Genomic DNA, 72,089 nt, shown 5'->3' on the forward strand with positions numbered 1-72,089 from the left:
CATTTGACAAAGCCAACAGAAGTGGTTTGCCTGTTATACCTAAGGTAACAATACCATTATTTCATGCATTGCAAGTTATGAAGTAGAAGATGGCAGTCACTTCACATTTGATATAATTGTTTTCAACAGCAAAATGTAAAAAAATGAATATGCAGTGACCCTGATAGTGTGGAGCTCTTTTGTAGGCCTGAGCATGAAATTCCACTTCGCTCATTGATTTTGCTGAGTTTTTTCCACTCCACGCTCCGCGTAGCACGCGGATTTCTGAAAAACTCCGCAGAGCAGAGTTTTTACTTACTTGCGCTCACCAACATTAAGTTTGCAAGCGGGGAGAATTTTACCCCAGACCACCTCCCGGTGATATCTTTCAATGCTGGCAGTGTGGATGGTCGCTACTGCTTGCGTTGAGAAACCTTCCATTCACGCTGAGGAAGCTGCTGCTCTAGTAGAACATCAACTCGAGCAGCAGAAAGAAGCTGCACCCTCTTGCGCTGTGCGTGCACCTTTTGCACTGATTTTATAGCACGGGTCAAACTCCAAGTTCTAAAAATCAGTGCGAATGGTGCAACGTAACGCACTCTGCTGCTTGCCAAAGTCCGCGCAGCACAGCAGAGTTTTTCAGTCATGCGGAACTCCACGAACTCCGCCAAGGCCTACTCATTAGCAGTTGCTAACAGACAGCTGCAGCTGTCTGTAGCCAAACACTATCAATAGTGCACTGCTTGACCTGCTGCTTTTGCTCAGTTGGTGGCTCTGGGGACTCACACATTTAACTGCAGAGATCTGTGTTTGACTTCAGGGTCACGGGTTCAAAGGCTGGTAAGTTGACTCAGCCTTTCATCTTTCTGTGGTTAATAAAAGGAGCACTATTGAGTTAGAGAACAATGAACATCTGTTTTTCAGTACCAATGTACTTTTCAGGGTGAAAATGTGCTTTACAATTCCTACTGCTACAACTGGGGAAAGTAGGGAATGTGACCTGAGCTCACCATGTAAATCACCAGTCCCCCCAGCAATACTGTAATAAGAGAGGAGTATTTTGAAAGATACATGGTTATTATGAAAGATGTGCTGGAGACTCACCCACAGTAACCTGAGTCCTACTTCATGTTAGGATTATATTTAAATGTACAGATTGTGTCCACCTTAGAAGAGTGAGAGGCTGGGTAGCTCCTATGTGAATTCAAAAGTGCAATCTGCAGTTTATTTACATTATTCTGCAGTAAACTGAGCCTTTGAGTAACCGTAACTGGACTGGGATGTGTAACCTGGAGATCACAAGCAGACCTGTGCAGCTGGCTCAGTCACCTTTAACTATACTTTAGGGATTAGAGCCTGCAGCTTGTAGGTTGCAGTGTATTATGTAGTAGGCACAGTAACAAGTTCAACAACCTTAATGTAACGAGGACATGAACTCACAGGAAGAGTAAACTTGACTCTGTGCATCAAGCAAATCAAGCCCTTATGTGTCTGATTACGTGCCAGGCATGAATGTGGCATCCCCAGCAGGGGGACTGGCCTAGTTAGCGAGATTCAGGGGGGGCTCAAATTTCCCAATTAAAAAAGCAGTCAGCTGCAGGGTGGACAGGTAAGATGATCAAGGCCCAGATCAGTTGACTGGGGGTGAGTGCTTGCAATGTTCAACACTCGGTCCATCATCCCCTTTGGTTTTGCTTTGTTCACCCTAAGTTGGCAGGGTGTGCCCAGACTTGGGTCCCTTGCTCACTTTGCCACTGGATTCAAGCTAGCCTGGCTGATGATGGCTGATTATCCAGAAACCAGTTCCAGGATGTTTTTTTCCGGTACAGGGAAGACATGGCTTGGCAGTTTGGGCTGGACTGTTCCCATGAGGCACAGGGCCAGACTGATTTGCATATGGCCATGTCTGAACTGGGGTGGGAGAGTGGGCTAAAGAATGGTGATGGATTAAACCCAGATCAGCTGACTGGGGGTGAGTGTTTGATTCGCTCAAACGCTCCGTCCATCATCCCCTTTTGTATCGCAATTGTTAAAGTAGTCATTTAAATGCTAAACGTGTCCTAGATTCTTATTATAGAAGGCACAACATTATAGATTATTAAATCAAGCATAAGAGGTGGTTTTACAGCGCACAACTTGAAGTAGTTAGAATTGTGCCTATGTAGGATAATAAAGAAAAAGGAGGCTCCAAAATAAAAGATTTGTTTAGGATCACACAATTTGAAGAAGCAGGGAAGCAGGTATTGATTTAAGTTTATCTGGTTTCACATTTTGAAATTCAGTCTCCAGTTGCATATCTCTGGCACTAATTCACATAAAAGGTTAATCTTTTGTCTTTTATTCTCGGGTCAAAACCAGAAAAACACATCCATAGCAGACCCGACACAGGGCCCTGAGCCCAAATGCCAAGTAATGAATGCAATATTTTGGGATGGTGTCACACCCCCAAACAACCCCCTTGAAGCTATGCCCTGATCTCCAGGCAGCAACTTCAGAACACTTTCTGGACCTGAGGACGAACTGAAGAGGACTGGACCTACTGTCTTTGACCTGAGAGGAGCCATGAAGGACTGGACTGCTCTTCTTGTACTCAGGAGAAAGAAGTAGTGGGTGCATAATCCCACTCTATGTTCATGGGATGGGGGAGTGCAACCTAGAATACACCCTCACACACTTTTAATCACTCATTCTTTTACGTCTAGTTACTGGTGAACGTGGGAGTGATGAGTAGGGGTGTGGAGTAAATCTGATGACGGAGCTTGTACGTGTGTCCACTAATTTTATCATATATATGGTTTTATTTGCTATTTATGGCATTGGGCATTGCTTTAAATGGGCAAGTACTCTGTCCGGTACTGAGTACCTGCACTTCTTCCATTTGAAAGGGTGAGTAAGTGCACTTCTCCACAGTGCTGCCAGTGCACTTCTCAGGAGCAAGCAGAATACCAGATACTGTAAATAGCGAGCACCTTCACTTCTATAGTGCCATTTAATGCACTGGCGTAGAAGCATATTCGAGTATATTGGTCAGAATTACTGAGAGATGAAAATGGCCCTTAAAATGACTGCACAAAATAGGTTTATCAAAGTATAAATAACACACGTCCTGATACAGAGCTCTCTGTGCATGTGGGGCCCCTGCTCTATTGCCGGTGAGTCTCACAGACGTGGGAGGTAAGAAGTGTTCTTATGGGTCCTTCTGGTTCTGCTGTTAATTCCTTCTCTGCTGTTCAGTGAGTGGGTTTTAATAGAGCGGTCCCTTTAAAAGTCTACTTGAAAGCCCTATGCTGCTCTGGTGGCAGCTCTGAGCACTAAGAATTGGAATATAAGAAAGATGCAATAACATACAAAGTGGCTTGTTGGTCTAGGGGAATGATTCTTGCTTAGGGTGCGAGAGGTCCCGGGTTCAAAGCCTGGATGAGCCCATTTTACTTCTTATTTATCTCATATTCAAATTTTTTAATTTTTATTTAATGCGTTTTAAATAAGTAAAAAGGTTTTTTTTTCATCTTTCTGAAGTGTTTTTCAGTGCCCCTATTTTAAACAAAAAAATATTAAAATCAAAAGATAGCTCGTCTGGGATTTGACCCAGGACCTCTCACACCCAAAGCAAGAATCATACCCCTAGACCAACATGCCACTGGGAAGGTCATTTACCAATAGGGTTTAGATGCCAGTACACGTAGAGCTCGTGCTCTATATTTTCGTACCAGTTATGCACATTGCACTGGAAGTGGCAAAAATTAGATCTTGTTGAGGGAAGATGGTTTAAGGCACACACAGTGACTTCTTTTAGAAAATGTTCACGTCCTTTTATTTCAAACGATTTACAACAAGAAGACATTAATTAAAAAAAAAAATGGATTACACTCATTTCCCTTGCACGAGGTTGTTTCAAATTTGTGAATAGAATATAGTAAGTTTGTTACATTTATAAGATGCAAAACAGAAGTATCTGATAATGAGCAGAGATGTCAACGAGCGGAAGCCCGAGTGGGATCCGGCTGCACACCGACTGCACTTCCGATTATCACTCGTTGAAACCGGTGCACAGTGACAGACAGACAGGAGGTGGCGCTATGGAGACAACATTGAATATCGAAAAGGAGAGCAATTAGCGAATTCCAACCTTAAAGAGCTTGCAAAGATTATTTCTACTAGGAGCGTTGGCCTTTAAGGACAAAAATAGAAATCATAGATGTAAAAAAAAGTAAAATAAACAAACCGCCTGAACAGGGACTTGAACCCTGGTCCCTCAGATTAAAAGCCTGATGCTCTAACGACTGAGCTATCCATGCTCATGTGAAAATTGGCAGGCTTGTGTTTATATATGGAAAAAAAATGGCGTCCCCACACTGCTGTTTTCTTTGTTTCATAGTTTTCCTCTGTTTCCTGAGCCCTTCAGATCAATCCAGACAGGATCCATCAGAGAGTTTCACACTCTGAGTGTCTCCCCCGCACTGTGCTCACCACGCATTCTGCCTGCAGAATGAAGGAGCTGTTTGCATGCCATCACATTCACATAACAATAGTGGAAGAGCTCGAGTGCTCCTATGTGCGACTGCTTGTGAGTAGAGTGTGCACATGCATAAGTGTGACTGCTCGTGAGTGGAGTGTGCGACTGCTCGTGAGTGGAGTTTGCGCTTGAATTTGTGTAACTGCTTGTGAGTGGAGTGTGTGCGACTGCTCGTGAGTCGAGTGTGCATGTGTGTGACTGCTATTGAGTGGAGTTTGTGCTTGCATGTGTGTGACTGCTTGTTGGAAATGGCCCTGTTTGCAGGGTTATCCCCAAATATTTAGATTTTTCCTCCTATTATTTCCTGACCTGTGTGCATTGGTTTTAGGACTATGGGCACTTAACCACTCCAAATCAGTGATAAAGTATGCTCTCTGTGTAAACTGTGTTATGGATTGGTTTTTTCATGATTGGCTATTTGATTCATGTGTCAGTCCCTAGTAAAGTGCACTGCGAGTGCCAGGGCATATAAATCAAATGCTGTTGGTGGGCTGCAGCACTGGATTGTGCCACCCACACAAACAGCCTGTAAAGTGTAACTCTGGCCTGCCATTGCGTAGCCTGTCCACAGCCTAGGGCTGCCATGTCGAATTGGCAAGTGCACACACTTGCAAGTCCCTAAACCTTCCCTTTTCTACATGTAAGTCGCCTCGAGGTAGGTCCAATGTACCCCCATGGGCAGGGTGCACTGTATGTGAAAGGTAGGACATGCGCTGGTGTGTGTGGCATGTCCTGATAGTGAATTTAATTTATTTTTATTTATTTTAAAAGTTTTATAGAGCGCGAACAAGATCCTTACGGATATCAGAGCTCTTTACATACAGAATGGGATAAAAAGGCAAGGAGTAATAATTAAACAAAACATTTTGTGCAAAGATGAGCAAATTGTTACAAAAAAAGAAACAAGGTAAGGTAGCAACGGTGCATAGGTGGTCAATATACATAGTCATAGGAGGAAGAGTACTGAGTTACGAGATTACATTAGTCAAAGTTCAGGTAACTTTAGCTAATAGGAGAGATTTTACTTCTTTTTTGAAGGATGCCAAGGATGAGATAAGTCTGATTTCTGGAGGGAGGGCATTCCAGATCGTGGGCGCCATCCCTGAGAAGGAGCATTTATAGGTTTTTTCTTGTGAAATCTCTGAGGTTTCAAAAGAAGATTGTCTGCACTTCTTGTCACTCTTGAGCCACCAGAGATTGTCAGTTTCTGAGCGAGGTAGCTGGGGGAGTTGTGGTGTATAACCTTGTGGGTCATGCAGGCGATTTTCAGATGTATTCTAGCTTCGTAAGGCAGCCAGTTCAAAGATTTTAGATCAGGAGAAATGTGTGAAAGTTTTCTGGAGCCCGTGATAAGTCTGTCTGCAGCATTAATAGAGGCTTTTATTGGTGCGGTTGTCGATATGGGGAGATCACAGAGGGCAACACTTCCATAATCCACTCGAGGGATGACTAGGGCTTGGACTGCAGTTCTGAAGTCATTGAGAGGAAGGAAAGTTTTCAAATTGTTGATTTGGAAATTAGCTCCCTTCGTTGCATTGCTGATGTGATGATGCATATTGAGATTGCAGTCAAGGGTTATGCCTAAAGATTTCGCTGAGTCCACAATAGTAGGTTGAACGTTGAGTGCAATGAGATGGTTAAGCCAGGACTGAGTGAGGGGGCCTTTGGTGGGAGGCGCTATTAGGAGGAATTCCGTTTTTTGAAGGTTAAGTTTGAGGTGACTCTCTGCCAGCCAAGTCTGTATGTTCCTAAGCGTTGTGTTGAGTATTTTGATGTCATCAAGGGTGTGTATTTTAAGGTAGAGCTGGGTATTGTCTGCGTACATGTGAAATTGAACATTAGATGCTTGAAGTAGTGCGGTAAGTGGTTTGATGAGTATATTGAACAGAGTAGGGGAGAGGGAGGATCCTTGAGGGACACCCAGTGTTACAGGAACTGGTGTGGACATAGTATTGTTAATCTTGAATTTCGCTGGGGACGCACGGAGGTAGTGCTTGATCCTTGTGTGCGCCACCCCATTGCTACAGCCTGGTCCTGCTGGATGGGAGATCGGGAGCGGAATGGCAGTGACCTGAAGAGCGACCAGAAGGCGCGCTACTGAGCGGAGGTACCCGTATACGATCCTTGGTGCTCCCCTGCGGTGGTCGCTGAGTGCCTGGTCTGCTGGCTCTGCGTAAGGACAGGATGTCGAAATCCACTCAGCCTAATAGTATCACACAGTATACAACCCAGCGTCTGCCGTCGCAACGGATTACGGGGCAGAGAGGTCAAGAGGAGTGCGCGGATGTGCCGGCAGAGCCTTCCCGGGCGGAGTTGCTGAAGGCCATACAGGGCTCCCATTCTGCGCTGGAGCGGCAGATAGAGACTGTATCGCTTGATGTCAACCTCCTGCGAACGGATCTTCGCAAAGTGGCGGATAAGGTATCGGTGGCTTCCCTCCAGAAGACAGTCATGCAACTCACCTCTATGAAGCACGCATTGGAACGAAGAGCTGAGGACGCGGAGGGTAGGGCGCGCCGCAGCAACATTAGAGTCCTGGGTGTGCCGGAGCGATTGGAGGCGGGGAATGCCGAGCGCTTCCTGGAGGACTGGATTCAGACTCAACTGTGCCCGCATGGGCCATCAAATGTATTTGTCATCGAACGGGCGCATAGGGCCATGGTACCCCCCGCACCCGGGGGAGCCTCCGAGGGCATTGATTGCGAAGATCCTGAACTATATAGTCCGGGATTGCATTCTGAAGGCGGCGAGGTAGACGGAGTCTCTCACCATTGAGAACAGCCGCATATGCATCTATCCTGATTACACCCAACAGGTGCAAGAGCAGCGGAAGTCCTACCTGGGAGTCAAGCAGAAGCTCCAGGAGTTGAAGCTACAATATATGCTGGTATATCCGGCCAAGGTCAAGGTGATATCTCAGGGCCGGGCGCATTTCTTCGAATAGCCCGCTGAGGTGTGGGAGTGGCAGGAGATACAGGGGTGACGACATGCCCTCGGGAGAGTGAGGGGGGCCCCGTGAGACCTGGGGGGAACCATCCCCAGAGACGACGATGCGGAAGGCGGAGACGTTGGGACCTTCCAGAGTCCTCGGGCGCATCCGTCCCTGGGGACGTGTTGGTTCCAGATACCCTGCAGGACATTGTGCCAGAAACAGACTCTACGGCTCCGGTGATCCCAGAGACTGGAATGTCTGAACTGCTGCAGGGGACGGCTCTGTCGTAAGGTACTGTTGGAGTGAAGAGTCTTGTGCTCTGCTTTGGGGGCTTTAGTGCTGGGCCTTGAGTTTGTATGAGGTACCTGGGAGCCGTGCTGTTCGAGCTTGAATGACAGAGAGGAGCGTAGGACCTGTATCCCGTTGGAACGACCTTATGTGGTGGTGTCTGTCTTTATTTTGGCTGGGGAGGGCCCAGCTTTGGGACTGATGCCGGCGGCCAAGCCCAGGTTCATTCCTGTACGTCTGGGTCCCATGGGGAGCTAGAAGGGAGGTGGGTGGTGTTTGGTTGGGTGTATGTGTGTATTGGATGGGACGAATAGGGTGGCTGTGTACATCCTGGCACCAGCAGGGGGAGGGCAGGATAGCGTGTTTTGTTGTTGCTGTCGTCATCTTGCTCGTGGGTGGGGGTGGGGGTAGATGTTATGGGGGGGTTGTGGGGTTGGGGGGGGTTGGGGGGTTGGTGGGGTTGGGAGGGGAAATTGTTGCTGGCATCGAGAGTACTGTGTTTCTGTTTTTTGAATAGCTGATCAGATGGGCTAGGTCCCCCGGCCTGGATGCTGGTTGGGCCCGTGGGTGGCGGAACACGCTGTTTGTAATATATGGCCAGGTTGGGCGTGATCTCCTGTCATGGGGTTTAAATTCTTAACTTGGAACGTGCGTGGATTGGGCACTTGCACTAAAAGATACAGAGTCCTTTCATTCCTCCGACGCCATGGCGTCTCCATTGCGTGCCTCCAGGAGACCCACTTGAACGAAGAGGGTGCCCAGAAGCTGTCCTAAAAATGGCGGGCCAGATGTTTCATTCATCCTATTCTACCTATGCCAGGGGGGTCCTAATCTGGGTGGCACCTGGGGTTCCCTGTGCCGTGATTGTGTAACAATAATAAATGCATGGGGCTAGTGGCAGACTGTATGAAAGGAAGGGCTATTTGTATTTAAAGAATGTAAATCGAGAGAAGATTTCTGGTATCTACAGTCCAAAGACAATAGAAATAGAGGAAGGACCGACATCATTATTTTATGACATATACGCCTTTGGCTGGGGAACTTTCAGCAGAGTAGGTGGCTCACTGTGAATGTGCAGGGGCTTTGAGTGAGTTTTGACCAGGGTTCAAACCCCAGCTGGGGAAAATCGTTTTTTTTTTTTTTTAATTTTATTTCTAAATTCCACAAATGAAAGCTGTGCCTTTGTAAATCACCCCCTAGCAGTATCTGGGAGAACTATGGCCTCCTTAGGCATAGTGCATGTCAGGCATTGATAATGGCATCCTGTGTGGCACGTGGATAGGGGGGACAGGTTTGCTATGAAAGAAATCACTTATTTAGTGGAATGAGAATTTGGGGATGATTGTGTAAGAATTGGAAATGCATGGGGCTAGTGGCAGACTGTATGAAAGGAAGGGCTATTTGTATTTAAAGAATGTAAACCGAGAGAAGATTTCTGGTATCTACAGTCCAAAGACAATAGAAATAGAGGAAGGACTGACAACCTTATTCTATGACATAGATACCTTTGGCTGGGGAACTTTTAGCAGAGTAGGTGGCTCACTGTTAATGTACAGGGGCTTTGAGTGAGTTTTGACCAGGGTTCAAACCCCACCTCGGGAAATTATTTTTTAATATTATTTTTATTTTTTTAAACAATTTATTTATTTTAGCAGAGTGCAACATAGTCCTTTGGAAATGCACAACTGATAATAATGAAAGACCAAATAGAAAATCTATGGCATATGTTACATCAGATGTGGCATATGCCACATGACAGAGTGACACGTGTCACATGCCAGACTTGGGCTCCAACCCTTACTGAGGAAGTGTGCCAAAAAATTCCACTTACATTTGCATTAGCGAAAAATAAATATCGAATGTAGAAAAGAAAATCGAGAAATATGAAATGAGTTGCACTATATGTTAGCTTCAAATACAATGAAAGGTTAGTTTCAAATTAATCTGCTTATTTTCAGATTGTGATTTTAAAAAGTGTTCTAATTGAATTGATAGAAAGGTCCAGATTTCCAAGCAGCTCTTCTCCTGTGAACCGAGGGCCTCGCATTGAAAGATGGCGCTCACATTCACAGTCATCGAATGACCCACACTACCTTGTTAGTGTATTTTGAAGGAGAGAGGGACCTTTTTCTAATGAACGTGCTGGTTCTGGAACAGCCTCACTCACTTGGTGTGAGCCCATAGCTTAGGCCACAATCTGTCTCACTCTGTGCAAGCCACACCTTGCTGCACCACCTCCCAAACTGGGAGCCAGTCTCACAAAATGCCTTGGAGGACTGACTGACACAATCATTCGGTTACAGTTTCACCTCTTGGAGCTCAGTTATTGCACCTCTCACTTCCTGGAGAACAGCCTCAACCATCTGAAGCACTTCCCATGGCAAAGTGAATAGTTTCACTTATCTGCTGTGCGTCCTGTACTCAGACGCCTAAACTCCCTCCTGGTGCGTGAGTCTCACTTCCTTGAGGACAGTCTCACTCACTGGATTTCAGTTTCACTTCACAGAGCACAATGTCACTCACTGAATGTGTTTTTTACATTCTAAAATACTGTTTTGATCACTGGGTGCGAGTTTCATGTCTTGGTCTCACTCATTGAGTCATTCAACACAGGTAAGGGGAGAGGGTCAACCGTATCCAGAACTCTCACACCCCGAACCCCCCAAGTTATAATTGTACACACATAGAGGGGTGGAGAGACAAACACAATGAACAAAGAAAACCCCTACAGATCCCACAAAACTTAAAATCTTTTGTTTTGGAAATACTGCCCTCCCTCACACACCGAACTGTGTGACATGCTTCATCATCGGGTCTGCTTACAATACGCCCAGGTGTAGCCACACTCTGGACGGAGCATAGGGGGGGGGGGGTTAACATAAAACTCATTGAGTGCCACACCATTTTGCACAGTCTGAGTCCTCTTGTCCTGATCTACAGCCAGATAAGGCGATTTTGCCAAAGTAGTGATAGCACCAAGTTCAAAGCTCTACATCACGGAGCGTGGCATGGTAGCTTAACAAGGCGGACGTGCCCTAGAGAAGCTCTGGCCGCCCAAGCCAATATCCGCAATGTATCCTGACCCCAGAGCTAAATCATTTTATATGAGGAGACAGTGGTTCTAGTAGACACAATAAATGATAATATAATGAAAGACTGCACAATGGCAATACATTTGTAAGGGAAAGGGATAATGCAAGAGGAAAACAAGGAGACCTCTACACAGGGAAGAGTCTGATCCGGCACCACACCAATACCTCATAGAAGAAGACTTGATATCCGCCAGTCTGACAGACTGCCCTTAAGTAAGTGCTCACAACGCCTCGGCCTGAATTAAGCGCCAACTCTTAATGCAGCTTCCCCGCAATCCTCTCCTAACCCACACTCACCACTCATGTAATTTTAGATCACAAGACACCATTGCGTGTCTCCTACAGACTAGCCTTAAAGGCAGAATTTACTACCCGCCATCCACAGGGGGCAGCCCACACCTCATCATTGTGAGGTAAGAGGTTTTTAAGAAATTATTTTTGATCCCAAACATGCAATGAGCAAGGTTTTAATTTAAATACATGTAATTTACCACTAATCTATTTCTTTCCTTACACATGCCGCACAGCACCTGGTCGGGTACTCACGTGAGTGCTTTTCTAATTGTTTCACTATCACGGGACACCACACCTTCACTAAGGCTGCTCCCTCATAATTCAGGTACCTCCTTGGACCTAGTCCACAATATAATTACCTTCTTGTTCCTCCAATACTGGCCTGCAACCTAACGCTCATGCGTTCCTGTGCAGATATCCCCAATACCGATCGTCCTGAAGAAACCCCACAGCCAACAGAGGGGTTGAAACGCCGTCAACACGAGTACAGATAAGACCGAATATAGCTGATGTTATCAGACATTCTTGCTGCTATTGTATTCTACCAATTGGTCTCTTCCTGTACATATGGAAACCTTTTTTCACAAATTCACTGTATATATTTAATCACTGGTTCCATGATTCACTTGGGGATGCACTGCACAAAGTATACAGTCGTTTGAATTTAAAAATGATATATACTTACATACCAATGTCCTTTGTTGCGAATACAAACATTTACCAAGTTTCTACTGTGTAGAGGTCTCCTTGTTTTCCTCTTGCATTATCCCTTTCCCTTACAAATGTATTGCCATTGTGCAGTCTTTCATTATATTATCATTTATTGTGTCTACTAGAACCACTGTCTCCTCATATAATATAATTACCCTGCTTCTTTGTAAGTAAGGTTCTCCTGTATTTAAAGTGGCCCAGAGCTAAATCTGGCATCACCACCATAGAAGAAGGTACCAAGCGTTGCTGAGGCACAATATCACTGCACAATCTCTCCACGGAGCAGACATATGATGGCTGGAGCAAGGCCTTCGACTGGCAAACGCAGTGCAATACTGTGCAGGGCCGAGAGGCTACACACTATAAAGAAAAACCAAAGGTGGTAATGGACGGAGCGTTGACAAGACAAACACTCACCCCCAGTCAACTGATCAGGGTTTAATCCATCACCGTTCTTTAGCTCACTCCGCCACCCCAGTTCAGACAAGGCCATATGCAAATCAGTCTGACCCTGTGCCTCATGGGAACAGTCCAGCCCAAACTGCCAAGCCATGTCTTCCCTGGACCGGAATCAAGCTTCCCAGGACCAGTTTCTGGCATGAGGCACAGGGTCAAGGCTGATTTGCATATGGCCATGTCTGACCTGGGGTGGTGTGGAGTGCAAAAAAACGATGGATTTAGGCCCAGATCTCTGTACTGGGGTGAATGTATGACAATGTTCTGCATTCTGTCCATAACCCGTTGTTTGTGCCTTTGTCATCCCGAGTGGGAAGGGTATGCTCAGACGTGAGTCCCAGGCTCTCCACACCACTGGAGTCAAGCTATCCAGGTGGAGGAAGGCTGATAGCCAGAAACCGGTCCTTGGATGCTTGATTCCGGTCCAGGAAAGACATGGCTTGGCAGTTCGGGCTGGACTGTTCCCATGAGGCAAAGGGTCAAGGCTGATTTGCATATGTACATGTCTGACCTGGGGTGGTGTGGAGTGCACAAAACGATGGATTTAGACCACATCTCAAGCAGCACTCCCCACCGCCATTGGACTCGAACTTCTCCCAGGGATCGCACGGAGGTGGGCAGAACAGAGGTAATTCAAAGAGACGGCACAGATCCCGCTCTAATTGGCAAGTCCAGGACCAGGAGGAAGTGGCAGAATGATCACAAATTGAAATGGACACAGGGTCTGGTGGGTCGGCCAGATGCCAATACTCTTGCTCTTAAGTTAATAACTATGGGGTCCACTACACTGGCTTAAGGCCACCTACAGAACGACCACGTCCCTAGACAGTTGTAAAGCATGGGGGATTGTTTTATCTCGGAAATCATTTGTCAAGTGGCAGAGTAGCAGTGGAGAGTGATAGCTATTTCTGTTGATAACTTTTCCAACAGAATAACTTACATTGACTCTAGAAACATTCCACTGTTCAAAGACACCTTTCTGTCCATGTGTGAATAGTTTCATGAGAAGGCCTACTAAGACATTTCAGGCCTAACTTTTCCGATACTGGTTTTATATAACTTGGACAAAGATCCCAGGTCTCCTCCACTCTAGCTCAACTGAGTGACCAGCAGTGCTTTCTCCGGCACTGAGTGACCAGCAGTGCTTTCTTCCAGCACTGAGTAACCAGCAATGCTTTCTCCAGCACTGAGTGACCAACAGTGCTTTCTTCAGCACTGAGTGACCAGCAGTGCTTTCTTCAGCACTGAGTGACCAGCACTGCTTTATTCAGCACTAAGTGACCAGCAGTGTTTTCTCCAGCACTGAGTGACCAGCAGTGCTTTCTTCCAGCACTGAGTGACCAACAGTGCTTTCTTCAGCACTGAGTGACCAGCAGTGCTTTCTTCAGCACAGAGTGACCGGCAGTGCTTTCTCCAGCACTGAGTGACCAGCACTGCTTTCTCCAGCACTGAGTGACCAGCACTGCTTTATTCAGCACTGAGTGACCAGCACTGCTTTATTCAGCACTAAGTGACCAGCAGTGTTTTCTCCAGCACTGAGTGACCAACAGTGCTTTCTCCAGCACTGAGTGACCAACAGTGCTTTCTTCCAGCACTGAGTGACCAGCAATGCTTTCTCCAGCACTGAGTCACCAACAGTGCTTTCTTCCAGAACGGAGTGACCAGCAATGCTTTCTCCAGCACTGAGTGACCAGCAGTGCTTTTTTCAGCACTGAGTGACCAACAGTGCTTTCTTCCAGCACTGAGTGACCAGCAATGCTTTATCCAGCACTGAGTCACCAACAGTGCTTTCTTCCAGAACGGAGTGACCAGCAATGCTTTCTCCAGCACTGAGTGACCAGCAGTGCTTTTTTCAGCACTGAGTGACCAACAGTGCTTTCTTCCAGCACTGAGTGACCAGTAATGCTTTCACCAGCACTGAGTGACCAGCAGTGCTTTCTTCAGCACTGAGCGACCAGCAGTGCTTTCTTCTAGCACTGAGTGACCAGCAGCGCTTTCTTCTAGCACTGAGTGAGCAGTAATGCTTTCTCCAGCACTGGGTGACCAGCAGTGGGCCCGGATGATTACACTTTGTTGTTGTCTTGGAAGAGTCTTTGTTTGGTAGATGACTCCTCCCGTGGAGCATAGTGCGCATGGGCATCGACTCCATCTTCAGATTGTTTTTCGCCATTGGGAAAATTATGAAGTTGTATGGGAATAGAAAAAGATGTCCATGAATAGTGTATCTAATTAAGATATTACTGGAAAAGATATAGGTAGCCGGGGAGGCGGGTGGGCGTGTGTGACTTTGCAGCCCTACATGCCGAGAACAGATGCATACTGGTAAGTAGCATTTTCCGTTCCAGGCATATGGGCTGCAGATCACACACTAGTGCATTGATTGCATAGCAGTGGTCTCCCTTAGCAGCGACCACCAGTATCTGTTGCAGTAGTTTGAAATAGTGTTTTGAGTACAGCCTGGCCCACAGTAGCTTGTTGTTTTGCTTGCATATCTACGCTAGTGCTTTGTGAATGTGTGCGGTATAGACCATGTAGCTGATTTGCATATATCATCTACGGGAATATTTCCTAAAAATGCCATAGATGCCCCTAGTTTACGGGTGGAATGAGCCCTAGGGGGAATGGATAGAGTGTGTTTTGCTTTTTGGTAACAAATTTTAATGTACTTTATGATCCACCTTGCAATCCCAGTTTTTAAAATGGGATTACCTTTATGTGGAGGAGAAAAGGACACAAAAAATTGTTTTGTCTTACGAAATGGCTTTGTCCTATCAATATAGTAGAGAAGAGCTCTTTTCACATCCAACGTATGGAGAGCTCTTTCAGCAACTGTCTGGGGTTGAGGAAAGAATACTGGCAACTCAATAGACTGATTGAGATGGAACGGTGAAATTACTTTTGAAAGGAATTTGGGGGTTGTCTTTAGAACCACTTTGTTATGATAGAGTTGTAAGAATGGCACTGAGTGACCAGCAATGTTTTCTCTAGCACTGAGTGACCAGCACTGCTTTATTCAGCACTGATTGACCAGCAGTGCTTTCTCCAGCATTGAGTGACCAGCAGTACTTTCTCCAGCACTGAGTGACCAACCGTGCTTTCTCCAGCACTGAGTGACCGACAGTGCTTTCTTCCAGCACTGAGTGACCAGTAATGCTTTCTACAGCACCGAGTCACCAACAGTGCTTTCTTCCAGAACGGAGTAATCAGCAATGCTTTCTCCAGCACTGAGTGACCAGCAGTGCTTTCTTCAGCACTGAATGACCAACAGTGATTTCTTCCAGCACTGAGTGACCAGCAGTGCTTTCTCCAGCACTGAGTGACCAGCAGTGCTTCCTCCAGCACAGAGTGACCAGCAGTGCTTTCTCCAGCACTGATTGACCAGCAGTGCTTTCTCCAGCATTGAGTGACCAGCAGTGCTTTCTTCTTGCACTGAGTGACTAGCAATGCTTTCACCAGCACTGAGTGACCAGCAATGCTTTCACCAGCACTGAGTGACCAGCAATGCTTTCACCAGCACTGAGTGACCAGCAGTGCTTTCTTCAGCAATAAGCGACCAGCAGTGCTTTCTTCTAGCACTGAGTGACCAGCAATGCTTTCTTCTAGCACTGAGTGACCAGCAATGCTTTTTCCAGCACTGGGTGACCAGCAGTGCTTTCTTCTAGCACTGAGTGACCAGCAGTGCTTTCTCCAGCACTGAGTGACCAGCAGTGCTTCCTCCAGCACAGAGTGACCAGCAGTGCTTTCTCCAGCACTGATTGACCAGCAGTGCTTTCTCCAGCATTGAGTGACCAGCAGTGCTTTCTTCTTGCACTGAGTGACCAGCAATGTTTTCTCTTGCACTGAGTGACCAGCAGTGCTTTCTTCTTGCACTGAGTGACCAGCAATGTTTTCTCTAGCACTCAGTGACCAGCAGTGCTTTCTCCTGCACTGAGTGACCAGCAGTGCTTTCTCCAACACTGAGTGACCAGCAGTGCTTTCTTCTACCACTGAGTGACCAGCAACGCTTTCTCCAGCACTGAGTGACCAGCAGCGCTTTCTTCCAGCACCGAGTGACCAGCAATGCTTTCTTCCAGCACTGAATGACCAACTGAACGACCAACAGCTCAGACCAAAACAGCCTATAGACTAGCCATCCAAACAAAAAAAACGTATCCTGAAGGCAATGTAAGCTTACTACAAGGAAAAAAAAAGAAGCAGCTAATGGCTGTTCTAAAATACTATTTTCTACTATTAAAAAACAGAATACCAAGATCATAAAAGAAGCCAACAATTTTGCAATAAGCCAGCAGACTCTTTCCAACAAAAGGTAAAACAGGTCTTCGATGCATTTTTGCCCCAATCAAACCAATCCTCGTTTCCCCACAAGAAGTCAGGTGACAGTTTTGGATCCCACTCAAACCGATTTAGCTCCTCCATACCTACTTTCTCATCCTTTCTGCCGATCACTCACTCTTGACCAGATTACCAAACTAATTCTCTTAGTATAATCCGGATCGCCCCTCGACCCCTGCCATTCCGCAAATTCTTCATTCAGCCCCTGAGTTCGTAGCCTCTTCACTCTGGCCTATCTTTAAACTTATGATCTCTTCAGGGAACTTCCTCACTGAATGGAAGAAAGCTCTGATTCTGACACTTTTGAAGAAATCCAATCTGGATCCTAAGGACCCCTCTAATTATAGACCCATCTCTAGGTTGCCTTTCTCAGCAAAGATAATAGAAAGGCTTCTAAATGAAGAATTATCCACTTTTCTTTTGAATGGTGACATCTTGGACCCTTCACAATATGGATTCCGAGCCCATCACAGCCCGAACTAGCACTAATAACTGCCACGGAAGAGCTTAGGCAAACTCTTGATAAGGGGGGCGGGGAGAGCGCAGCACTTATCCTGTTAGATCTCTCAGCGTCTTTTGACACAGTCAACCACGATGTGTTGGTTGACCGCCTCGCTACGCTGGGAATCAGGGATAAAGTGCTCCTCCTGCTCAGTTCCTTCCTGTCTAATAGATTTCGAATGGTGGATCACAATGCATTTGTTTCCCCCGCTTTTTCACTCCCATGTGGAGTCCCGCAGGGTACATTATTAAGCCCGACGCTTTTTAACCTGTAGGTCACTCCCCCGGCTAAGCTAATATGAAACTACGGTTTCACCCTGGTGTCCTATGCAGATGACACGCAGATCATTGTATAAATCAACTACTTGTCCACTGATACTGCGGCCAGCTTCAAAGACTAAATGGGCCACATAGGAAAATGGATGCAGGATAACTGTTTAAAACGTAATTCATCCAAAACGGAAGTTATGCTCTTTGGCAACCCGTCCCTGATTTGGTCAAACAGTTGGTGGCCCAATCACATGGGCCCCTTCAGACATCGGCTAACAAAGTAAAAAAATCTCTGGGTTTTCTTCGACACTAAGTTGTCCTTCGAAACTCAGATCAATCATACTACAGCGGCATGATTTTTTATTCTCAAAATATTGAAAAGGAAAATGCTACATACCAGTATGCATCTGTTCTTGGCATGTAGGGCTGCAGAGTCACACACTGGTGCATAGATCGCCATCTGGTGGTGGGTCGGGATGATTACACTTTGTTGTTGTCTTGGAAGAGTCTTTGTTTGGTAGATGACTCCTCCCGTGGAGCATAGTGCGCATGGGCATCGACTCCATCTTCAGATTGTTTTTCGACATTGGGAAAATTATGAAGTTATATGAGAACAGAAAAAGATGTCCATGAATAGCGTATCTAATTAGGATATTACTGGAACAGATATAGGTAGCCGGGGAGGCGGGTGGGCGTGTGTGACTTCGCAGCCCTACATGCCAAGAACAGATGCATACTGGTAAGTAGCATTTTCCGTTCCAAGCATATGGGCTGCAGATCACACACTAGTGCATTGATTGCATAGCAGTTCTCTCCCTTAGCGGCGACCACCAGTATCTGTTGCAGTAGTTTGAAATAGTGTTTTGAGTACAGCCTGGCCCACACTAGCTTGTTGTTTTGTTTGCACATCTACGCAGTAGTGCTTAGTAAATGTGCGCGGTGTAGACCATGTCACTGATTTGCATATATCATCTACGGGAATATTTCCTAAAAATGCCATAGATGCCCCTAGTTTACGGGTGGAATGAGCCCTAGGGGAATGGATAGAGTGCGTTTTGCTTTTTGGTAACAAATTTGAATGCACTTTACGATCCACCTTGCAATCCCAGTTTTTAAAATGGGATTACCTTTATGTGGAGGAGAAAAGGACACAAACAATTGTTTTGTCTTACGAAATGGCTTTGTCCTATCAATATAGTAGAGAAGAGCTCTTTTCACATCCAACACATGGATGGAGAGCTCTTTCAGCAACTGTCTGGGGTTGAGAAAAGAATACTAGCAACTCAATAGACTGATTGAGATGGAACGGTGAAATTACTTTTGGTAGGAATTTTGGGGTTGTCTTTAGAACCACTTTGTTATGATAGAGTTGTAAGAATGGTTCTTGAATTGTTAATGCCTGGATATCACTAAACTTCTGGGTGAGGTAACAGCAATTAAAAAGGCAACTTTCCATGAAAGGAACTGTAAATCACACTTATGCAAGGGTTCAAATGGAGGACCCACAAGTCTAGTGAGAACAATGTTTAGATTCCATACAGGGGAGAGTGGTACCCTGGGATGAATTATTCTTTTGAGTCCATCCATGAAGGCTTTAATGGCAGGTACTCTGAATTATGACAGATGTCTGTTTTGAAGGTAAGCTGCTATAACAGAAAGATGTAACCTGATTGAGGAGCATGCCATACTATATCTTTGTAGATGGAGCAGGTAACATATGATGTTTTGGATGGAAACGTGTAGTGGGTTAATGTTATTTGTGCATTACACAACAAACCTTTTCCACTTGACCGCATAACATGCCCTAGTGGTGTGACGCCTAGCCTCTTTTATGACATTCATGCAATCGTGCGGAAGATTGAGATATCCAAATTCTCAGACATCAGGAGCCAAATCGCTAGGTTGAGCTGCATGGGGTCGGGATGCATGATGTCTCCATGGTTCTGTGTTAGTAGGTGTGGAGAGAGTTAACTTTTGATGTGGTACTACTGAGAGCTCCAGTAGCGTGGGGTACCACGGTTGTCTTGCCCACGTTGGTGCAAAGAGAATTAATGTGAGGGAGTGTTGTTGTAGCTTGCGCACCACTAACGGAAGGAGTGGGAGAGGTGGAAAAGGGTACGCAAATCTGTTTGACCAACTCATCCATATCGCATTGCCTTTGGATAGTGGGTGTGGATACCTGGCGGCGAAGCTTGAACATTTGGAGTTGAGGTGTGTGGCGAACAGATCTATCAGTGGTTGGCCCCATTTGTGAAAGAAAGGTTGAAGAACTGGAGGATGAAGTTCCCACTCGTGTATCTGTTGTCTTTGATGACTTGACAGATCCGCAACTTGATTGTCAATTCCTGGTAAATGTTCTGCTAAGAGAAAGATTTTTTGAGGAATGGCCCACCTCCATATGCTCCGCGCCAGCCGGGAGAGCTGTAAGAAGTGTGTTCCTCCCTGTTTTTGGGTCTAGTACAAGGCTGTTTAGTTGTCGGTGCAGACTAATACAGTCTTGCCTGATAGGTAATATCGAAATTACTTTAGAGCTAGAAAAATGGCTAGCAACTCCAGATGGTTTATGTGGAGTATCTTTTGTTTTGGTGTCCATGTGCCGTGTACTGTGTGCTCTGCTAAATGAGCTCCCCATCCTGTAAGGGATGCGTCTGTGTTTAGCACTACCTGTGGAACTGGCTCTATGAACGGCCGGCCTTTGGAAAGTTTTTGGTGTTCCACCACTGCAGAGAGTGATGTGTCCGGTTGTCCACCACCACCAGATCTGTTAATTGTTGTTGAGCCTGGTTCCACTGATTTGCGAAGCACTCTTGCAGGGGGCGCATTTGGAGTCTTGCCTGTAGCACTATGAAGATGTAAGATGCCATCATTCCAATTAATTACATGAACACTCGAGCTGGTAGTGAGTGTTGCGGTTGGAAATTTTGCATAAGAGCTTCCATACTTTGTATCCTTGCTGGATTGGGGGATGCAAGTGCTTTGGAGGTATCTATTGTGGCACCCAGATACTATTGAGACAGGGAAAAAGATGTGACTTTGTTTGATTTATTGTGAATCAGAGCTTGTGTAGCAGGTGGATGGCTTGATGCATGTGCTGCACGCACTGATGGTATGACTTATTATCCAGTCGTCGAGGTATGGGAAGACATGGATGTTGTCCCTTCGCAAGTGTGCTGATACTACGGCAAGACATTTTGTGAAAATTCGAGGTGCTGTAGTCCCACCGAAAGGGAGTACTTTGAACTGGTAATGTTGACCGTCCAGTACAATCCGAAGGTACTTTCTGTGAGCTTGGTGGATGGGAATGTGGAAGTAGGCATCCTTGAGATCTAGGGTGGCAAGGAAGTCGCCATGTTTTAACAGAGGAAGGACCTGCTGTAAAGTGACCATGTGGAACTGGTCGGATTGTATGTAAAGATTTAGGGGTCTCAGGTCTAGTATAGGTCTGAGGGAACCGTCCTTTTTGGGGTTAAAAAAATATAGGGAGTAAACTCCTGTGTTTTGATGGTGTACTGGAACTGGTTCTATTGCATTTCTTTTCAGTAGAAAGGCAACTTCTTGTTTTAGGAGTGTGAAATGCTCCTGTGACATGGGACGCTGTCTGGGTGGTATTGTTGGATGAGTAGAAGTGAGCTTCAGGCAATAACCTGACTGAACTATTTGTCTCACCCACCTGTCTGTGGTGATGGAGTTCCAGACAGGTAGGAACTGTTGTAATCTCCCCCTTACAGGAGTGGAATGGTCTGGGGGGAGGGTAGGGAAGTCAAAGTTTGGAAGTGGCAGCATTGCAGTTGTTGTTACCTCTGCCTCTACCTTTAGAGTGGTTTCCTCTATATCCTCCTCTGTAATAACCTCTATTGGGCGAGGATTGGGTGGGTGCCTTGTAAGGTGTGGTCTTTTTGAACATTTTTGGAGGCGCCCCTAAAAGAGGAGCAACGAAAGGACGCTCTGGGAGCTTGAGTTTGTAAAACTCCCATGGATTTTGCTGTGTCTGTGTCCTTTTTCATGTTCTCCAGTGCATTATCAACTGTAGGACCAAAAAGATATTGCTGGTCAAAAGGTTGATTAAGGTTGCTGGTCTGTACTTCTGGTTTGAAACCAGAGATTCACAACCAGGCATGTCTACGTAACAGTACGCCTGTATTTACTGCTCATGAGTCTGTGTCAGCAGTATCTAAGGCACAATGTATTGAGGTATTAGTGATGACCTTACCCTCTTGTATTAAATAAGAAGCCCTGGTCTTATATTTGTCTGGCAAATGTTGCATAAGGGTTTCAAGCTCATCGTAGTGAGCTCGATCGTACATTGCTAATAGGGCTTGAATTTGAGTAATTCTCCAAACATTGGCTGCTTGCGAGATGGTGCATTTTGCCTGAAGCATCTAAAAGTTTGGATTCCTTATCAGGGGGTGGAGCATCTCCTGTTGTCTGTGAATTAGCTCTTTTCCTGGCATTTGAGACTACTAATGAGTCTAATGGCAACTGGCCTTTGATGTATGCTGGGTCAGTTGGAGCTGCTTTATACTTTTTCTCCGGTCTGGGATTAATTACCCTGGCTCTAACGGGGTCTTTGAATACCTCTGGTGCGTGTTTTACCACTCATTTAAACACTGGTAATATGGGTGGGGTTTTATGTGATGGCAATAGTGTGCCCATAAGGAAGTCTTCTTCTACTCGATCTTTGTGCAGATCTACCCCATGAAAGGTTGCCGCCCTATGAAGGAGTGTGTAAACCCTATAGTGTCATCTGGAGGAGATGGCCTGGAAGGGTATGCGTCATGTGGCTGATCTGGGGCATCTGGAGCTTTATACTCTTCCCAGGGATCATTTGATGAACCAGGAATATCATATGGGTCATATATATATGTTGCTCATCCTCTATCCTCCTTGAATAATCATCCTCATTCCCATCATCATCTGCTGGTGCAGGGCTGTGTGTGGTGGATGGTGAGTGTGGAGGGGAAATATCTAAATCTGGGAGTTCTAGCAATGGTGAAGGTATTCTTATAGGAGAAGCTTGAGCATGTTTTTTAGGAGGAACTGGAGGTGTATTGGGAGAATCCAGCTTCCTTTTTTCAGGCACTGCAATGACATGTCCTGTTTTTGGATTGATAAGAAGGGTCTTTTGTTTCGGATCTGGCCTGAAAAGCTCTTCTGTGGAAGCATCTGTCCTTGGTCTTGTGGTTTAGAAGGTTTAGCAGTGTCTATTACAGTCTTTGGATTGGATTTTGGTTTCGGTTCCGAAGACTTGCGGTCAGAATATTTCTTGGTGTTGTGTCTTTTGTTCGGATCGGATGTTTTCGGATCCAGAATTTTTGGTTCCGAAGCACTTTTGGGGTGGACAACTTTAGGTGCCGAAGTGTGTTTCGGTGTCGAAGTGGACTTTAGGTCGACCTTTTCCAGTACCGGATTTGGCTTTGGTTCGATATTTCTCGGTACTGAGCTGGTTTTTGGCTCGACTGGATTCAGTACCAAGGGTTGCTTCTCTGCCGGAGTTAGTTTTGGTTTAAGCACCTTGTTTGTCGGGACCGAGAGGCAGACTCGAGCTGGAGCCGCCTAGATGCTTTTTGGTATTCTTCGTTGCCAAGCCTGAAGGCGGGCGTCAGAAGTTTTTGGTCGGTATGCACCCAGACCCGGAGGTAGGGGTGGAACTGAAGCCTGTCCCGGTATGGGGGTGTGAACAGGGTCGACGCTTGTGCTCATGACCTGTTGACCAGCTGGTAGAAGATAGTCGTTGTCTGATTGTCCTTCGTCTCCGGAAGCGGAATCCTCTGCTTTGGAGACGACGCGTCCTTCTGTTCTTCGGACTCTAGATTGATTGGAGCTTCATCTATGATGAGATCTGGTGTCGATGATGAGGACTACGCCATGACTCTTCGAGCTCGACGGTCTCCGATAGTCTTCTTGGACCGGAACGAAGCACAGGCCTAGCAATCTCTGCTCTCGTGCTTTGGGGACAAGCACAGATTGTACACCTCATGTAGAGCAGTGTGGGGAAATTTGTGTCCACACTGAGGGCACTTCTTGAAGGGTGTTCTTTCCACGAGCCAAAGGCCCAGTGGCGCAGTTGGGCCCAACGTCCCAGACGAGCGCCGGACTCGAGAAGCGCAAAGTTCTCGACGCGAGTTACAGGGAAATCGCGATCTAAGACGATACCGACGGTATGATGAAGGACTGGAAGTCGAAAGGAAATCGGTAACGGGACCGTAAAATAAGCACATCTGAGCCCAATGGTGGAAAAACCAATCCGAAGATGGAGTCAATGCCAATGCGCACTATGCTCCACGGGAGGAGTCATCTTCCAAACAAAGACTCTTCCAAGACAACAACAAAGTGTAATCATCCGGGCCCACCACCAGATGGCGATCTATGCACTAGTGTGTGATCTGCAGCCCATATGCCTCAAACAAGTACTTCCGTTTATTCCATTTGAGGTAAGGAAAACATTGGTCATAACGTTAATTGCATTTAGGCTGGACTACTGTAATGCCCTATTTACCAGTGCGAGCAAGCGCAAAATGCACAAACTTCAGATGACTCAAAATGCTGGAGCAAGAGTCCTGTTTGGGCTCTCTCGCTATGATTCGGTCTCCAGGGCTCTCACCGAGCTACACTAGTTGCCCATCAACAAACGCATTCAATTCAAAGCGTTATGCATAGCGTTTACAGCTAGACATGACCTTGGTCCGTGGTAACTGTCGCACTTTTTCAAAATCATAAACTCCAGCCAGACCGCTCAGATAGTGGTAATTTGATTATCCCTAAGGCACACAAAGTAAAATAGGGAGGAAAAAGCTTTGCCTACATCACCACCAAACTCTGGAATTCCCTTCCTGTATCCCTAAAAAAATGTATCCAATTTGCTTAAATTCAATAAGGGTTTAAAAACCTGGCTATACTAGGGCACCTCTAATGTAATAGCTCAGCCTCATTAAGGTCCTAGACACCTCTGGGCATATGCAGCGCTATACAAATACTTAATTTAATTTCATTCTAGCAGTGAAGGACCAACAGTGCTTTCTTCTAGCACTAAGTGAACAGTAGTACATTCTTCAGCACATAGTGACCAGCAGTGCTTGTTTCTAGCCCTGGGTGACCAGCAGTACATTCTTCAGCACTGAGTGACCAGAAGTGCTTTCTTAATCACCGGGTGACCAGCAGTGCTTTCTTCCAGCACTGAGTGACCAGCAGTGCTTGTTTCTAGCCCTGGGTGACCAGCAGTACTCTCTTCAGCACTGAGTGACCAGAAGTGCTTTCTTAATCACTGGGTGACCAGCAGTGCTTTCTTCCAGCACCGAGTGACCAGCAGTGCTTGTTTCTAGCCCTGGGTGACCAGCAGTACTCTCTTCAGCACTGAGTGACCAGAAGTGCTTTCTTAATCACTGGGTGACCAGCAGTGCTTTCTCCCAGCACTGAGTGATCAGCAGTGCTTTCTTCAGTACCGACTGACCACTCCTCCTTTTCTTTTAGCACTGAGTGACCAACAGTGATTTCTTCAAGCACTAGTGACCAGCTGTACTCTCTACAGCACTGAGTGACCAGCAGTGCTTCCTTACAGCACAGAGTGACCAGCAGTGCTTCCTTACAGCACTGAGTGACCAGCAGTGCTCTTTTCAGCACTGAGTGGCCAGAAGTTTCTTCTAGTAGAGTGACCAGCAGCGCTGCTTTCAGCACTGACTGACCAGAAGTTCTTTCTTCCAGCAATGAGTGACCAGTTATAAACAACAGTTTAGTATGTGAGTAAGTGAGAGGCTGGCTGCTAAGAGCACTTGTATGTATGTATGTATGCAGAATTTATATAGCGCAACTGTTACCCCAAGGGTATCCTGGAGCTGCAACTTAGCCTATAGTGACAGCAGGCAATGAGCCAGATTATCAGTGAGGGCACTGTTCTCAATCCTTGGGGAAAAGCCAGGTTTTTAGGCTCTTTCTGAAACTTAACAGGGAAGTCGCCTGTCTAATGCTCACAGGATGGTCGTTCCAAAGGCGCACAGCTGCTACGCCGAAGACCTTACATCCTGTCCTGGATTTCTTAAATTTGGCCGTAGTTACCAAAAAGGCACTAGACGAACGGAGATTCTTGCTGGCTTATACCATGTAAATCTCTCATGCATAGGGATCCGGCCCGTTCCGTGTACTGCTCTAAACACCATACACAGTGATTTAAAACAGATCCTCTCCCTAATGGGGAGCCAATGGAGATCTCCCAAAGCCCGGTTGGTGGAAGATCTACGGTGCCTGTTTAGTGGCAACTTTGCCGCTATGTACTGGACCCTCTACAATCCCTGCAAAATATATTGGGGAGCTCCCAGATACAGAGAATTGCAGCTGTCCAGTCTACATAGGATTATACTCCTGACTACCAGGGGTCTAGTCTCCTCAGGCATCAATGGAAGTATCTGTTGCAGTGCCTTCAGCAAGGCAAAGCAGACACTGACCGTTTTATTGGCCTGTGATGCCATTTGAAGGTCATTGACCAGAATGCTCAAATTGCGAACGGTCTTAACTGGAACTAGGGGGTCTTCACTTGGAGTAAGTTTAAACTCTAGCGGCAGATGCTGTAGCCTTTTGCCACTGAAGCAGTACACCACCTCTGTCTTCCCTCTATTAAACTGTAAAGAGTTTTCTTTAAGCCAGCTGGCAGTTTGACACATGCATTCCTGAAAGATCTCCATAGTCACTGCCTACTTTCCCTCCAAAGAAAACACCAGTTGAGTGTCGTCAACATAGTTTACCAGGTCAACCCCAAATGAATTTATGATGGGGATCAGCGGGCGTAGATATATATTGAAGAGAATGGAGCTTATTGCAGAGCCCTGTGGTACCCCATGTCATACCGAGGACTTGGTGGAGGTAAACGGGGTCATAGTTACCACCTGCTGTCTCTCCGACAAGTATGATTGCAGCCACTTCAGGGCTCGGCCTTTCGCCCCCATTCTCTCCAACCTGCCCAGCAGCACCTCATGGCTCACAGTGTCGAATGGGGCCGACATGTCTGGTAGCACTAGAACCAATGAGTTGCCATTATCGGCACGCATTCGCAGATTGTCCAATATGGTGCCTGGGGCTTTTTCCGTCCCATGACCTGGGCGGAAGCCAAACTGGTCCCTGTCCAATAGATCATTCTCTTCATTGAAACCTGATAGTGACTTGCTGACCACTTTTTCCAGTATTTTTACAGGGCATGTCAGAAGGGATTTAGGCCTTAAGTTTGCTGGGTTAGTAGAGTCTAAAGAGGGTTTCTTGAGTAGGGGGAGGGGGGCGGGGGGGGGGGGGGGTTACCACTGCCTGCTTCCAGGCCTCTGGTACCACCCCATCATCTAGTGTTTGACAGCAGATTTGGTGCATCCAAGGAAGTAGTCCTTGCCCAGATTCCTTCCAGATCTTATGAGGAATGGGATCTAAAGGAGATCCAAATGAATCACTTTGAGCACAACTGTAAAACAGCTCCTTAGTGAGAGGTGGAAAGTGCTCCAGAGTTGCTTCTGTATGGGGTTCCTCAGTCATTATCTGGGGTAGTTCCTCCCGACCATTGACCGTGCTCGGATCAAAACCTTTAACAATTTTAGCTCTCTTTTCTTCAAAGTGGGCAGCGATCTCATCGCATAGTTGCTGTGAGGCGACTACTTTCTTACCCATGCAGGCAGGGCCAGAGAGATCCCTTATGATGTTAAAAATAGCTTTTGTGCGGTTAGGTGCATGAAGAATGGTTTTAGCAAAGAAAAGTGCTTTGGTCTTGGCGATGGCCTCTTTATATCGAGTCTGTGCTACTTTTAGCACTTTCTTGTCTCCTATGTAGCACCTTCGCCACCTCCTCTCAACCTGTCTACATGCAATGCGCAAAAGTTTCAACTCCTCATTGTACCATGGGGCAGATAGCTTCCTTTTATTCTCCATCTGTTTAATGGGGGCACATATATTCAACATATTAATGAAATGTTTACAATAAGATTGATGATTCTTATCCACCGAGTCGTCGAGAGTAAAGAAATGTTCATTCAAGAATATGGGGCCTTGCGTATTTTTTTTTAACTAATCTCGTCCAAGCTCTACCCCTACGATAAATCACTGGGCAGCTATTGTCGTATGCTGCTTCAGGCAGAGCCATTCTTAACTGAATGAGTGAATGATCAGTTCAGCTTTCAGGCAGTACACTGATCACCTCCGTGTCCACCTGATTTGCGAATATTAAATCTAGCACATGCCCTCCTAGGTTAGTGGGATGGCGTACTAACTGACTTAAGCCGAGATTTTCACAGGTTTGCCTTAGAACTCTCAAATGATTTTCTAGGGTCCTGTTATCCCACAGGTTAAAACCTCCTAGGAGCAGCATTCTGAAATGTGTTAGAGTCAGGGTAGTAATGGTATCGGCCAGTTCTAGATACTGTGTATCTTGGCCCGGCGGTCTATAACAGACCATTCCCTTTAGAAGCCTTCCCCTTCTTGTAATGAGAAGCCTAGTAGCTCGATCCCTGCAACCTCTTTGACCTGAAATGGAGCAACATTCAATCTTTCTTTAAACAGGACCCCAACGCCCCCTCCTCTTCCAGAGGACCTAGGCTTATTAAACAGCTTGTAACCAACTGGACAGGCAAGGCCTAACTCTACCAGGGAGTCATTGTTAGACCACGTCTCCGTAAGAAACAATACATCCAGATCCAAGTCTAACATATTGGACACCTCCTCGAATTGTTTAATCAGGGACCAGTAGTTTAACAACCCACACTGTAGTGCATCACATCCCCGTGACTGAACTACTTGAATTCCCCCCTCCACTGTCCTCTCACCAATACTAACCAGTTCATCCTTGGAGTAGGTAAGCCGGCCGACACGAACAGCATGGCTGGCGCTAGGTGCGGACGGGGTGCGGATGGGGCGCGGACGAGGAGCGGACAGGCGCAGACGGGGTTGCCTCTGGCACGCCATCGGCACGCCCATTGCGCACGCTTGCATTGCCCCTCCTGAAATAGGCCGGCAGATGCAGTCGTCCGAGCACTAGAGCGCTAACCAAAATGGCGCTTCCTACAATGGCACTAGGAGAAAAACAGTTCCCTACCTCCCGCAAAACAGCGGGATGAAGTGCCGATTTTTAAAATGCGGGTATGCTTCTGCTAACAGGTATTATATTTTTATTTCCAACAATTAAAAAGTATTTCCAAATTTAAAATGCGGCGAGCCCCCCCCGGTCCCTGACCCTGCAGCCAGTGGTAGTACAGGCGTCCCACAAGGCTTGCTTTTAAAAAGAAAGGCCAGCAAAAACAATAAGTGCAAGGCAAGCACTGTCACCTCTAAGTAGTTTTAGTTCTAGTCGCACACGCTTGCATTGCCCCTCCTGAAATAGGCCAGGAGATGCAGTCGTCCGAGCACTAGAGCGCTAACTAACATGGCGCTTCCTACAATGGCACTAGGAGAAAAACAGTTCCCTACCTACTGCAAAACAGCGGGAGGAAGTGGCGATTTTTAAAATGCGGGTATGCATCTGCTAACATGTATTATATTTTTATTTCTAACAATTAAAAAGTATTTCCAAATTTAAAATGCGGTGAGCCCACCCTGTCCATGACCCTGCAGCCAGCGGCAGTACAGGCGTCCCACAGGCTTGCTTTTAAAAAGAAAGGCCAATTGGAGAGAAGGAACACGTGTATACACTAGAGTGCCACAGGAGTAAAAGAGGAACAACAGATGCTGCCTTGCGTCCCCACCTGACCACCTAGGGCTTTGAGAAAACATAGCGTTAATGTCAAATTAAACTTTGTTGTTTACCATGAAATTACAATATGTGCCTGAAGACTGTGCGTCTTGTTTGCTGCTCTCTGGCACGAGGGCATGAGACCCCCACAGAAGAATGCAGAGCAATGAGACCCCCACACATGAGTGCAGACAGCCAAGGGACCCCCCCCCCACACAGATGAGTGAATGCAGACAGCTGTGGCAGCCTCACAAATGAGTGCAGACATCCATGAGACCCCCACAGATTAGTACAGACAACCATGAGACTCCCAAAGATGAGAGCAAACAACCATGAGACCTCCACATATGAGTGCAGACAGCCATGACACCCCCAAGATGAGTGAATGCAGATAGCCATGAGACCCCCACAGATGAGTGAATGCAGATAGCCCTGGCAGCCCCACAGATGAGTGCAGCAGCTACGGGACGCCTACAGAGAAGTGTAGACAACCATGAGACCCCCCCTAGATGAGTGCAGGCAACCATGAGACCCCCACAGATGAGTGCAGACAACCATGAGACCCCCCCTAGATGAGTGCAGACAACCATGAGACCCCCACAGATGAGTGCAGACAACCATCAAACCCCCAAAGATGACTGTAGACAGCAATGAGAACCCCACTGATAAATGTAGACAGCAGTGAGACCCCCACAGAAGAGTGAAGACAGCAATGACAATGAGACCCCCACAGATCAGTGCAGACAGCCATGAGACGCCCACAGATGAGTGCCAACAGCTATGAGACCCCCACAGATGACTGCAGACACCACTGAGACCCCCACAGATGACTGCAGACAGCCATGAGACCCCCACAGACGAGTGCAGCCATGAGACCCACACAGATGAGTGCAGACAGGCAGCCATGAGACCCCCCACAGATGAGTGCAGACAGGCAGCCATGAGAACCCCACAGATGAGTGCAGACAGCCAGCCATGAGAACCCCACAGATGAGTGCAGACAGCCATGAGACCCCCATAGATGAGTGCAGACAACCATGAGACCCCACACTGAGGAGTGCAGACAGCTATGAGACCACAACAGATGAGTGCAGACAGCCATGAGACCAGGGCCGGACTGGCCATAGCGGGCACCGGGCAATCACCCGGTGCGCCGCACGGGTGGGGGCTGGTTTTGGGCACCTGGGGGCCGTTTTTGTTACAGGGCCGTTTTGGCAAAATCGTCCCTGAACCAAATGCGGCCGAAAACTGGCCCCGGCCAAGAGCTCGACGGCGCCCCCAGGGCGGCCAGCTGTGGTTCCCAGTCCGGCCCTGCATGAGACCTCTGCAGATGAGTGCAGACAGCTATGAGACCTCAACAGAAGAGTAGAGACAGCCATGTGACCCCAACAGACGACTGCAGACAACCATTCTTTGGAAGCATGATATTGTGATGGATCAAGGCCCCCACGGGTGAAATTGACTCCGTTCATTCCATAATCAGGACATGGAGGCTCGTGTAAACAAGGGTGCCAGACCTGCCCAACCACCTACCGTAACAAACATCTCTCCTGCCGAATGGGAGGCCCACATTGTAGCACTCTACGTAGAGCCCAATAGAACAACTAACCTAGCCATCACAGCTCTAGCCATATTAACTCTTACATCGGACCAGAGCTCACCATCAAGGTCACACCAACACAAGTCGCACTCATTATACGAAAAAAATGCACCCCAGAGGGACGCCGGGCCCAAATGGCATACCAACCAAGGTGTACAAGGAATCTACTCACAAGTGGGCCACACTCTTGGCCACCCTATTTGAGGCAAGCAGCATGGGTGGGCCTAATCCTGACTCCTGGCGAGGCTCTCTCCTCGTACCATCCATATAAAAGGACCAGGGCCAGTCCTGATAACTACCGGATGATTGCCCTCCTCGATGTTGAAGGGCAGGCCTATGCAAGTGCTCTACTTCAAGAACTGACTACCTGGGTGGAAGACCGTAAATGAATACCCTTTACTCAAACTGGCTTCCAAAAGGGATGCACACTGAAGACAATTTGATCTGTCTAGCCCTCAATGGGAGTCTGGATAGATCACAGAGGAAGACCGGCACCCCACATTGCTGTAATGCAAGGAGTGGCTCGCTGCCTGGAGGGGGCCTTCTTAAGAACCACAAAAGCCCTCCATTCCCCAGATTTCTAGCTGTTAATCAGAGTTATAAGTGCCAAACTTTTACAGACCTTAGCCTTTGGCGCCATAACCTTCAAAGATAAAATGTTCACCTGGATAGACAGAGCACAATCAGCCTGTTTTCCCAGTGTTCCATCTACCCAACTCGACCTCTCAAGCCCAAATCCGTATGTTGTTTAGCTTGTCATCCCAACACTGGATTATGAAAGCAAGATGTATTGCCTACTGCTCAAAAACTAAAAAGGTCTGTGATCTTACTCTAAAGAGTTGTATCTGGTCCCTGCTAAACAACCCAAGACCTCCTGGGGTCCACTTTTAACATACTGCTTGGACGCACTAGAAGCTCATGATATATGGGCTAGTTCGCTGTCCACAGGGGTGATCGGCAAAGTACTGACCAAGCAAGCTAAGATCTTGTCAGCGGAACATGATGCACATGCCGTGAAAAATCTCTCTAATGGTAGCTGGGCGTAAAAACTCCATGATCATGAAACTCTACCACACGGTTAACCCCTATGAAACCATCAGTGAAACATCACCTAATGAGATTACGTTTTGGCCTAATCCCCCTGATGGCGTACAAGTATGGCCAGAGGTATAAGGTAGATATGCCCTCTCAATGCTGTTTTTGCGACAAGGGGCAAGAAATTGTATTCACGTCTTGTGCATTTGCAAGATCTTACTCCCCTTGCGAACCTTTTGGTTGCGTCCTATTTGGAGGATCCTCAATGTGGAGACATGTCAAGAGGCCCAAGAGGAGTGTATGAAGGGTGACTCAGCTCAGAAGGCCTCTCGTTTTGTAAAATACAAATCTGAGATTAAATCTATTTTATCAGTAGACGACCGCCATGAATTCAGCCATGCCAGTCATGAACTCTTTTAATATGAACTCCTTTTTTAATGTAGAATGGAAATTGCTTTTAAGCTTTTTTTGTATGAATTGCAATGATTTTAATTAATTGTGCAATAAAAAATGTATCGATCACCTAGATGCGTATTTCTGTCCAGAGGTAAAAGTGCAGCTTCTCTTACAACAAATCAATAAAAACAGATACTATTAACATTGAAAATTCCATTAAAATAATTAAAGATAATTAAAAAATTTAGTTGGGGACAGGGTCCAGACACCTGCAAAGTAGAACGCTCATCAACGCTCCTCTGCATGGGCCTGTAATGCATTGGCATATGTCTCCCCATGCAGAGTTGGATTTCCCGGCAATTCGCAGCCACTCAGTCATAGCGCAATTCGAGGCACATGAAGGGAGTAAAGAAACGCTACTGAAATCACAGATGAGTCTGGGGAAGATTCCAGTGGCGGTAACAGATTGTGGTACTGGATGGCATGAAGAGCAAGGTGTAACTCGTGAGGTGCAGGTAAATTACAATCACAATTGCCCAACATGAAGAAGTCACATTTGAGGGGCACCTACAAGCGCCCTTGGCATCAAAGCAGAGGGGTGTAGAAGGAATGAATCCAAGACAAACATCAGGAAAAGTGCAGGGTTGTGAGATCTGCTCTTGGAATGTCAACAGGCTAAGCTCAAAGCCAGAAGAAGATGAATTCATAGAGTTCATTACACAACACAACATACTTCTTTTTCAGGAAACCTGGCAGACAAAAAACTCAACACTCGTGGGTTCTGAAGAACATTTTATTCCAGCTCAAAAGGAGGCACAGCATGGTAGGGCAAAAGGAGGGCTATCGACCTTTATATCCACTGACTTCCTTTAGAGAGATATTGATATAGACTTAGACTCCACATGGATGCGGATGCAATGCATTGAAGTCGATAGTTCACTTTCCATGGGCCTATTAATTCTGAATCTATATATGCATCCAGCTGGAAAACTTAAGGGGCAAAGAATTAAGCAACCAATATCAGCAATTACAATGCTGAAAAGCACCTACCCAACATGATAATAACAGGTGACTTCAGTATGAACCTAATCCAAGGACAGGAGGGAAACTTAGGAAGCTTTATACAGCCAATCAAAGCAGACAAGATACCACGGGGAAGAAATGCACAGCAACATTGGAAGACCTCTTTCTGCACACGTTACGCGGCAGGAGCCCCTTGGACATTATCTATCACCCGAAAAGAGTCGGAGCAGGCGAAATCTCTAACATTGAACACGCAACTCTTCAACTTACAATGATTAAACTGGAACGAAAAACACATCACCAATTTAATGGAGACATGCCGCTCATTGCTATCACCGCCAGTAGAAGTTCAAGACACAGAAAAGGCTAGGGAGTCCTTCATAGACAACATCAACAAAAGATACCAAATCAAGTACAGAGGTCACAAAACAACAAGAAAGGGAGGAGGGATGTGGTATATGCCAAAAATATGGGCAATAAAAACGTGGCTTAACACTCACCTAAGGTCAGTTTAGAACAAAGGACCACCAACAACAGAAAGTCATAACAAAAGAAAATTTTAAAAAGGAGCTAAAACGTGAAATCATGGTGGTCAAGCAAATATATAAGGAAAACCTTTAGACCATCATACTCCATGCTAGTAAGCTGAGAAATTCTAAACAGTTTTGGGCAAAAATAAATCTAAAAGGCAAACATCGGCAGTTTAACTCAGATATGACAGATAAAACCTGGAGTGGCCACATACAACACCACACTGGACCAGCGCACAGATAGTATAACTGACATCTCAACAGAGCTTAAACCGAGTTTCAGTTGGAGAACAATACCAGAAGCCGGGAGTCCTAGCAAGCAAAACGGATCACCTCCCACCCTCAGTCTGCCTCAGTGGAAGCCTCAGCCGTGGATCCAAAAAAGCCATCCCAAATTAAACCACAACTTACAAACAGAGAAACCTATAAAGAAAGAAGCGAGCTAGCTATTCTGGAGCAAATAGATGAAAGACTAGATAACTCCAAAGCAGGTTTTGACCATAATAAACCACTTGAGATCAGACGGGGCTCCCGGACCAAACAGCCTACAGAACGCTTTGTTCAGGCAAATCCCACGTTTTGGTCCAGCTTCTTATCTCCCTTGTTTTGCAACAGCTTAAGGACCGGGAATATCCCCGATTCCTGGAGGGGTAGCATCCTTTAACCAATTCACAAATCAGGGACAAGCTCGGACCCAAACAATTATAGGTTAATAGCCCTAATAGACATTGAGGCCAAGATCTATGCATTCAAACTACTGGTAGACCTGGAGACCTGGGTCAAGAGCAAAAACCTGATTCCAAAGACACAAACAGGATTCTGGGCTCACATGGGCACCCTAACAAATTCATCAGCACTAACTCTTCTGGCTTTTGACAACTCTAACATCCTCTATACATGCTTTCTAGATCTTAAAGCAGATTTTGATAAGGTTCCAAAAGCCGAACTATGTGCCAAAATGAAAGCTTGGGGTGCCCCCCCTAACCTATTGGGAGCAATCATTAACTTTTATTCGCAAACCTGGGTTCAAATTAAAAAAAGGGACGGTCAGCGCCTAACAAAGAAATTTCCAACAATAAATGGGTACAGCAAGGATGTGTGTTGGCTCCAAGCCTATTCAAATCTATACTGACGACCTAGAGAGCAACCTACGTATAATCCACGGTGACCCACTGACATTGGGATAAACATCTATAGCGAGCGCAATATGCGGACCATATCGTGCTTCTTTCTCAAACTCCACTTGGCTTACAACGGCTGATTTCACAACTCGCGCTGTATATCTCAAATGCTTATTTAACAATAAACTTCAAAAAATCCAATGTCCTATGCTTCTCCAGCACTCGTAAAAAACAATCAAAATTTGTTTGGAGGATAAATTCCTGTACTCTAAAACAGGTGGATGAATATAAATACTTGGGTGTTCTACTAGATCGGCATTAAACTACAAACATCATTTAGACCTCGGTAAAGCTAAATCAAAATAACTACAATCGCCTTCAAAACCATACAGAAAAAAAATGAAGTGGAAGCTCAACCAGTCACCTACTAAAGGTGGTAGCAGCAAAATGTCTGCCCTCTATTACATATGGCTCGGAAACGAACACCAAGGATTCTAAAATGCTAAATCTCGACCAATCAAGATAGTTAAAAAACTGTTCTTAATTCCGCGTCATATTTCCCAAGCACAAATACACCAGGAATACGGATTAACAAAACAGATACAGGCCAGACAAGGTGTCTTGGCCAAATATTACTGGCGAATGAGGGCAGCAGAAGACAACACGCTAGCCCATCACTGTTTGGAGGAGGTCGAAAAACAGGTTAGGCAGACCAATTCCATATGTAAGACTCTTAGGCAAGCGCTTCTATCGCTAGATCTGGAGGAAACTTGGCCTTCACCAATGTCATACCTCGCTTTTAAACAAATTACTAACAAAGCCATTAAACAAACATTTTTGCAGGGGGGCGCTAGAGGGCGCACTGCAGCATGGCCGCACTGCCGTGAGGCTCCTGCAGCCCGGAGCTTTCATCCGGCCACTTATCCTACTGATCATCACTGTCCCCTAATCTGATCCTAGATTCTTCCTTGGTGGGCTGCGGACTCCACTCGGTCCAATTCCCGCACCGATTGGAGGTTCCTGGCCGGAGTTAGAGGGGCCCGAAGATTTACCGCCGGGCGCTCTGGAAGTCAGACGCTCCGCGGCCCGGCGTCCCAGCCCACTCCAGTCCGCTGCTTGACACGTGGGGTGGAGGCCTGGTCCCCTCCCCCTCTGGGACTCTCCTTGGCTGCCTGCCTGGACGCGACCGGCGGCGGCACATGAGGCTGGTGCCCGGTGGCACAGGGTGTGCAGCGGTGTTACAGGGGTCACCCTGGACTGCGACTGAGGAGCTGTGGCAGGGGCGCCGATCTCACCCCTGATTTGAAGACGGGCCATTACACGGAGGGGAGTGGCGGGGCGTGCATGCCTGCTCGTGCCCCCGTCTGTGGTTTTTTCCTGGACGCCCGCGTTCTGCGAGATACGAGCGGAGGTGGTCTGTAGCTGGTGAGACGACATATTGAAGACTTTGCTGCTCGCGCTTCTGGGGGGCCACCTTTTCGTTCGTTTGGCGCCATTATCGTTGCAGCAGTTGCTGTATGGCGGAGCCTGCCATACTAGATATTTCGGCGGTGTGCTCCCTTGACTATACTGGCGCCGGGCACTTCTGACGGCGCTATCCACTGTCACCCCCTGCTGTGCATCATATGTCTTGGATTGTACTGCTCTGCCTATTGAGGGACAACGTGAGTACTGCTGCCTGCGCACTATCCCTGTCACGATTTGTACGTGGCGCTGCTCTTACTGCGCTGTGCTATGCTATGGTGAGCCACTGGTGTGTCCGCTCAGCCCCCCTTCTTATACTATCATAGTGGCTGCCCCCTGCCACCCCGGAGGCTGCAGCGAGCTGTGACTGTTGAGGGGTGCTGGTGCCATTGCGTGGCTGTGGGAATAGTACGCCCCACTCTTGGACTTTGCTGAGCTGCGTGGTCTGCTGAGTGCATAACGTTGGTCGTTGGCTGTGGACTTGTGCCCGTGGGACCCCTCGCTTCTACTTCCACGTTACTGTGTGATCTGCTACGCGCTGTGAGTGTATGATCATGGGGAAGCCGGACAATAGGCAGCCTAAGCTTTCATTTGATTCTACGGCGTCTAGGAGGGGCGCTCGCCTGGTACAGGAAGCAGGGAGCTCACGATCCCCCCCCCCCGCCTACAGCTGATGCTAGTCCGCAGCCCACTGCCCCGGATTTCCAGCAGATGATGCTGGAGATGCGGCAAGGTTTCGCTACCATTGTGGACAAAGTGGACAAATTATCCTAGCGCATGGACGCAGTGGTGCAAAAACTTGATGTCCATGAGGAGCGCCTGACCACAGCGGAGCAGCGCATCTCGGATCATGACGACACTACGGCCACTCATGCCACTCAGTTGGCGAGAATGGACAATATCCTGAAAGTAATAGCCGCTAAGAACGAGGAGTTGGAGGCGAGAAGTCGGCGCAACAACATACGCGTGGTAGGCGTGCCGGAGACGACAAATGTGAGGAAAATGGAGACGTATGTGGAAAGGCTACTGGTTGGTGCGGTTGGAGCGGAAGCTTTTTCCACGCAGTTTATTGTGGAGCGGGCACACAGATCCCTTGGGCCGCGGCCAGCCTCGGGCGCGGCACCACGTCCTATCATTGCACGCCTCCTGAACTATCGGGATCGTGATGCGGCTCTTCGTGCGGCTCGCACTACCCGCTCACTTTCCTTTGAGGGGATTAGTTTCACCATATATCCGGACTTCACCCCGATGGTGCAGGAGCAACGACGCAAATTCTTGGCGGTCAAGAAAAAGCTTAGAGACCTGCAGGTGGACTACGCCTTGCTATACCCTGCGAAGCGGAGGGTGACTCATCAGGCGAAGCAGACTTTCTTCACGAATCCGCAGCAGGCGGAAGACTTTGTGAAGCGACTCAAAAGGGAGCGGGCCGCTGCTGGCCGGCAGGACGAGGCGGACCGGGATGGCCACCGATCGGCGGGAGGGGAGGAGGACGCCTGACCAGGTTTCGAGCGGCATCAATGCTGTACTACGCACTTTACATTGACGCTTATATGGCTGCCCTTAGAGTCTTGAATTTCACAGACATAGCTGTTTGGAGCGGATGTGTGGGGCGCCGGTCTGAACCGGGATTCCGTTAGTTGAATCGGTTGTGGAGGCGATGGTTGATGATAATACTCTGCTCCGGGCACCCACTCCCACACTGTGCCTGAGTCGGATCTACGCCTTGCAGCTGGGGGTTCGGCATAGTGTGTGAGGGTGGTAATGTGCACCTCTGGTGGACACCCCAACGGGAATACCCCACCATTGTTAAGGTTTTTTGGGCGCTTGGCTTTCTGGATGGTTGGATGGATGAATGGAGTGTGGGGAGGGCGGGTGGCTGGAGGTCCTGGCAGTTTGGGGTTGGTCAGGTGGGCGGGGGGAGGGGGGAATGCACTGGTAGTTTCTCTTTTATTTGATGATGGTACTGGTTGCGTATTGCTATCTGAATGTGCCGCGTGCCTGTTGCACGATTGTTCTTCTTCGTTTTGGGGAGAGGGGGGGTTTGTATTTGTGGATGGAAGACGGCATGGATGAATGTGGTGTGTGGTGCGCGGGGTGGACGGTGTATGCAGCGGTGAGGGTCCACTGCCTCGAATCGGGGACTGTTCCTGGTGCAATGTTTCAGCATTCTCTTTCACACATTCCTTATGAGTGATGTCAGTCGAGATGTTAGATAGGATATCGATTTTGTCTTGGAATGTGCGTGGGCTTAATGATGCCAGGAAATGTCGTAATGTACTACAATATCTGGATCGACATGATATACAGGTGGCGTTGCTGCAGGAAAAGCATCTGCGCCAGGCGCCTACACATGTGTTCGCTGGGAGGTGGGCCACAGTGAGGAAATTTTCATCCTACTCCTCTTACGCACGTGGGGTTGTTATACTGGTCAAGAAATCACTTACATTCCAAGAGCTGGGATCACGCATAGACTCAGACGGGAGATATGTGCTGTTGTGGGGGAGGATTGGGCAGGTAACTGTGCTTTTTGTGAACTGTTATGCACCAAATGTAGACACACCTGCTTTTTTTCTTACATTATGGGGCCATATTCTTGGGGTGGACGCCTCACATGTTGTATGGGGGGGATTTCAATCTGGCGATGCGGGCTCTTGAGGACAGATCGGAGGGGAGCCCTCAATACAATATCCAAGCCAGGGATGTCTTGCGGGGCATTGTGGAGGAGTCAGGCTTGACTGATAGTTGGCGATATGTACACCCCACAGAGAAGGAGGGCACGCATTTCACAGCACAGGCCCGTACCTGGGCGAGACTTGATTATATCTTCCTCTCCAGGGGACTTGTGGCGGGATTACATGGGGTGGCACACCTGCCCAGGACATACTCAGACCACTGTCCAGTTAGGGTTATGTTGTCGGTGCCTGGACTGCACAGGCCACGGCCTCCTTGGAGACTTTTCCCTTCTGCCCTGTTGGACCCCATTTTTAAGGCGGAGCTAGGCGAGGAGGTAGAGGCCTTTTTCCCGAGGAATAAGGGTTCCGTAGACAGTGTGGAAGTGATATGGGAGGCATTTAAAGTTACAATCCGGGGGGTCACAATCTCCAAGAGCTGTGGGGTACTCAGAACCATTGTTCGTACGCTTGCAAGCATAGAGGCTGAGTTGCAACAGCTAGAGCGTGGGATGCTGGATGGCCCTGATCCTGACCTTATGCATCAATTTAGGGCTAAACTCTCGGAGTACGAGGAGGAGGCAGCAAGGGAGGCGAAACATAGGGGGAAATACTGGACGGCGAGATGGTACTGTGAGGGTGAGAGGCCAGGGAAGGTACTTGCCGCACTTACGAGACATCAAAGGCATAGTTCAGATGTGTTGGAATTGGTCTTACCTGATGGCACACGCTGTAGAGACACAAAGGAAATTCAGGACACGTTTATACATCATTACACACACTTATACACTTCGCAGCAATCGGGAGACGTGAGGTATGGGGGATTCCTGGACGATTTGGCGCTCTGTTGGCTATCCGACGATCATAGGGCGTTTCTGGGTAGACCCCTTGAGGTTGATGAAATCAGGAGTGCCATCATGTCCCTTAATAATGGAAAGGCTACGGGACTGGATGGTCTCCCCGCAGAATTCTATAAATGTTACGCGGATATTATGGCTCTGGTGCTCCGGGAGGTGTTCGAGGAATCCCTTGAGATGGGGAGACTGCCGGGGTCCATGAGGGAAGTTGCTATCACCTCGTTGCTTAAACCTGGAAAGGATCCCCTAGACGTGGGGTCCTATAGGCCCCTTTCATTGCTCAACTGCGATGTTAAAATACTGGCAAAAGTATTGGCGACGCTGCTTTCTGAACTTATGCCCGTTATAGTCTTACCTGACCAGTCAGGATTTGTGCCTGGCCGGGCAACATCTCATAATCTTCGAACATTATTCTCCTTGATTCCGACTCCCGGTGGCTGTTGTTTTTTTAGACGCTACGAAAGCGTTTGACTCAGTGGAGTGGGGTTACTTGGTTGATGTTTTATGCAGAATGGGATTTCCGCGGATTTTTATCTCATGGGTCAAGTTGCTGTACACCGATCCGATGGCGCGGGTGGTTGTGAATGGTGTACTGTCCTCCCCTTTTCCTATCACGAGGGGAACCAGGCAGGGGTGTCCTCTCTCTCCCCTACTGTTTGCCATTGCCATAGAGCCTCTTGCATGTAGGGTTCGCCAATTACACCAACAGAGTGCGTTTAATTGTTTCCAGCGCCAAATTGGAATATCTTTGTATGCGGATGATGTTACACTTTATGTGAAAGATCCGCAGTTAAATCTTAACGCGATACTACATGAGTTTGTTGCCTTTGGTGGTATTTCCGGGGTGCATATCAACTGGCAGAAATCCCAATTTTTCCCGCTCACTGCAGCGGTTCAGTGCTTCCCACTTGACTACCCCCTGGAATGGTGTGATTCGGAACTACAGTACCTTGGTGTTGTTGTGGCCTTGCACAAGGAGGAGACGATCAGGCTTAATTATGGCGTCGCTATCACTAAACTAGCGGATAACATCACGAGATGGATGTCTTTGCCTCTGTCCATGGCGGGTAGGGCGTCTCTGATCAAAATGGTGGTGTTGCCCCGCTTCCTATACTTATTTCAGAATGTTCCATACCACCCTGGGGCGTATTTTTTCACGCGTCTCCGTTCGGAGCTGATTCGTCTGTTTTGGGGGGGCAAACAGCCGCAGGTGGCATGGTCTACATTGACGCTGCCTTATGTCAACGGGGGCTTTGACATCCCTGATTTCGAACTTTACTATGTTAGCGCCCAGGCGCACTATGCGCATCACTGGATGCGCCCCACACCGTTTATGCCTCAGGTAGCTGCTGAACAGTGGGTTGCTCATCCTCTCCCATTGGAGGGCATGGTGCTGGGGAATGTTGGGGACATAGACACTCACCAGACGACGGTGACGTGTACGATTGATGCCTGGAAACGAATTGCAAAGGCGCTGGATCTTGCGTTTCTCTACTCGCCTGCGTTACCTCTGGTGTATCACCCTGCTTTGTCCTTGTTGCAGGAGGCGGGATTCCAACGCCTGTGCAAACGTCTTGGGATGCTTACTTGGGGGGACCTTTTCTGTGAGGGCAACTTCCGTACCCTTGAGCAATTTTTTGGGGGTGGAGTATACTCCCCGCTGGAAATGTTCTATTATGTCCGGCTGCGGCAAGGCCTGAGGTCGCTGCTGCCCGAGTTCCCTAGGGAGCCGGGTGTGGCTTTGCCACTTCACGTTCTGTTACTCTCCGATGGGCGTCATTTGGTGTCTAAGTTGTATGGTGCCATCAGGAAACAGCGTATTACGTCGCCTAGTCGGGTGCGTGAACAGTGGAATGTGGAGCTCGGAATTTCTATCTCTGATGAACAATGGGCATACTGTTGTGGTGTGACAGCCAATATCTCCTCTAGTTGCCGTCTTAAAATCATACACTATAAATTCATACAACGATACTATTACACTCCAGCTAGGAAACTCAGGTTCCGGTTAGCGGAAGACGATAGATGTGCTCGTTGTCATGCGCCAGGTGCTGATTTCCTGCACTTGGCATGGGAGTGTGGGGCCATTTCAGAGTACTGGGTGCAGGTTCATGACGCCCTTCAGGTCATGACTGAGGATGGAGTGTTGTTCGACCCTATGGTCCTATTGCTAGATTATACCAAGGAGGTGCCGGCACTCTACCGTAGATTTGTGGATGTGACCTTACTGTTAGCGAAACGGCGAGTGGCCTGCTGTTGGGGACGGGGCAGGGTACCGCGGTTCGGGGACTGGCTGAAGGATGTCCTTTATTGTCAGGACCAATTTAATGTGTACGCAGAAATGATGCCTATGTGCTGTAGGCCTAAGGACTTTTGGAGCCCACTGCAGGTATACCTACTTACTAGGGCCTTGCAGGATTCTGATTCGGACAGTGAAGATCGGGTTGGGGTAGGTTGACAGGGTTCCGGTTGATGGGACTACACTGCTCTCTACCACACGCCATATGACACAGGGACCGGGAAGGTCTCGTTCTCCTACTGCTTATTTCCTTGATTAGGTCACACTGTATGATCATTGTGAGGGTGGCGGGGACTCATTGCCTGCTCCTCTGTTATGATGCGTGAAATGCCTCCACTCAAGGACTGTTGAACTATGGGTGTGCTCCCACTGTGCTGTTGCTAATCTTTTTTCTATGGGGATGCATGTTTGGTGTCCGCATTATTGATGTACTTATCTGTTCTGTGCGGCGGTGTTGCACCTCATGTATTTGCTTATATCGTGACCCCATCCCTGCCTACCTTGTTCCCCAACTGGACTTGACACCTGGACATTCTATGCGCGCTGCTGCATTGCACTGTCACTAAATATTCATATGCTTTGTACTTGTGACACTACTGTTTGATGCTTGTCTTCCAATAAAGAAAAAAGGTTAAAAAAAAAACAACAACAAAAAAACATTATTGCAAACAGATAAAGCATTAGTGGCTGGCAAAAGTCATGCCTGGATTGTGATGCCAACGTACAAACAACTGAAACAATCCTATTTACAAGAATGCTTCAGAGATCACTATAATAGGAAACTAAGAATGAGGTGGTTCCGATCAAAGACATCACCCCAAATGGTTACGTACTTGGCCATCTCTGGATTGTCGATACTGTGACAAGGGAGAAGAGTCGCTATTACACCTATTATGTATCTGCCAGGCCTTACACAATTTAAGGAGGATCCTCCTGAGGCCAATCTTAAAGGAAACACAAGTCGGGACCTGCAGAGCGGCTGTGATAAAATGCATCATGGGGTCTTCGATCCAACTTTCCTGCAAAACAATTAAATTCCTGACATTTGCAGCTCAAGAGCTCGAAAAAAAGGCTGCAGCAAAACAGGAACATGTGGACATTTTGCAGCCGGACCCAGATGTTTCTTGATACTCCTGGCAGCCTCCTCTCCCTTTTATTCTAAGTCACTTTAAGCACTTTATTAGAGACAGGGGGGACAGACACTTAATCAAGCACAAGTTCAAACCCGTGCTGCATCCTTGTTATAATAGTCGTTGGTTGGCCTCAATCATCTAATGTGAGGGCCATCCTTCCCCTTTTTAAAACTGTTTTTCTGGTTTTTACTTCGCATGTACACCTGCGTAATGCTGTCCTGCACACGTGGGCATGTCTCGCCTTTTTAAAGTGCTTTTCCTGTTTTTACTCATGTATATTTGTGCAATGCTGCCCAGCACGTGGGAGGCTTGTTTTACTCTATATGTTGCTGTGTACCACATGGTGGTATGTTTCACTCATTTATGATTTTAACAAATAAAATAAAATAATTTCTTCTTTTTCCAAGGTGAAAGAGTACGTTGTTCCAGGACTTAGCAGTGAGGGGTTGTACGGCAGAACAAGGCATGCTTTTAGCACCCATGCCATTACTCCGCAGCCTTTACAAAAAATGCGTCTTCGCCACACATTCCTTTACAATGCATTTCATTACAGCGGCATACTTAGGGAAAATTCTGGACATAGGAGCAGTATAATTTACTAATACTACTCCAGTTTGCGCAACAGTAGGAAAAGCGTTGGACTTTACAGTCCAACACCGCTTTCCCTAAGGCATGTCATTTTAACGATATGCGTGGTGTGTGGTAAAGATGCATTCATGTGGTAAAGATACATTCATTGTATCCCGGGGAGTGTGGACCCGTTTGGGGAGATCGGGGATGAGTGATCATTTTGTTTGTTTACCATCTGCCTAGACTTGAACTTTCAGGGGTACACACATGACGCTGTAATGCTATTCAAGTGTCTTAGATAACTAGATAATTTATGGTATTTTTCTCTGGCAGCATCACAGACTGGAGGAGGGCTGTCATTAACCTACATGGATTTTCAGCTTTGGCTTGACATTTCGGTCTACTATTACACTTATTTTCCGAATGATTGTACCACAGGCAATTTTGGCTTTGTGTAAACTTTTCAGATTGCCAACAAATATTTTGCAAAAAGGTGTTTACAATTGTAACCATGAAGACTATCTAATCCTGTGTAATTTTTTCTTCTGGCTACATTGTGTTGATTTTCATATTTGTACCCTTGATAACCAATGATTTGTAATCAATAGAAACAGAAATCAGATTTTTTTGAACATACACACCCATGTTTCGCTTATCTGTTCTCTAACTTTTATATCCTTATACAAATGATTGATTCAGTGATTAATTAACAGAATTGTTTTTGAATTACTCCAATTGGAAGCGACTTTCATAGAGCTTACCTTAATGTAATTTTGTAATCGTCAAAAATAAACATTTGAACAAGTCCCTTGTAGACACACTTTACCTGTTCACTTGATTGCCCTAGCCTCCTAGGGTCTATTGGGTTTCCCATTTTCTGAGATAGCGTTATGAGAAAGCCAGTAGGACAGACCTACTTATTGTAGAAAGCATCAGTTAAAGACAATAGGCTTTTAAGGATGGATTGTTATTACATTGCGCTCAAGCCTGTAGGCAAATACTTGTTATATGTAATTCATAGGTTACTGTAGTAGGCAAGGGCTTGTGTAAGTGATCTACATGAACAAACGGTGGCGATAGAAGATATGCACTTTAAGAATAATTCTGATCAGGCTCTCTTTGAAGCTTAGGATGTAATTTTATGACTGTACGTCCGATGGTTGCCTTGTGGGAAAGCTTCTGCTCTGAAGGAGGCCTCAGTTGGTTACGGTGATGATTCATTGATAACAGCGATTTACCCGATTGGTTCATTAGGATAAAAAAGTTGGCCACCACAGGTATTATCTGTGTATTATGAGAAGTTAAGATAAAAGCAATAGGCCTGACATACTAATTGTACAAAGCATACATTGAAATCAAAAGGCATTTAAGAGTGGATTGCTATTCCTCTGTATTAAAGCTACAGACCGGTATTTTGGCAATCAATATGTCAGATTAACTTTACAGGGATGATTTTGCTGCGGATTAAGATTTGCACTGTAATAATTCTTGCTATAATCTCTTCTTAGATGTCTGACATGATCTTACCATAAAAAGTAATTAAATAATACATACATCCATTTATATAAATATATATCCATATAGATACATTAGATCAGCTCTGTTCTGCCGCTGGGCTGTCTGTCATTTAGACTCTGCTTCGATCCATGACAGTGTACTGCATGGGGTAATGGATTGGCCGGTTTCAGTCATTGGCTCTTTTGCCCTGTGAATGATGGTATTTTCTGATCACGCGTACACATCCGCCTGGTAATGAGTGCCCATCAGTATCAGGGCTGGTTGTTCAGTGCTTTAGTTTTGAATTTTCTCCTTTTATAGTTTAATTTTCACTTCTTTGCTTCCCCTCTTTTCATTTCATTGTTTAAGAGGACATTACAGCTCTCCGGGCAGTGCAAAAAAGTTGCTTATTTGCTGCTCTTTTTATATGCTGAGCTCCGCATTCCACGCGGCCACCTTCTTAAAACCAGTTCATTATGGAATGATACTGACTACACTAGATCATTATTTTAACATTCCAATGTGGCCAATGTATCGGTTCTAAATGTGACAGCCACGCATAAACTTTAAAACAATGAAATACTATTTACAATCAATGTTCCCTCTAATTTATTTCCTCTGTGTGCGGCAGTGGAGGGTCTCTGTGCGCTGCAACCATGGCTATGTGCACCAGGAACCAGACCACGTGCATGTGCAGCGCCAAATGTCACTCTAAACGTTTACTTAGAAAAGTGAAAAGATGGTGCATTTTCACACATACAGCGCCACGTTAAGGGCCTTAAGGCCGGTTTGCAAATTGGCTGCTATACAGGATTTCTATTTTTAATGCATTCCTACACATTTAACTGTAAACTGGCATAGACTAGGCTTTGTTTCTTTAAGCAGAAGTGAATTGTAAATTGATACTTGTATAGCGCACTACTCACCCGCAAGGGTCTCAAGGCGCTTGTACGAATACTGCTGTGGAACCCATCCTGGCTTTCCCTGTAAGGCGTCCACTCCTGGGCACCCCCAAGGTGGAGGCCAGGCATCCTTAGCGTTGTGGGGGCCGTTGTGGAGATTAAGCAAGCTATTGCCCGGAGTTGCAGAGTGGGACTCCATGATTGGAATAGGCACCGAGGCGAGAATTACCAGGTCTGTGGAATTTTGAGCCCAAGACCTGCCGAGGCAGGGAATTGAACCCTGGTCCCGGGCTAGACCTCTGCATCAGGGTCTGCCGCTCTAACCATTGAGCCACACTTCTCCACTCCAGTGAATAGGGTTAATGTTCACAGCCGGCCATATTTTGTTTTCTAGTGAAACTCTGATTTCCAAGAACTATTAACACGCCCAGGTGAAGAAATGTAAGTAGGACCCATGCTGTGCTCTCCTCTACAGACTCTGCAGCCCTATCGGACCTCTGAGGACTGCACAACAACTTTACAAACCTCATTGGATGCTGGGTGTCTGCTCATAAAGCAGAACTCAAACTATGGGGCATGATGCTGTTCATTACTATAGTGTCAACCCTGCCAAGTATCACGCATGATCATGCGTTCGACTAACGCATTTCAGTGTGGTGGTCCGCATCACCGCACTGAAATGCATTGTCACGCATTATAGTGCCTCCTCAGCTTTCAAGCAGCGCTTTTAAGGACCACTGACTATTTGGTATAAGAGGGCAGCCTGTGTTGTGCTGTGGCATGCTTGGGGGCTTGCTCAGGTAGCTCGCTCTGTAGCTGGCAGGGATGGCTACATTGTTAAAATTACCGAGCGGTACGGCAAAAATATTGACTTCATTGTCATGGAGGTTGAGTCTCAGCCAGAGTTTAATTTGGCAAATCAACATAGTTTGACTAGATACCGGGTGGGCGGGGCAACGTTTCCAGCTATTACAGCGGAAACTGCAGTTGAGCTCGCTCTGCGCCGCGCCTATATGGTTCGTAGTGGATTTGTTGAGTTCTTACTGTTCTGCGCAAAGTAAGAATCCCGGGAGTGCAGCACTGTTAATGGAGAATTGGGCAATTTCTGTTTCTTTTCGCAGTAGGAATTTACAACTCCGAAGAGCCCTGCTGTGAACTATGTAGCGGCTCAACCATCTGCGACAAACCACCTAAGGTACCGGCACATTTCTTTCTCCACAAGCTCTAGGGTCCCCTCCGGCACTGTGCTCTGGCGGTGGAACCCTGGCCTGGGAACTCCTGAATGGCTCGGGGGTAAGAAGGATTCAGCAGTGTGGATAGAAGCATCGATTGAGTGTGCCTTTCCATCAAGGAAAAAACTAAGAGAGCGATGATTAGTGGGTGTGATGGGGCTAAGCAAGAGTCATCCTTTTCACCCAGTATCATGTGAACACCCCACCCCCCACAAAAGCATCTGAACGGCTGTACCGAGTCCAGTAACAGTGCCAAAAACAACGCGCAGGCAGCGAGGAACTTCCCACCCATTGCCCCTTTTATGCTGCCAATGATAGTAGCCACGCAACTACTGACCATCACACTCCTAGAAGTTTGACAATTGTGGGGCAGAATTATTTGTGTGTCCTAGAGTTTTCATGCACCAATAAAAACGTCAAGATCACTCTTGTGAATAATGGAGTGCTGGAGCAAGATTAGCGTTTTGTTTAGTAACAGTTTTCACGAAAGAGCATGAGCCCTGCATATTCTCAAAACTGTATTTAATGAGAATTAGCTGTGAGTTACTGCTTTTAACTAGGTTAGTGCCCATCAATTTCTGGTGATTTAAAACAGTTTTAAGATCTTGTAAGAGTTTCTTGTTGCTCAAAAGGGTGTGATTTACGATATTTATATGTTGCCCTTGTCTTCATTTCTTGATTTTGCTCGTGAAAAAACGTCACTCATAGTGGTCGAATGTCACTCGTAATTAGAATAAAATTATGAAAATGTCACACATAAGCAATTTGAAACCTTGGCAGTGACGGATTTTATATTACCGCAAATCTCAGTGTAACACTGAACAACACTGACAGCTGGGCAGAGGGAACGTGACCCCGCCGAGTTTAAAATGTCTGACATATTTGCAGCTCTTGCTCGGCCTCTCAGAGCGTGAGTCCGCTCCAGTGATGGAAATACATTCAGAGAAGTAATAATTCTTAGATGGCAATCTGGCGATTCACTAGGCACCTCCCAGAGGCATTTTAATTTTGGGGTCTGATATTTGAGACATTTTGCATGTCCCCATTGTCAGTAAAAGCACTCTATCTCCCCTCGCGTTACTACCAAACCATATACAGTAAATATAAAAACACTGTGTGTATTTCTAGGCTAATCTGCCTTGTTTGCAGACTTGCTGTATTGTTTTGTAGTAACGCGAGGCTGCGGGGGAGATGGAGTGCTTTTATTTAAGAATCCATGTTAATTGCAGCCCCTTCACGAGCGGCGATTAATATGGACATTTAAATACAAGCACTCCATCTCCCCCCAGCCTCGCGCTACTAACAGAACAATACAGCAAGGCGGCAAACAAGGCAGATTAGCCTAAAAATGCACGCAGTGTTTTTAAACTTGCTGTATTGTTCTGATAGTAGCGCGAGGCTGGGGGGAGATGGAGTGCTTTTATTTAAATGTCCATGCTAATCGCCGCTCGTGAAGGGGCTGCAATTAACATGGATTCTTAAATAAAAACACTCAACTCCCCCGCAGCCTCGCGTTACTACAAAACAATACAGCAAAGAAAGGTGTTTCAGGGAAATACATAACGCAAGTGGCCACATGGAAACACCTCTGCTCCTTTCGCCGCCGTCTCCTGCCGTCTGGAAATGCCCGCTTTTCGTGCGCCTTAAAAGCGGTGGTGGCACAGAATACTCTCACGGGATGTGCCTGCCCTCTGTGTGCGCTCCACACATGGGACTGCGCGCTCGGGGGTAGAGAAGTGCGCGCGCGCGCTGCCGCGCGGCTTCTTGGGCACAGTGTTTACAATACCTTTGCAAGATGGACACCTGTTGCTATGTTTAGTTTTGCTATTACAAACATATGCGCACCGTATATAGAAGGCAGTTTGTTTTCTTATTTCTACTTGTATTTTTTTAATGTATCTTGTGTGTGTTCTTGAGTTTGTGTGTCTTTTTTGTAGTTGTTTCATAGGGTGAATGGAAGGATGAGTCAGTGGATTGATGGATGGATGCTGGAGTACAAAGAATAGCAACAGAGTGCATGTATGGTGAATTATTGGGTCTACAGGCATCAGTGACCTATTGGCAGTGCTAATGCTTGCTTAATAAGTCCTCCTTTAGGAAAGCAAAGTGCCTTGTGGGACATATAGTAATCTTTTTTCGGTTTAGCTATTGTCAAAAAATCCTACCAAGCAAAGTCCTGGTGGGTAAAATGCAGATATGACGTCGGCTGAAGGTGTCACACATGACACGGGTGCACCTATCAGCTGTGGACTTTGCATGCTGGGATTGAAGTTTAACAAAGTCTCAGAATGAACCTCATTGTTGTCTAAACAGTCAGAGGCGTCTGATGGTGTAGCCCATGACCTTGAGACGCTTGGCAGCTCTGAAAAGGTCATCAATACAATAGGAGCTAAAGGGGGAAAATAACAAGACAGCCAGCTCCCCCCACTCAATGCATTCAAAATCACTAAATGGCTGCCCCTAATTGGATACAACAAACAAATATTTTTTTCAATTTCCAGCACGAGGGTTTTTTCTTTTTATAACCTCATCATTCTCTCTATGACCAATTGGTCACTTTGCTGTTGTGTATCCTACTTCTAAAATAAATGAATTCTAAAATGAACTACCACCAACAGCACACCCATCGACTAGAAAAAGTGTCGGGAGGAAAGAAAGCACCTCACGGTCGCAACACCAGGGGGGGGCGGGGGGGGGGGATGACTGGTACTCGCCAGCAAGCCCACTTCTCATCATTGGTTGCCTTCTTTCCAAAAAAGAGAAATGTGTGTGCACTTTTGAAAACAAGACCTCAACCCAATGAAATCAAACAATAGAAAGATCCTAAATGTGCCTGTACTTCCTATGTGTGCTATAACAATGCACATGTTTAAGGACCCCGTGAGAATAAATGAAAATAATCCTCACCAATTAAAAATTGGTAAAGCTTACTTGCTCATAACTTTTATTCCATGCTGTAAGCTCTTCAACATTAAAAATGACTTAATTAGAGCCATACTAATTGATCTAGTCGATGGGTGTGCTGTTGATGGTAGTTCATTTTAGAATTCATTTATTTTAGAAGTAGGATACACAACAGCAAAGTGACCAATTGGTCATGGAGAGAACTGTTGATGAGGTTATAAAAAGAAAAAACCCTTGTGCTGGAAATTGAAAAAAATATTTGTTTGTTGTTTCCAATTAGGGATAGCCATTGAGTGATTTTGAAAGCTTTGAAAAGGTGACACAGTCTGTGCTCAAGGATTATTCTGGCTGTGGCGATTCTGTTGCTTCCATAAACATCGCTGTCGTCATCCCCGGGCACATAGCCTTGCCGCTCGGGGATGAAGACAGTGATGACACGTGTACATTGGATGGTAATTCTTGTACGTCATGTACAGAGGATCAAGATAGGGTTATAAGAAGCCTCATGCATAATAAATAGGATTAGTTTCTTAGAAACTAACCGATCCTTGTCACACGCGTAACTGTGCAAAAGGGCACCACTGTAAAAGTTATTATGGAAAAGGCAGGACAGTGGAGGCAAGAAGCCGCTTGTGTACACGGGTCTAACAGGGAATAGAACAAAAGCAGCGCCAGGATCACTTTCAATCACTTTAAATGTGAGCTCCGTCTCTTCCTTTTGATCACAAGAGTGCAATGACTTCTCACGTGTAATGAGATCATGAGGAGGGCGTGAGGCATCGGCCACTTTGCGCTCTTGTAATATAGAGATAGCAGCTTTTGGTGCCCCCCCCGACCCCCACCCCCCCCCATGACCGCCTTCTCTTCAGATTCCCGCACTATCACCTTCCAACACAGTCACTCCTCTCTACACAGCCCCGGTCTCACACGCATTGTTCTTATTTTATAGCGCTACTCATGCCAACCCTAGGGTGTCAGAGCACTTTACATCACACACGTTATACAGAGGCAATGAATCTTATGTGTGTAAATCAGTCTATAGGAAATGTTACACAAACCAATGAGGATTACTGTTCTGTGATCTGCATGTACAGGTTCTTTGCAGCAGCATATTAACCCTCTGAGCTACTTTATGAGGAGTCAAAACTGTGACAGGACAAAACTTCCAGCTCTCTCCAGCAGAAACATTAATCACCTGCCTTATCTTGGCATTTTTATTGTTGCCTGAAACCTGCTGGACACAAGGAAACCGCAGGTGCACTCAAAATAAAAAGTTATTTCAGAACACAGCGCCTCTACCTAGTCAGCACAGGTGCAGCTGCACCAGTCGCACGGCCCTGAATCTGCCCTGAATCTGGGTTGCATACAGGGTTCATTTAACAACTGTCTTGTCTCTTAGTTCACTAATAATAGCACTGACACTTGGGCAGGGGCAAGAATGTTTTCTAAGGTAATGCAGCGCAATAATGTGACCTATTAATGTAAAAGCTCCGCATGTCAAAGAAATACACATTCTTGAATTCTGAAGACTCATATCTTTCATGACATTTGTTGTGTGATTCACATGGCAAGTATTTTCTGGAGTGTATAAAAAAATTGTATAAGGAAGAGATATGCAGGGGTCAGTTTCAGAAGAGGCTTCTGGTTGTCGTGGCAACATGTTGGAGCATCATTGTTACAGATGATGACACATGCAGGTATTGGTGATAAGTATTTATTAGGAGCAAGAAATGCCCGCTTACAACTAAATGCACTACAATAATCCTTCTGCTATGTAACCTGGAAAGTGATTCCCAAACAGACACTTACTACTACCTAATACCATAGCAGAGCTGAGGAATGAGAGGGCTAATGTTCCCCAATGACTCAAAAAATCCAGTTATTATATGTAATCCAGTTAGCTTATAACATCTAACAAGGTGTGCACGTCACCGTGGATACGCACTAGCCGTATGCTGGAATCTAAATACGGCACTGTAATTTTGCAGTCATAAGGTGTGCAAATCACTGTGACGCGCACTTTAGCATATGTCTCTGACCCGCATGGTGTGCGAATCACCGACAAAAATGCACACCCTTTTTAAAACATGCCGCTTGTAGTTCACAAAGTGCGAATCAGTGACGATGCACACCTTTACTGGCGATTCAGCGGCCGACGTGGCCTCCTCAGCTCCAGGCCTTCCCAAGATCATGATGCATTAATGGACTGTGCGTGCGCACGCAGCACGTGCATAATTGACTCGACCGCAGCGGCACTGCGGAGGCAGCAGTTCAGCGCCAAGTGCACGAGCATGCACCGTTTAGCTGCACGAGCCTTCAGGCAGGACCTGCACTCCTTCAATCAGTGTTGTAACGAAACTTGAGGGGGCCCCCTGCAAGTTGCATGGAGGGGACCCCCATGACCCATTCAAGCCTGCCGCCCATGCACAGTGCCGGAGGGGGACACCTGAAGCACAGAGTGCCCCCCTGCCTGCACCGCGGAGACTATCGTTACGCCGCTTACCCGTAGGGGATCTGTATATCTGAGTTGAATTACATTTATATAGTGCATCGAATGCCCGGAGGCGTCTTGGCTCTGAGGACTAGACAGATATAGAACTCGCGTATGTGTGAGCCTAGAGGTCAGACTGGAACAACCATGTTTTTACAGCCTTCCTAAAGGTTTTTAGATCCGCACTGTTATTAATTGCTAAAGGAAGAAGATTCCAAGATTTGGCAGCTCTTATCAGGAAACTCCTGCCTCCCCAGCACACTTGTTTGAACCTGGGGATTTGCAGCAATTTTTGTTGTGCAGATCTGAGATTCCTGGATGGAGCGTAACATTTTATATGCGCTCTCAAGTATGAGGGACCATTCCACTGAAGTGCCTTAAAGATGATACACAGGGCTTTGAATACTATTCTCTTCCTGACTGAAAGCCAGTGCAATGTATCCTGCTGCCGGGACACAGACTCGTATTTTGGTATATTCAGAATCAATCTAGCTGCAGCATTCTGCAGTCGTTGCAGCTTTTTCATGAATTGAGCTTGGATCCCCAAATACAGCGCATTGCCATAATCCAGCCTGGAGACGGCAAAGGCCGTTACAACTGTTTTTAAAGCCTCAGGCGGAATAAAGGCACAAATCTTCCTAATCATTTTAAGGATGGCCTAGAAGCTGGAAGAAAGGCAGTTAATTTGGCTATCAAAAGTCAACTTGTGGTAAAAAATAAACCCAACATTTTTTGCCTTAGAAACGGGTGTAGGACATTCGCCCAGCTCTGAAGGCCACCACTTCGAAGACCAAGCCAAGGGGTTGGTGCCCAACAGCAGTATCTCTGTCTTATTGCAATTCAGCTTAAGACAGTTGGATTGCATCCAAGCATTAACGTGGCGCATACAGTTGTTAAAAAGATCTGCAATACCATCCACATTATTGGTTGCTGCGACGACTACCTGTGTGTCGACCGCATATGATATTACAGAGAACCCATATTGACTTATTGTTATTGTTAGATTTATATCGCGCCAATCACCTGCAGGTCTCTAGGCGCTCGGAAATCGATGGAATTCATACAATAACTACGTATCACACAAAGAGATAGTGCAGCAGCCAGCCTACATTGCACCCAGGACCCTCCCAAACAGTAATGTCTTTAGGGACTTTCTGAACCGCAGGAGATTCACCTCTCTGCGTAGCCCCTCAGGCAGCTTATTCCATAGCTGAGGGACCAACACAGAGAAGGTTCTCCCTCCCTTGGTTACCAGTTTGTACCGAGGGCAGATCAGCAACTGAGAATCAGAAGATCTAAGTGTTCTTTTTGGACTATACACTTCCAGACAGTCTCTAATATAGACAGGTGCATGGCCATAAATTGCCTTATGGGCCGTGCATAGGCTCTTGAACTCTACCCTCTCTTTTGTGGGGAGCCAATGTAAGCTCTGTAATAGAGGAGAAGCCTTGGTCCTTCTGGGGAGTCTAAAAATCAGTCGCGCTGCCTCGTTCATCACAACCTGCAATCCGTTCATCAGAGTTTTAGGGAGGCCTAAATAAAGGACATTCCCATAGTCCATTCTTGACATGATGGTCGCCGCTACAATTGTTCGCAACTTGGCCTGAGAAAGAACGGGTGCTAGTTTACGTAACTGCCTGATGATGTTCGTGCAGCTCCCAACAACAGCGGAGATTTGGCTGCCCATTGACAAATCACAATCCAGCTTAATCCCTAAGCTCTTTACATTTGCACTTGACTTTGGAGTTGGCCCTAACTCCTGTGGCCAGTAAAGATCGCTCCAAGGTGAGGTGGTAGATGGAATTACCAATACCTCAGTCTTGTCTGGATTGATCTTCAGCAGATCTCTAGTCATCCACCCGACCGTATGCCTCAGGATATTCTGCGCTTGAAGCTGCGCGGCCTCAGTGTTATCGATACTCAGTACAAGCTGAGTATCGTCAGCATAATTAAAAACTCTGCAGCCCATACTGGCCAGAGATGCAATCAGAGGTTGGAGGTATAGATTAAACAGTAGTGGGGACAATGCAGAGCCCTGAGGCACCCCACACTCTAAAGTCCCCACGTCTGATATCAAATCCCCTAGTTGTATCCTCTGTGTTCTTCCCAGAAGAAAGGATTTCAACCAGTTAAAAGCTACGCCTTTAACCCCGAAGTTGTCTAGTCTTTCCAGGAGCAGAGCATGGCTGACGGTATCGAACGCCGCTGACAGATCTAAAAGATTCAGGGCGCTCGGTTTCTTGATATCTGCCATGCCTCTTAATTCATCCAGCACCGAGAGCATCACCATCTCGGTGCTGTGATGTGCTCGAAACCCTGCCTGTCGCTCGTGGAGTAAACAATGAGACCCCACGTGAAGAGATAGAAACTTCAGGACATGCTGTTCTAGAATCTTAGAAAGAAAGGGCAGCTGGGAGATTGGTCTATAGTTCTTCAAGACCGCAGGATCCGCGCTGGGTTTCTTCAACAGGGGCCTAACTCGCGCTTCCTTAAATTCAACAGGTAGATGCCCCGTTCCTAAAGATCTATTAAGGAGAGAAATGATACGCTCCTCCAAAATGGGACGTGCCACACGAAATACACTAGGGGGGCATGGGTCTGCAGGGGAACCAGATTTAGTTCTACCCATCAATTGCTCCAAGCTCAACACATCAATCTCTGGAAACTCCATGATAGTACAGTCCGTGGAATTATGGAGATCAAGGTGTAGGACAGGTCCATTCACTGTATTACTTTTTATTTCCGAGATGATGTTCTCCACTTTTTCTAGGAAATATCCCTGCAAGGTATTACAATCTATGGTGGTTTCTGAGCTTTCCGGTTTCTTGCTCAGCTCAGATAAAAATTTAAAAGTCACAGTGCTCCGCCTTTGCTTGTAATATAAGTTTTTTGTAACTATGAAGGGAGGCTTTATACTGATCCCTAGCTATATCATGTTAAGTTTTCCTCCAGGATCTCTCCAAAGCCCGAAGCTTCCGTTTGTGCTCCCTAAAGAGCGGGGTGAACCATGGGGCTCCTTTTCCTGGTCCTTTGATGGGCTTGGTTCTTTCAGGTGCTATCAGATCGATAGCTTGACACAAGCTCCACGTTAAATCCATGTATTCCAGATCCAGGTTGCTTCCAGCACCAAAGGGTCGGGCCACTTTCAGAAATGTCTCGGTCAGGGTTTTTAAATCAACCTTGTCCCATTTAAGGATTTTCCTAACTCCCCGAGACAGATCACTTGAGTGTCCATCAATATGGACCTCACAGTTCACTAAATAGTGATCGGTCCATATGCATGGTAAAACACCTGTAAGAGTTACGTTTGGATCGGAGGTCCATACAAGATCGAGGGTATGACCCTTGACGTGCGTGGGTACTTCCACAAGTTGTTTGAAGCTCAGAGAGGACATTGTAGTATTCAGTTGGCGTGTAGCCAGATCCTTATGAGGATTTTCCCAATGTAGATTAAAATCTCCAACTACCACGATTTTTTTGTATCTCGTGCAGAGGTCAGACATAATGGGGGCAAATAGATCAGTGAATAATGGGGTAGAATTAGGTGGGCGGTAGACCGACAAGACTACCAAGCAAGAGTTATTCAAGGTGATCTTTACCCCTAACAGATCGGATAAATCCACTGTTTCTGACAATAATCTTACTACTGACAGATTCTTTTTGAACAGAATCGCTACTCCCCCTACGTGCACTTCCTGCACGGTTATGCCATATCGCGTCATATTTGATTGGGAGAGCCGCAATAATATCTGGCATGGAGTTATCATTCATCCAGGTCTCTGATAGAGTCAGGACATCGATATCATTATCCTGAAGCAGGGTAAAAATCTTCACATAATGTTTATGGAGTGACTTAGTATTTAGGCTAGCTAACTTTAACAGAGAGGACTTATTAGTGCTGCCAATGGAGTTAAATAAATGTTAAATAAAGTGGGCTAAGCAAGGAGCCCTGGGGTACTCCACATTGCAGATTGTAAGTTAGGGAGCTGGATTCATTAAATTCGACTCTAAAAGATCTCTCAGTGAGATAGGATTTTAGTAGAGTCGTAGCAGAGCCTTGAATGCCAAATTCAGACAGTCTGGAGATTAAGATGTTATGATTGACGGTATTGAAAGCCGCCGACAGATCTAATAATATCAAGGCGGCCTTCCCGCCTTCATCCAGTGACTTCCTAAGCTCCTCGCTAGCTGTGATTAGGGCAGTCTCGGTTCCATGGCCTTCTCTAAAACCAAATTGTGAGTGGTCAAGTATGTTATTAGTGGAGATGTACGCTGAAAGCTGGGTGTTCATCAGTTTTAAATGGGGCTTTTTCAGTAATGGGAGCACCAACGCTATTTTCCATGCTTCAGGAAATTGCTCCTGGAGCATAATCTCAGAGAATAGTAAAGTTAACTGCTCGCTGAGAATATCAGAAGAGATGAAAAATTTTGGGGGGACAAGGATCGGATGGAGCCCCAGATGTAATGTCTAATATAGTTTCCGTAATCTGGTCTCTAGTTGGGGGCGTGAAAGAGAAGCCAGATGAATTAGGGGCAGGATTACTCCTATTAGGAGATGAGTCGCTGGCAAGATTGGAAAAAGTTCTATAAACCAGCTCCACCTTATCCACAAAAGCCTGGCCAAGGATGTTGCAGAAGTCTGGAGTGTTATCCATTTTAGGTTTGAATGGAAGCTTTGCTAAATTTCTAACGGTTGCAAAGAGCTCTTTGCTAGAGTTTTTTTAGGCTAAAATCTTTGAAGTAAAGTAGGTACTTTTTTCCTCAATGATTAGTTTTTTTATAGGTGGCTAGTACCTGTGCATAGAGCATTATCGACTCTTTACTATAGTTTTGTCTCCATTGTTTTTCTGTTCTCCTACAGAGCTATTTTTGTTTCCGTAGTTTGTCAGAGAACCATGGCTCCGATGGTTTATTCCTTTTCGAGACAAGGATCTTTAGGGGGGCTGTGATATTGGCTGCGTTAGTAATCCAGGCTGTTAAATTTTGTACTGCCAGGTCAGTTTTAGCTTTAGATTTGGTTTATTTGTTGATAATGATGCCTGCAGGCGCTCAGCGTCAATATTTGCCCATACACGATAGGTATGTGTCGCAGTCGGATTGCCATCTATTTTCGGCTGAGGTGTGGCCTTGATAGTAAATATGATGGCTTTATGATCATACCATACTACTGGTAACACTTCCTTAATTTTAATATAGGGGTTGGAAGTGAATAAACCATCCAGTGTATGGCCGGCAACAAGTGTACTCTTTGATCATTTGTTCCAACCCTAGGCTGGACAAGGTGTTGATAAGCTCAGCATTCTTTGAGTCATAAATATTCTCTAAATGATGATTAAAATCGCCTAGAATGGTAAAATTTTAGTAATTGATGCTTGTTTCAAGATAGGAAGAGAGTATATCCACCAGAGATACTTGGGCTCTAGGTGGATAGTAGACTAATAGGCCATTCCAAGAATCGTTGGGGCTAAGTTGTATCTGAAAGGATAGCAATTCACAGTGCTGTGTGGAGCCAAGGGAGGATGTTGTTCTAGATAGACCATCTTTAACGATGATGGCTGATGCTCCTCCTCTTTTAATCTTTCTATCTGCTCTGTGGATTTGATAGCCAGTTGGAAGTGCTTGTAATAGATCTGGGTCAGATGCATCATTGGCCCAGGTCCCTGTTACAACAACTACTTCCAGGCAATAATTATCTATCATCTCAGCCATCTCTAAATTATGTTTAATTAAAGAGCGAGAATTAATTAGCACAGCTTTTAGTTCTATAGTAGTTCTTGACTGTTTCACTTTCGTCGGAGGGAGAATCTGTGTGAAACTGAACTGTGATTCGCAGTGTTTACATTGTTTGGGTTCCAGTAGAAGGTCAAGTTTGGAGTGACAGTAGGGAGCTGATGTTAAACTCAAGTTGATAAATTCTCTTTGGAATATATGATGTGTGCTGAGTTTAATAGACCTGGGGTTCTGGCCCTCGGCCCGGGCCAGGCGCGGACGGGCGCAGACGGGCTTGCCTTTGGCACACATTTGGCGTGCGTCCGCTGCGTGTGCGCATAGATGCTTGCCTAAATACTAATTGGATAAAGCTAGAAGGATGTTCCTGCAATGGCCGTATCATTCAGTAATGTGTGTACATCTCTAATTAATCAACACAAATAGTGACAGAACAAGAAAAATGCAAGTAAAGTTCATTCAAAAAATATATATTTTTATTTTCTTATTCTATTTTATTTTTATGTGAATATAAATACATATAAATTTAATTCTTAATCAGCGAATCATCTTTTGTAAAGTTCATAGGTAATACATGAAATGTTTGAAAAAAATTCATAAAGGACACAAAAACAAATCTAAAATCCATAACAAATTAGTAGACGTACCCCTGAAAAACAATCATACACAGCAACTCACTCACGTGCTGACAGTCATTCTACATTCATACCACATACAAAGATGAAAAAAGGAACTGGATCCCAATTAGCAAGATGGCTACGCTAATGTGGTTCAAGGGCAACGAGGTGTGATTGTTAGCCCTTGTGGCGGGTCTACGCGCGTTTCGGTGGGCAAGCCACCTTCATCAGGACCTTGTACATCGGATTGTGCAGATAGCAGGGGATCAGACAAGAAACAGATTGGCAGGGTGATAGATAAGCTATCACTAAAACGAGGTCTCTATAAGAGTAGATTGATGGGGTCACTCAGATGGTGCTACATCCGAAATGCCAAGTCAGATGTGTTAGGTGACCCTCAAAGCTTCATATAGGTGTCTAAGATATCAGATTCTGTGTAGGAGGCGAAATGAGCAAGTTGTTTCCATAAAAATGTGGATTCTGAAGAAATACTCCTATTATTTAGAGGGTCCCAGGATACTGTAGTCCGAGTGCGGCATCAACTCCTATGTTATTTCGATCTAATTATTAATGGCGATCAATTGTCGTAAAAAACACGTATTCTGCAAGGTAATTTGATACTGTGGCATCACCGCGACCCTTAGATTCGGCGAGTTGCGTTCAGGCGTCTACGCGTCCCCGGGGCCCTCCGTCGTAAATACTAATTGGGACAGACAACTAGTCCGCTGACCACGCCGATGGTGCGGGAATCCCGGAAGTGAAATGCTCCCTTTGCCCTCAGAGAAACGGCACAAGCCGCGACGGAACAGGGTCTGGTGCTAACTAGCGTGGTGTGCAGGTAACACAAAGTATATTAATAAGTTTAAAAACAACAAGTAAAAACTGTTCGCCTCAGTGAAGAAGTTAGTTTTCTGCGCTCACGCAGCTAGCAGCAAGAATGTTGCGTGTATATAGTAATTTGATGTGTTCATTTTTATTAATCTCATAGTACCTCACCTAGTGCATCTCATATTTATTCACATGATAGTTTTATTCATCTCATGATAGGATTATTCACCTCGTGATATTTTATTCCTCTCATGATATGGCCCTCTTGATATCGACCCCCAAAGGATCAACAGCTTAGTCAGCCTTGCCAGGATTCGGAGGTGGAAGAATTTGCTGGGATGAGGGGAATAAGGGAGCTCTGCATGTGGACTGCATCCTTGAAGCTTATAAAGGCTGAAGTGCACTTGCTGTGTGAGCCGAATGAAAGTCAGTGATGAATCATTCTGGGCAGCTCTATTCCTGCCTGGAAGCGCTTTTAATATTGTTACTCGGGCTCGGCTGGGTAGCAAAAAAGCATTGGCAAAGCCAATAGGTTTCACTGCTGAGCCTTTTTGGCTTTGCCAGTGCTTGTTTTAATTGGCTTGGTACTTTTGCATACACCAGAGTTATTCAAACTGTGGGGCGCGCCCCCCTGGGGGGGCGCGACGCCATCTCAGGGGGGGGGGCGCACTCCACCAGCACCATAAAATTTCACCTTTCATTGTTTCGCACGGCGGCGAGGCAGAGTGGAGCTGCAGGGGTCCTAAGAAGGGGTGAAGACTATCAACACCTCATTAACATGTCAAAAGGTCTTTAAAAGATGGAAACACCCATTACATCGATGTCAAAAGATTGCGCTGCCATCACACCACGACTTTGACATCGCAGTATGGTTTGAATCACATGCATTTACTATGCATGCGACAACGGCGGTGTCAAATACCAAACACAAGCAGGAGGCTAGGTTCCTGCAGTGTCAACTTATTGTAATGCACAAGAGGTTCCTGCTCTGGTCGAGGCTTTGGAAACATGCAAGTACGGCATGAAAAACAAAACACAAGCACAAGGCTTTGTGAAATAACTATAATTATGCATGAAATGAGTATAATTCTGCATTACATTATTGGGTGCCAAGAGGTTGGTGGTGGATGTATGGGCGATGGGATAGATGGATGCCTGATGGATGGGTGGGTGGGTGGGTGCATGATGGATGGATGGATGGGTGTATGGTGTATGGGGGATGGATGGATGGGTGTATGGTGTATGGGGGATGGATGAATGATGGAATATATGGATGGATGGATGCATGAATGAATGATGGATGAATGCATGATGGGTGGATGGATGAATGATGGATAGATGCATGATGGATGGATGGGTGCATGATGGATGCATGGATGGATGATGGATGGGTGGATGGTGTATGGGGGGATGGATGGATGAATGATGGATGGAATATATGGATGGATGCATGATGGATGAATGCATGATGGGTGGAAGGATGGATTGGTGGGTGCATGATGGATGCATGGATGGATGATGGATGGGTAGATTTATGGGTGCATGGATGCATGATGTGTGGCTGTTGGATGTATGGGGGGATGGATGGGTGCATGATGGGTGGATGGGTGAATGATGGATGGATACATGATGGATGGATGAGTGCATGTAGATGTATGGGGGGTGGATGCATGATGGGTGGATGGATGAATGATGGATGGATGCGTGGGTGGGTGGGTGCATGATGGATGCAGGGATGGATGATGGATGGGTGGAAGGATGGGTGCATGGATGCATGATGTGTGGGTGGTGGATGTGTGGGTGGTGGATGTGTGTGGGTGGTGGATGTATGGGGGGATGGATGGGTGGATGGGCGAATGATGGATGCATGATTGATGGATGGATGGATGGGTGCATGTGGATGTACAGGGGATGGATGGATGCTGGATGGATGGATGCATGATGGGTGGATGGATGCATGATGGGTGGATGGATGAATGATGGATGGTGTATGGGGGGATGGATGGATGAATGATGGATGGAATATATGGATGGATGCTTGATGGATGAATGCATGATGGGTGGGTGGATGGATTGGTGGGTGCATGATGGATGCATGGATGGATGATGGATGGGTAGATTTATGGGTGCATGGATGCATGATGTGTGGCTGTTGGATGTATGGGGGGATGGATGGGTGCATGATGGGTGGATGGGTGAATGATGGATGGATACATGATGGATGGATGAGTGCATGTAGATGTATGGGGGGATGGATGCATGATGGGTGGATGGATGAATGATGGATGGATGCGTGGGTGGGTGGGTGCATGATGGATGCAGGGATGGATGATGGATGGGTGGAAGGATGGGTGCATGGATGCATGATGTGTGGGTGGTGGATGTGTGGGTGGTGGATGTATGGGGGGATGGATGGATGGGTGGATGGGCGAATGATGGATGCATGATTGATGGATGGATGGATGGGTGCATGTGGATGTACAGGGGATGGATGGATGCATGATGGATGGATGGATGGATGCATGATGGGTGGATGGATGAATGATGGATGAATGATGGGTGGATGGTGTATGGGGGGATGGATGGATGAATGATGGATGGAATATATGGATGGATGGATGCTTGATGGATGAATGCATGATGGGTTGATGGATGGATTGGTGGGTGCCTGATGGATGCATGGATGGATGATGGATGGGTGGATTTATGGGTGCATGATGTGTGGCTGGTGGATGTATGGGGGGATGGATGGGTGCATGATGGGTGGATGGGTGAATGATGGATGCATGATGGATGGATGGGTGCATGTAGATGTATGGGAGGATGGATGCATGATGGGTGGATGGATGAATGATGGATGGATGGATGCATGACGGATGGATGGGTGGGTGCCTGATGGATGCAGGGATGGATGATGGATGGGTGCATGGATGCATGATGTGTGGGTGGTGGATGTATGGGGGGGATGGATGGATGGGTGCATGATGGGTGGATGGGTGAATGATGGATGCATGATGGATGGATGGGTGCATGTGGATGTATGGGGGATGGATGGATGGATGCATGATGGGTGGATGGATGAATGATGGATGGATGGGTGGGTGCATGATGGATGCATGGATGGATGATGGATGCATGGATGGATGATGGATGGGTGGATGGTGTATGGGGGATGGATGGATGAATGATTGAATATATGGATGGATGTATGATGGTTGAATGCATGATGGGTGGATGGATGGATAGATTGGTGGGTGCATGATGGATGCATGGATGGATGATGGATGGGTGGATTGATGGGTGCATGGATGCATGATGTGTGGCTGGGGGATGGATGGGTGCATGATGGATGCATGGATGGATGATGGATGGTGTATGGGGGGATGGATGGATGAATGAATGATTGCATATATGGATGGATGCATGATGGATGAATGCATGATGGGTGGATGGATGGATTGGTGGGTGCATGATGGATGCATGGATGGATGATGGGTGGATGTATGATGTGTGGCTGGTGGATGTATGGTGGATGGATGGATGGGTTGGTGCATGATCGGTGGATGGATGCATGATTGATGGATGGGTGCATGTGGATGTATGGGGATGGATGAATGCATGATGTGTGCCTGGTGGATGAATGGGGGGATGGATGGATGGGTGCATGATGTGTGGATGAATGATGGATGGATGGATGCATGATGGATGGATGGATGGGTGCATGATGGATGCATGGATGGATGATGGATGGGTGGAAGGATGGGTGCATGGATGCATGATGTGTGGGTGGTGGATGTATGGAGGATGGATGGATGCATGATGGATGGATGTATGGGTGGATGTATGGATGGATGTATGGGTGGATGGGTGGGTGCATGATGGATGGATGGATGGATGGGTGGATGGATGGATGCATGGATGCTGCAATGCCAAACACAAGAACGAGGCTTTGAAAACATGCAAGTACGGCATGAAAAACTAAACATAAGCACGAGGCTTTGTTCCTGAGGTTCCTGTGATGCCAAACACAAGCACGAGGCTTTGGAAACCTGCAAGTACGACCTGAATAAATGAGGTGACATAAATGTAACTCTACAGTGCTTCTCAGTGGAGAGCATAGTCTTTGAATGGTACTTATTTTATTGACCACAGAAGTTTCTTTGAGGAGGCTTTGCAAGAATTAAGTGGAGAACCTGTTACAATTTGCACACATTATATCTTGAAAAATGTAGTTTTGGACTGTGTAGTAAGCCTCTGTCATTTCACCGCACTAACTCGCAAACCTGCAGTTTTCTAAACACTCTCACTGTGTTTAACATTATTAGCCAGATATGGACTGGGAAATGCGGATGACGGTCGATTATGTAGAATACCAGGTTCCAGAATTTTTGGTCAAGTGGTGGGGGGCCCGACATCTAAATAAATTCAGATGGGGGGCTCAACCTACAAAAGTTTGAAGACCTCTGGCATACACAAACACCCGTGGCAAATGTTCTAACAGTTCCTAGAACTAATGTAAACAAAGCCGCACAAAGAGAAGGTTTCCTCCCTCCCTAATGACCAGTGTAGCTCCTTGCAAACGATGCCTGTGTCAAGGACCAGTAACAGTAAATGCAATCCTGAATCATAACGGGTTAATCTGTGGTGCACTTGTGTCTGTTTATAGCTTAACAGTGGTAATGGCATAATAATGTCATCCCTGACTATGTGTGGCATTTGTTGATAGTTGTGGCATACGGGCGGACATCATTGACATTTTAAGAGCATGAGCAGCCTATTTATAGCCATCCCTGATATAATAGTGTACGCCCCTCGCATAATAATTGCCATGACTGCTATATGGTGGGCTTTCTGGCTGCTATGGAGTCCAGCCTTGGCACAATGGTAGCCCTCATATAATAGTGGGCATTATTGACATATTAAAGGCATCCTGCTGCTTTGGCAAGTGTAATAATTGGGCATTTGGATCAGAATCACTTCATGTGAGATATTTGAAGCTTTTATCATAGATTGTACTGTATTATGAACTGCATTGCAGAATATGCACCTTATGTACCCATATCTGTCTCTTAATGTATTATGATGTATGTTTGACTGTCCATTTCAATCCGCTGAAAACTCGAACCAGATGCCTGGCTCTGGTTTAGCTCAAGGTTCTAAGAGATTCTTGGTCCTCCAGCCCAAAGCAAGCCCAGCTTTCTTGCAGCTTTCGTTTGCCACCCATGCTCTAAGCTCACGTGCCAAGAAGTAAAGAAAAAGTATTTACATTTCAGAAGCGAAAGAGGGATACCCATCTGGTGGCTGCATTGCACAATGTGAAAATACAAAGTGGGATCAAATCTAGCTTCTCTACAAGACAAAAGTGTGTGATCCTAAGCAAATATTTTTTGGGCCCTTTTCTTCATTATCACATATGAGAGCACCTTGAAATGTATAAAATCAGAATTCTCTTACGTGTTTGATTTGATATATTATAATGTTGTTCCATTTATAATATGAATCTGTGGCACATATAAGATGCTCATCACAGTTGACCTGTCTCTTAGGTTACTAACGGCATTGCCCTTGAGACGGAAAGGCATCAATGTTTCTGAGTTCATGTTTAAAAACAATCAAATGCTCCTATAGGCAGTGATTTAATCCAATGTACTAAGATGAAAGGCTTCTGCATGTTAAATACACGTTTTTGAACTTTAAAGAGTATCGTGTTTTTACGTGAGGTTTGTTGCAGTTTCCATGCTTCGGTTCCTGCATGCGCTCGGAAGGCCAGGACTAACCCTGTGATCTGTTTTGGCTGGGCTGTCCAGTTCGACTTTTTGGCTCGTCCAACTCTCGAAAGTTCTGAGAACCCGGGGGTGTCCAGTATTAGGCTTGTGCTCACATAACAGTGGACCAGAAATGATTCCTCAAAGGCATCAGACGCCACAATAATGACGGCGTTATTGCGTTTTTTAAACATGAAAACGAAAGTAAGTTACTCCATCAAGGCATTTCTGTCTAATTTGTCAGAAAAACAGCATACCTAATATGAAAGCCATGAGGTCCACTTGGGCCAGTTTAACAAGCCACCAGATGCCATTATTTCATGCGAACCTACTTAGTATGTACAAAGGCTAGCGTTAGCCGGATGTGCTTCCCTGTCTGTACTGCTCAAAGGGCGGTCGAGGTTTGCTGCTTCAACTCTGCTGATATGGCCATGAAATATGCCAGCCCAGAGCTTGCACTTTGGATTTGTAGAGGTGGGCGTGCCCTTGAAAGCTCGAGCCTGGCTCGAGCTGGATGCCACTTTGACGGTCCTTCTCAGTACTGTAGTCTCTGGCTGGGTCCTGGGGTCCCTCACAAATCAGGATAGTGTGTCCGGAACTACTGAAAGCTCATGCGAGGGGTCATAGTGTGTTCGGAACTAGTGAAAGCTCACACGAGGGTTCATCGTGTGTCCGGAACTAGTGAAAGCTCACGCAAGGTATCTTTTGTGTGTCCGTAACTACTGAAAGCTCACGCAAGGGGTAATAGTGAGACTGGTAAAAGTGAAAGCTCACGCGAGGTATCTTTTGTGTGTCCGTAACTACTGAAAGCTCACGCAAGGGGTAATAGTGAGACTGGTAAAAGTGAAAGCTCACGCGAGGTATCTTTTGTGTGTCCGTAACTACTGAAAGCTCACGCAAGGGGTAATAGTGAGACTGGTAAAAGTGAAAGCTCACGCGAGGTATCTTTTGTGTGTCCGTAACTACTGAAAGCTCACGCAAGGGGTAATAGTGAGTCCGAAAGTAGTGAAAGCTCACGCGAGGTGTCCTTTGTGTGTCCGTAACTACTGAAAGCTCACGCAAGGGGTAATAGTGAGTCCGAAAGTAGTGAAAGCTCACACGAGGGGTCACCTGTGTGTCCGGAGCTACTGAAAGCTCACAGGGTCATAGTGAGTCCGGAAGTAGTGAAGGCAAACGCGAAGGTTCAGAGTGTGACTGGAACTAGTGAAAGCTCACACGAGGGTGAGTTATAGTTCGTCTGGGACTAGTAGAGAGGGTAAACCCGAAGAGCTTCAGTGTGTCAAGAACTAGTGAAAGCTCGAGGGGGCCATAGTGAATCCCGAACTAGTAGTGAAGGCAAACGTGAGGGGTCATGGTGTACCCAGGATTAAATAGTAGGAAAAGCTCTCGAGAGGGGGCACAGTGTGTCCAGCAGGGGGTGGGGGTGCAATTTTCAGAGTGGGAGTGCCATCAATGTCACATTAGACACAGGCAAACAGAGGGAAAACCTGCCTGACGGGGTGGGTGGGGGGGGGGGTTTCTGTTTGTCTCGGGTTAGAGACACCTGTCTTCAGTGGAGACACCTGTCCGTGGAGGCTTGGAGCGCATGTGTGGGAGGGAAAGCTCTTAGAGGAACCATCGGCCGGCCCACAGGGGCATTCGTGTATCCAGTCTGGAGAGAGCAGAGTGTAGTGAGAAAACTCCCGCCCACGGGATCTTGTATTGTGTCGAGGGCTCCAGAAAGCTGATCCCCGGTGACAGAAGCCATGTCTAGAACAATGGACATCCTTACCAGTAGGGTGAAAATAGTGCCACCATTTAATTTATGATTGAACTTCAACCATGAATTAAATGATGCGCGTGCGCGCACAGACTTGAGGCTTGCTTGGCTGAGTGAGGGAGGGGCCCCTGGAGCGCCGGGGTCATCCCGCACTGCGGGGGCCTGTGTTAAGCCCCTGCCTTCAATTATGCCACATGTAAACTTTTCCTGCTTGTAGCCGTCCTGCTACACCATATGCCAGGACGTTCACAACCGGAACGCACAGAAGGGTCCTCTTCTCCGATCCCGCAATGTCTCAATACTGCCTGCTCCCATCGCGCAATGCTGCAGGCATCCAGGGCGTCCAGAATAGGAATGACATTGCAGGACACAAGCAGGTATTGGGGTGATAAGCATTAATTAGGAGTAGCTGTATGGAGTCCTCACACAAACAAACAACCTTCAAACTGCTGCTCCCACACCCCATTCCATTCTAGAACAGGTGGCCTCATGTTACCAAGGTGCTGGTAATTAAAATAGCACAATTGTGAAGAAGACTATTTGGCATGTTGGTGTTTAAACTGGGGATGGACAGGTGAGGCGTGGGCTCTTCACATCGGGATTGGCTGACATCTATACATTAATAAATCTACATGAAAGAAACCTTCTTTTATAGACACTTGAACTACTACCCTCTCCAAAGAGGCTTAATACCAATGGGAACGTTTTAATATTGAGAAGCATCTCTGCTTGTGCTCCTGGTCACATTTTATCACTGCAGAAGGGGGATGGGGTGGGGGGGGGGGTGCAGGGGGGCAAGGATGAGGGGCTGAAGCTCCCTGCAGCGCTCACACCAGCCTCATTTTCGTTCCTTCATCGATCCAGAAGTACGGGAAGAGCCGCTCTGTGAAGCGGGCCTGCGGGAAGGTGTAGAGAAGCTCCATGGAGTCAGCATTGTACAGGGACAGCCGCCCCCCCTCGTAGTCCAGAAACACTCCCAGCTTCCGAGGCGCCTCACCTGGAGATAGAGAGGTCTCTGGAGAGATGAAAGCCTTGTCCTGACCCCCCCACCACCCCACAGCCCAGACTCCCCCCTCAGGTGACCTAGTGAATTCTCCCTTCCTGTTCAAAGACTCTGCCGCAACCCCCGCATGCCACCTTCCTCTCTTCCGCAGCAGCTGCACCTCCCAGTAATGTCTGCCAGAGGTGAACCCCTCGCTCCCCAGCACACAGGGGTGATCGTAGCTGAATCTCTTGGGGGTGTCCGGCAGGGTCTTCCATGTGCACATCCATCTCACACATCTACCCCCCTCAGACAGGAGGAGCTCAGGATGAGCCGTGTCTGGATCCAGAGTCACCATCACTGCAGACAAGAGATTCAGAATTAGAGATTCAATGACAGAAAGAAAGGCTGTAATTACTGCTTCGGTTTTACAAATGATTAATTTACAACACATCTGGAAGGAGAACGATGTGCTAGAGCGTGCGATGCACTAGACTGCTCCTACACTAAAGCGCACAGCACTAGACTGCTCACTACACTAAAGCGCACATCACTAGACAGCTCACTACACTAAAGCGCACATCACTAGTCTGCTCACTACACTAAAGCGCAAGGCACTAGACTGCTCACTACACTAAAGCAAACTTATATCTAAAGCGCACCCTACACCAAGCACCATACTGCACTATATAGACAGGACATTCTCCTACACACTACACTGCACCATGCAGTGCTAGACCGTACACTGCACTACACAAACACTACAGCTGATCGGGCACTGTTCTATGCAGTACACTGCATCAGATGGCACAGAGAAGCAGATACCAGAATGTATACTGTGCCAGTCAGTACACTGCATTAGAAGGTACGGAGTGACAAGGTTAGAGGATAAAGAGTGACAGGGCAGGATGATACAGAGTGATGGTTTCTAGAAGGGATACAGTACTAGCCAGTACACAGCATTAGATGGTACAGAGTGACAGACTTACTATAAGGTTTGCAGTACTAGTAAATACACTACCTCCGATGGTACAGTGACAGAGCTACCACAAGGTATGCTGTACTAGTTAGTACACTGCATTAAATAGTACAGGGTGACAGACCTACTTCAAGTGTAGGAAAGTGCCTCTTTCGGATATAGTTAGCCCCCACTTTTGCCTGGAAAATTATGCAATTTCAACTGGAAGTGCACATGGTCCCTGCCAACCAGGTCCCCTGTGCCAATCTCCTTCTCTAAACTGTACCTTTAGTTTCATCAATTTACACCCCTTTAGCTCACATACAAGTAGTTGTAAAAAAGTACCTGTGGTACCAAGGGCTTTGTGGTTAAAGAGGGTCCCTAAGGGGTGCAATACGAATTGTGCCATCCTAAGGGACCCCTCACCAAGCACACAAGCGTGTCTTGGTGCACACAAAACTGAGGAGTCAACATGGCACACATCCCTGTGCTCCATGCCCATAGACAATGCATGAGATCTAGGGGAGACCCCCCTGTAGCAGGCCTTAGCCCTGAGGCAGGGTGCACTATATCTCTGTGAGGGCAGATCAGCATGAGCCCTCGTCGATTCCTGTATCTTGTAAGTGACCAGGGAAGCTATAGTCAGTACATGGGCTGAGGACTATTCATTACGAGTTCCTCAGCTCCAAGATGGATTCACTGAAATATGGGATGTTTAGTACCAAACATCTCAGCATATTAAAGCTGCACTGATTCCAGTCAGATTCATTAAAGAGTGCACACAGAGGACCTCTTTAAGGGCCCCCCTGCAACCTCCCAATCCTTCGTGTGATCACCGACTGGCCTGAGCCAGCCTTTTAACACCAGTACAGATTCAAAGAGCTACTAGAAAGTATTCAGTTTTAGTTTGGATACACTGCATTAGATGATAGAGTGACAGAGCTACTCCAAGGTATACTGTACTAATCAGTACGCTGCAGTAGATGGTATGGGGTGACAGAGCTACTAAAATGTATAGAGTACTAGTCAGTACACTCCTAATATATGGTACAGATTGACAGAGCTACTGGAATGTATCCTGTAATAGTCAGTACACTATATTAGAATGTACGGAGTCACAGAGCTAATCCAAGGTAGACAGTACTAGTCAGTACACAGCATTCGCTGGTACAAAGTAACAGCAACACTATTAGATATACAGAAACTAATCAGTACACTACATTAGATGGTACATAGTGACAGAGCAAAGGCGCACTGTACTAGCCAGTAACTAAGTGGCTCTTTATTGTTCAATTAGTTAAGATTTGCTTAATTAACAATGATATGGTAATCCAGGTGAACGGGCGCACAGCAAAATAAGGATATTATATTATGTTCGAAATATCTAACTGGTGCTCCAAGAGGAAAGGTGTGATTACCAACACCCACCACACCTACTAAGTAGGTCTCAGCATAGAAAAGTTCTCCCCGAGCACTCAAAGCAAATTAAGGTAAATGTATCAAGTTTAAAGTCAATAAAGTTTGTAAATTATCAGTCACAGGTACGTAATCCAAATATCGATCATCAACTCAAGTCCTTCCAATCAAGGTTGTTTTATTTTCTTTGATGGTCCTTATTCTTCAAAACTCATAATTATCCATATACAGTAGTCATCGAAACAAGCAGCCAGCACGTGTTTCGTCGTGTTACTTTGTACACATCGACTTCATCAGGGCTGCAACCATAATGCAAATAAACACAAGTATAAATTATAGGGTAACACATAAATCAGCAAACTCTATAGTTTGAAGGAACCCGTGAAAAATAGAGTGGAACCAATAAAACCATAAGGATCATACAACCCGAGTAAGTGTGCAATCTCAGATAAAGCCGTCACCAGATCTATTTCAGTACTCATCTCTATTCTATATAATCTCACATTCATCCTTGAGTTTATAACAAATTCATGGGCCGATATCCAAAAGCACCCCACATGAGTTCCCTAATCACCAGTTTTGTTTATTATTTTCATTTATTTTCAAAGGTTGTCCCACCTCATAAGTTATATCATATTCCAACACCTAAAGTACACACTAGTTAGTTGCACATAAGGTTCTGTGCCATAGTAAGATTGGGAGCTTATTATACCCAATCCAATATCCCTAATTACTCAGTCTCACAACTCAAATAAGTTAAGAATGAAATGATTTTATGTATATCTATACAATTACCGTAATCCACATGTACCGACGAGTTAACTTTGTTAAATATATTTTCTCTCCTTCACGTCGTTAACAGTTCCCAATATAGCACTGTCCGACCCTAAGATATAAACATCCCAAAAAGTTCCAATTAAATATCTATCTCACAGTATATATATTAGAACTGGTCACGTCCCCCAAACAGTATTCACTCACCCCACTGTCAAAATCAAATTAGAACGGGGGTCCTCTTCTCCGTGTGAAGTGTAGATATGTCCCCACAATCTCGATCTAAAATAAATGACCGAGTATGCCGAATTCAATATCTATGTACTTCTATAAATTACGTAACGGAGTTTCACAATGTTGTTTACTCCTTACACATACCTCTATTCAATCGCGCGGTCGTCTATCCACGATACCGCTCCGAGGTCGGCGTCCTGCATAGGCGCCATGTTTGTATTGCTTTTTATATTGTTTTTACCATGGGCGCCA

General features: G+C 46.3%; 1 pseudogene; it reads right to left on the reverse strand.

Annotated features, from left to right (window-relative positions):
• Nucleotides 1-15,775: 15,775 nt before the first annotated feature.
• LOC147659409 (uncharacterized) lies at nucleotides 15,776-56,280 on the reverse strand (annotated as a pseudogene).
• Nucleotides 56,281-72,089: the final 15,809 nt, after the last annotated feature.

This window comes from Lissotriton vulgaris, unplaced genomic scaffold, assembly GCF_964263255.1.
Source record: "Lissotriton vulgaris unplaced genomic scaffold, aLisVul1.2 SCAFFOLD_2627, whole genome shotgun sequence".
NCBI classification, from domain to species: domain Eukaryota; kingdom Metazoa; phylum Chordata; class Amphibia; order Caudata; family Salamandridae; genus Lissotriton; species Lissotriton vulgaris.